The 72,089-nt window shown below is 34.2% G+C and overlaps 4 protein-coding genes across 5 annotated transcripts in view; 3 read left to right on the top strand and 1 right to left on the bottom strand.

The window, feature by feature from the left end:
- Positions 1–12,629, bottom strand: part of LOC119835475 — a 79,027-nt gene extending 66,398 nt beyond the window's left edge. Inside the window, exon 1 of the mRNA XM_038360314.1 lies at positions 12,345–12,629. Coding sequence (XP_038216242.1) covers positions 12,345–12,473 — 129 coding nt within the window. The 5' untranslated portion in view covers positions 12,474–12,629. The remainder of the gene's footprint in view (positions 1–12,344) is intronic.
- A 2,111-nt stretch (positions 12,630–14,740) lies between these two features.
- LOC119835582 (mediator of RNA polymerase II transcription subunit 23) lies at positions 14,741–28,718 on the top strand. Of its 2 annotated transcripts, XM_038360493.1 has the most exons (17): positions 14,741–15,014; positions 15,085–15,329; positions 15,407–15,539; positions 16,219–16,401; positions 17,035–17,807; positions 17,934–18,334; positions 18,478–18,652; positions 19,080–19,249; positions 20,439–20,557; positions 21,112–21,299; positions 22,224–22,404; positions 22,885–23,030; positions 23,262–23,485; positions 23,864–24,103; positions 24,642–25,086; positions 25,454–25,660; positions 26,042–28,718. In XM_038360493.1, exons 1-17 carry the CDS (start codon positions 14,973–14,975, stop codon positions 26,178–26,180), a joined length of 4,011 nt encoding a protein of 1,336 aa, XP_038216421.1. In that variant the 5' UTR covers positions 14,741–14,972; the 3' UTR covers positions 26,181–28,718. The 2 variants fall into 2 exon arrangements, with proteins under 2 accessions (XP_038216421.1, XP_038216422.1); XM_038360494.1 differs by lacking the exon at positions 15,407–15,539.
- A 1,570-nt stretch (positions 28,719–30,288) lies between these two features.
- On the top strand, positions 30,289–69,395 carry LOC119835599 (failed axon connections). Its single transcript, XM_038360521.1, has 6 exons — positions 30,289–30,787; positions 61,730–61,865; positions 62,637–62,839; positions 63,584–63,721; positions 68,072–68,329; positions 68,644–69,395. Exons 1-6 carry the CDS (start codon positions 30,482–30,484, stop codon positions 68,716–68,718), a joined length of 1,116 nt encoding a protein of 371 aa, XP_038216449.1. The 5' UTR covers positions 30,289–30,481; the 3' UTR covers positions 68,719–69,395.
- A 322-nt stretch (positions 69,396–69,717) lies between these two features.
- On the top strand, positions 69,718–70,650 carry LOC119835820 (vegetative cell wall protein gp1-like). The gene has a single exon (XM_038360836.1). The coding sequence runs from the start codon at positions 69,718–69,720 to the stop codon at positions 70,648–70,650; it is 933 nt and encodes a 310-aa protein (XP_038216764.1).
- Positions 70,651–72,089: the final 1,439 nt, after the last annotated feature.

Below are 72,089 nucleotides of genomic sequence, written 5' to 3'. Positions count from 1 at the left end.
CTCGATTCACTTTATTTAGAATTACGTTGCTAACGCTACGAATAATTCTCCCTACATATAGACCCACCCACTTTGATCGGATTCTCAACTGCTACGCTCAAAGGCCCACATGAGTTATACACGTGTAAATTCTAATCCGGGATAACAGTAACATACAGGAAACGTGAAAACCGCTCGGCCGGTGGCGGATGGCTACAGTGCACGCGTTTCTGACAGCTTTTCTATTGCCACGCCATGTCGATAAGTTTCCGGCAATCTCAATAGCTAATACAGGAACAAAATCAACGGTTTAACATCTGAATCCATTTTGCGTCGAGCGTGCACTTGACGTATTGGACGTTTGAACAGAGCTTGTGATGAGTTTAATCAAAATTTCTGTGAGATGGCATTTATTGTTCTGTCAGAAAACTCATATGGACTTGCTGACTTTCTTCCTTCAATTTGTTCAAATAAATATTTTTATTTTACAAATAATTTCCTTCATGTAATTTGAAGGTGGACTGCTATTCAATTTCTACAATTTTTTTTTTATTTTTTTTTTTATTGTGGGATAGGGAAGCGCTTGACTACCATCTTGCCTGCTGGTAAGCGTAGATGTAGTCTAAGATGGAGCGCGCTTCCCTAGAAGGTACCTGTTCACTCGACTTTTGAAGATCCCCAGATTATACTCGTCAGGGAACACAGACTCAGGAAGCATGTTCCAGTCCCTTGCGGTTCGAATAAAGAATGAAGAGTCGAACCGCTTAGTCCGGGTACATGGAACATCCACCATAAAGCGGTGCCTAGAGTCTGTGCGCCTCGACGACCGATGGAAGATTGGGGATGGCGGAATCAAATTGTGCAATTCCGCAGCGCACTCTCCAAAGTGTATCCGATAAAAAACCGATAGACTAGCCATTCTACGGCGATGAGCGAGGCTCTGTAGTCTTTTGCCTACCAGATCATCGTCGTTTATGAGCTTCTTAGCACGCCTCTCTATCGCCTCAAGCGTCTCCAGCTGATACTTGGCAGAACCATCCCAGAGGTGAGAGCAGTATTCCATGCACGACCGGACTTGTGCTTGGTAGAGATTGAGCAACTGTCCCGGGCTGAAATACTGTCTCACCTTCGCCAGAATGCCAAGCTTTTTCGAGGCTACTTGGGCTTTTGATTCAATATATGAACCAAAGTTCAGAGCTTCTTGGTATCACCTTAACGCCTGTTAAGGTGATACCAAGAAGCTCGAGGTGGCTAGAAATCGGCACGGACACTCCTTGGAAAGTCGGAGTCAGTTGGAATGGACTTGCATCACCCCAGTCGGATACTGCCTGTAAAGACAAGCGAATCGAGGCGCTATACTTCTAGACCTGAGATACACACTTGGAAGCTACACTATTGGGGACTAGTCTGGAGACTGCGGGGACGCCCGAGCCCCCCCAAGAATGTCCATAGGGCCCTCTCATCCGGTCGCCAACCGGCACTATGGCGCATTTTGGGATTTTTCGCTAATTGGCGGGGCAGCCTTTCACGTGTGGCTAGCATGCTACTTGGGCCCCCTACTGACTAGCGGTCGGCCAGCGGTGCACCGTGCCTCGGATCCCGCTAACCTCCATGACTAGTCTCCAGATGTAGCAACGTCAGTGGGCATCAGATCGTCCAGATAGTATAGGCGCAACTGATTCGACCCGTCTTCACTGAGGCTACATCAGCGTCAACGTGTCGGAAAACGAACGCTTGGCGACACGACTTCGGCTGATTTTTACAAATTGATTATTATGAATATCCGGAATACTTCTATTCTTTAATGGTGTTCAAAAATTTATTTTAGGTTGCACGTAATGATATAAAGTTAATAAAATAATTTGGTTATTACATAATTTAGCGTCAAATAATTTATTGATAACCAAAGTAGTGTATTATTAAAACAAAGTTAAATGTCATAATGATAACCGTATTATAACCGTATAACCGTATTATTGTTTCGATAAGATTTTTAAAATGCATGGATTACTTCAGTGTGGTTTCAAATGTTGTATTTAAAGAGTTTCACGGAACTATTACTTTGTAATCACGGGACGAACAACTAGACACGGCGTAACGTATTGTAATCGGGTCATATTACTTCCTAAATTTAATAATTATAAATTAATTGCGAGGTAAAAACTTAATTGAACTTGAACTGAAAGGAAAATACAAATGTTAAATTTTTGCGTAGCACATGGCCATTTAAATACGTGAAAATCGATTGCAAAATCAAATAGTACGTTGTGTAACAAGGGAATAAAAGCAACCAAAGAGCAAATTGCGGTATAAATAACAGAAAAGCGGAATACACTTGCTTGAAGATATTTTTAAGTTCATTAGTCTCGAATACGAGAGAAGCGCGCTATGCAGGAATTTTTCTTTTTAGTCGGATCAAAGGAAAATTTAATGCTATCATTTTTGTAAACTAGCAGCTTAATGAAATATTTACACACATTTTTAATCCACATTACACTAATACAAATGCAACCAGTCAAAATTTTTGTTGTGTTACAAAATTTTTACGTCGCTGTATGAGGTACGAAACCTTAACCTGCCGTAGCCCCATCACGAAATCAGCAGAAACAAATGTCAAGGCCTTTTCGCTCTTAGTTTTCACAAACACTTCTCTTATAAAACATTCAATAATTCAATTAAAAATGCACCAATAAATCGTTCAAACAGCAACGAGTCTGTGTTTAGATAGGTCAAGATTGGAAAGCAATAATCTAAACATAAATATTGTTCATGTAAACAAAAGACGCTTGCAATTATGTCTTGTCAATATTTGCATCCAATAATTGCAATCAATTTTTTACTAGTATTCGAGTATAAATAGATGTTTAAGACTTTTGCTACTTTACTTGCGGTTAAATTATTACTCGTGTATGAAGCTACAAGCAAAATGGCATCATCCGAATGACGCTTCACTACACAGTATAAAGTAAAGTCGCTTCCCGCGTCTGTCCGTATGTATGTATACTTAGATATTTAAAACTATACAACGGATTTTGACGGGGTTATTTCCAATAGATAGCGTGATTCAAGAGGAAGGTTTGTATGTATAACAACCTTTATTATAAAAACTACTCAGTAATTAACGCGTGCGAAGCCGCGGGCAAAAGCTAGTAACATTATAAATGCGAATGTATTTCTGTTTGGTTCGTCTGTTAAGCTTCAAGTTCTTCTTACAAAAGAGCATCATTTTAACGCAATATTGTACGGCAACCTGCTGCGTTGTTGCGCACTGTTCCTGCTCGCAAATATTGCTTTTACACGGTACTGCCAAGAAGTTAACTCCAGTGCATTACAGGATATCTGTTTGATAGCGCGACGATTAATTTTAACTCTAGCATTGGAATACGTTTCGAGACACAAGTGGAGAGTATCGAAGCGGTTCGTTAGGAATGAAATTAAGAGCCCTGTCTGTTGGATATCCATCCCTTTATGCAAGACATTTCTCTGATTAAGATTGGTTTATGATTGGACATGAACGTCCCGAAGCGGAGGTTTATTTTATGAATGAGATGTCGTCAATTCTGCGTGTTACTTGTATGTCACTGAAACTTGGATGAGATTTAAGTGCTTTGCTGGAATGGAAATTAAAATATTTGAATATTCTATTCGTACTGACGGTTATGTTTCTATTCTATTACATTCTTTGTTTATTTTTTACAATTTGATATATTATGACATGGTGAATGCAAGTAAGAATTACATTTATATAAATAATGGTTGTGAATTTTAATGATTAAACTCATGTTTATAATACGCAGCGTATTATATAATACGGTACGTATTTTAAGTATGAATTTATTATGTTGCAATTCATAATCATTATTCAAAAATTTAGTTTATAGCGATGGTTAGAAGTGGGTTTGCATACTGTGCATTACAAATAAACGGACAGTCGAATATCAGTTTGTCGACGACGTTCAAACATAGTTCACAAAGTGAAAACTCACAAAATAATTCTAACCAATCAAATATTGTAATAAAACGTACTGTGTACGTTTTTATTTGTTTTCGATACACTATTTCAAACGAGTTTCAACTTTTCGGTATCATGTATTAAATTATTTGTAAGGTATACCATACATTTTTGATGGAAATTGAAATTGTATTTGTACACAAATATTGGTCTTAGAGTATAAATAAAAAACTATGAAAATCATGCCACAATATATATACAATACGATTTCTATTTTAATATAAATTTACTTGATGCTAAACAATATTAATACATCCCTAGGCGATTACACAAAGTTCCGTCTCACCAACCTTTGCGCGTAATTGTTCTTTGACTTAAACTTCGTCCAGAGGAAAAGTATATTAATTGGTGCTGTCACCAGCGAATGCTCGCTGAGTCACTGGAGTAGATTGCCTATCTATTTCTAGGCAAATTAGGTGCAAAGTGGTCCGCAGATGGCAGAAGTTACGGTTTCTAAGGCAGACAGCAGGCCTCGACTAATACCACACGAGAGTATAATAGTGTGTTCAATATAATCTTAAATATTATGAGTATCGTAAACACATATCAATCTCAAAGGACTGGATGCAAAGAGGCATATAAATTTATTCTATTTATCCTTGAGTCAGAAAGGAAAATTCATTTAAGGCAGTTCCAATGAATTCGATCGCAATATTACTTCGTAGAAGTTCCTAGGTATTGCTATGTCATAAAATGATTGTTGAAACTGAATAGATTAGAAGCGTCTGCCATTTGTCTAGGCTAACAGGTTAGTTCGCTATAGAGTGGACGACGCGCGCTGGATTAGTTAATTTCTGTGCGAAAGGCGGAGCTTGGCCTTTGTTTTGTGGCGCTTCCCTTAGCTACGGGGAATAAACGGAGCTATCCTCGGCAAATATTAGCTAAAACTGTATAAAATGGATGATTTAATAGATTTCAGGAGTGTCGCCCGGATGAGACTGCGAAGTAATGAGAAACCGAGTTTCAGATTCGGTTATCGTAGTTTCTGTAGACCGTTTTCGCTCGACCGAATGATTATTTTATTAGATGAAGTGCAAGCGTACGTTTGTTTTATCATTTCAGGAGACGTTATAGATGGCAATTGTTTTTGGTGAACTATCCTACCCTATCCTACTAATATTACAATTGCAAAAAGTTTGCAAGAGTGTGTGTGTGTGTGTTTGTTACTCTTTCACGACAAAAACTACTGAACCGATTGCAATGCAATTTGGTACGTAGACAGCTGGACAACTGGAATAACATATAGGCAACTTTTTATCCCGATATTCCTACGGGATACGCGACTTACAAGGCGCAGCTAATACTATGTAATTCACAATATTTTCCATATCTAAATCTATTGAGTTTGTATAATGTCATGGTGTATGGATGATTATGGTAGTGAGGATTAAGGTTAGCATAGATACAGCAGATTAAATATACAATCTGTTTAAATTTGAGATATTTGTGGTTAAATTTGGTGTAGAATCACGATAATTAATCTAAAATATAATCCAACTACCACATAGTTCGATAATAACCCCACAAATTATAATTGCACATCACATATTAACTCAATAATTTAGTATACCTCGGAAGTACACCTATAATAAATCAGTTTTAGGTATTCAACGAATATTAACCCAAAAAACGTACTTATATACGTAAGTAACGTGTTTACTTCTCCATCATCTCGTGTGATGAAAATTAGATAAACATGAGTGTCAACGTGACTACGAGATTTTTGATTGAAAGCAAATGAACGCCAGTAATTACATTTCGAATTAATACCGTTCTTTGGTAAGCTTCATGAGAGCAAAAATTGATGTGACCGCACGACGGATTATACAGCTGGTTTTAAAATTAAAGCAAATATCGCGAATTCGCTATGTACCATTATGAAGCTAATTCAATACATCCGATTATGAAGCATATATAATGATACATTCTATAATTATTTAAACAAAGCGCCCGTTGCGGCATCGTGTGGGAAATTATTGAGTACAATGGATTGAGTTTTTAATTATCTCATTGAAATTGGCTACTTTGTTTTAATGATACAATTTAAAGTGATGCTTAGTTCAATTATCGATCGGTTAATTTTGCACCTTATTTACATTACAATGTAGTTTATTTTCAACTACATTCTCGTGGTTGCTTTTTTTTTTAAGTTTTTAATTTATTAACAATAGTAACTGTATAAGTAAATAGTAAGTCGGTTATTTATACCGCTGTAGTCATTCAGTCAGTATATAATAAGGATAAATATAGTATAAGCCAAAATAATTTGAAGTCATGCAGACTACTTAGGAGAAACATTGCATTAAGAGGATATATGTATAAAAAATCGTTTAATATATTAAATCTCAATACTCAGTCTGTCTTTTTTATAAACTTCGACATTTTAAATGAAATTTTATACAGAATTTAATTAAGTAGAATAGAATTTAATAAAAATATAGAATTTAAATTGCATCAACTTCTGGGGAAAGCTGTGTCATCGCGATAATAAAAATGCCATGTTAACGATAAATACAGATCAGCGTAAATTAACTTTAGATGTTTAAGATAACTATATTGATAGTTTAATGTAATCTTATACCTTTAAACGAGCAATTCTTGTATATATATATATATATATAATTGGAATCTCGGAATCGGCTAAAACGATTTTCATGAAATTTAGTATATAGAGGGTTTCGGGGGCGATAAATCGATCTAGCTAGGAATTTTTTTTAGAAAATGTCATGTTCGTGTTTTATTCGTGTTTTTTTTCCTGACATCTATTGGTGAATAATAATACTATTTTGCTCCGTAGGTAGCTGGACAACTGAAATAACACATAGGCACTTTTTATACCGATATTCGTAAGTTAAAGAGGTAGGAGATAAAGTTTTGCACTTTGCATCCCTTATTTCAATATAACGGCCGAAGGATAAGGATTTATATATTTGACTTTAGCTTTTACTGTACACCCCACGAAAAATAAAATTGCGTTCTCCAAGAAACGCAACTGTTAGCGTGTAAGGATTAAGGTCAATCTGGTTCTCTTTCAATATTTAACACTCAAACCGACACCGCGTAAAATATTTACTTCCTTAAAAGACTACATGATAAGACAGGTACGATTATGATTATTTCAACCCGTCGATCCGCTTTCTGAACTCGAGTTCTAGTAACTAAGAAAGCTTATCCGTTACCTCATAGAATTTTTAACGGTAACGCGCATATTTACGTGTATAACAATATACTAAAAATGTATTCACTATAAGTCCAACATACGCCTCCAAACACACACAATGTTTATTAGATAGAGATTTACAGCCTGTTAATTGGAATTGAAACTCTATTGATAGTATTGGACTAATAGAAACGAGTTACAACAATGGCTTTGATTGGTTCCTGTTATACCTAGTTCACTCGTCTACTAGTTTTGTAACATGTGCGGAGGAACGGTACTGTATGCTTTTGATTTTCCAACTTAAACAACAAACAACGCGTTTTCCGGGTAAAATGTTGATTGTCAATTTGATATGTTTTGAATTTGTATTGTTCGACGTTTATTAGTGTGAGTTGTCCAAATTAATTTATTTGTTGTTTTGAAAAATGTACTGTTCATTTGAAAAAAACAGATTTCATTATAATTCGTGAAAAATAAAGTACGTTATCGTTTTAATTCACGTTATTGACATGACTGTAGCTGAATTCCTTACATGTTTATAAAATTCTCTCCGTGTTTTAACATTTCAGATTTTATCTGATAATTAATATACATTGAATATCGGAATGTGTATTGAGAATTCAGATGTGAACTAAAGTTTCGAACATAAATTCAATATCAACTGACTGTAGACAGATACAATGTTCTAAAATGTATATAATTGACTGACTTACTTGGAAACGGGATGTCTCACAGGAATCTCTTACGTTATCTTGCGCACATAAATTAATAGATACAGACAAAGGTATATATATGTAGTTTAACCCCAATAGGCACGGATACTTGGTTCAATAATCTATACTATGTAATATGTAATTATATTTAAATTAATCACGATAAATTAGTAAATATTGTTTTAAAAATTAAAAAAAAACACCTATAATGAAATATTACAGATAAACATACAGAGAATAAGTACATAAGAAAATATATTCTATTAGTATTTTCTTGTGTTTGGTTTCACGTGAGTATTATACATTTAGAAATTAAAAACGTGGTCACGGGGAGTCTCCCCGTGACCACGTTTACAAAGGCTAGTCGCCTTTGCCAGCGGCTTTGCCCGCGTAGTTTCAGTACTATCTCTACTGACCCGGCGTTTTTTACTATCTCTACTTACCCGGCGTTTTCTCGCTTCGTTTTCCCGTTCCCGTGGGATTTCCGGGATAAAAAATATCCTATGTCCATCTCCTGGTTCTAAGCTACCTCTGCACATATTTTCAGCCAAATCGGTTAATCCATTCTTGAGTTTTAAATAGTGTAACTAACACGATTTTCTTTTATATATATAGATATTAATTTTTTTAAATGATTCTTTGAGAGTTTATCAGAACAAGTAGAGTACTTGTACTTGATCCCTTATATTTATAATTCTAGCTTCTTCTTCTAGGTACCTACCGTCTACCGTCTTAATAATCAAATATACCCACTACACATTTTTATCATATTAAGATTCAATATAAATTATTCATTATATGATAAAACATTGAAGTAATTACAAACGTTATTATAATTTTATATTATACCTACGTCAATGATACTATACTAATGTTATAAAGCTGAAGAGTTTGTTTTCTTGAACAATTTGAAGAATAAACTTAATGTTATATAGCCCATTTATTGAGGAAGGCTATAACATGTACTAGGGGCGAAATCGAGGCGAACTGCTACTAAAGGGAAAAAGTGGAGAAATTCGATAATGTGAACATTATTATTTATTGTTTAATGATAAATTCGTTTTATTGCTTGTGGTTTTGATACGATTCAGCTCAAAACTACATAGTTTTACATTTATATATCGATCGATTGTAAAATTACATCTTACTTCGCCAACATAATCAAAGAATAAATACTTTCGGGGTTTTACACCCATAGTTTCTATTCCATGCGATTTCCAGGAAACTATCTTATGTTCTCTCTCGGGTTTCAAACCATCTTTGAACCAATATTCATCATCTATTCCGTACCTTGGGCGTGAAAGCGAATATAACAAACTCGCATTCACATTTATAGTATTATTTTACACATCCTTACCGAATATCATATTCTATTTTGAATACCGAGCTAACCTGGAATATGCACGTTACTTGCTTATATATTTATTTATATATTAGTAAAGTATATAAAAATTATAAATGAGCACAATGCATATATTTGTACTATGTTGATACATCTCAGTAATAAAAAATACTAATGAGATTAAATCGTTTTGGTGTAGTATATCGTGCTTCAATATATAAGAATAATTCTCATAGGAGATCAAATGTTTAAAATACAAAAATATTTTTTTTTAGACACGTCAATTTGAGAATGACTTTACCGATTTAGTTCTGCTTTTTCTTTGATTTTTATTTTTGTATGGTATTTAGTGAATGAAAAATTTCAGTAATATGGGCCCTAGAATTGAAAAAGATGTATATTAATATATCTTATTTAATCCTAGTTTTCTGTGTATTAACACATAAAAATAAAAATATCTAAATAAAGTGTAACGATATTCTTCGTGTAAAAAAGTATTTTGTTAAAAGGAATAAAATTACTTCATAAATTTTTCAGGTTCTCAAGTGGAAACGAATATATATTTTGAATAAAATATGGAAAAAAATACAATTTTAATATGTGGTTCGAACAGGCAACGGTTCTCTAGAATCACTGGAAGGCATTGTCAATTGTGATCAATATCGCCCCGTATATTTGTAAAGGTTATTTCGCGAAAAGACAATTAAACAAAGATAGACGCGTTTGGACTTTGGACTCAATTAAAAATTTTTGGTAAAACAGACCTTAAATAAAATTATTTGACACGTTTTGATCTTACATTTCGATAAATTCGGAATAAACTGAATATAACCAAAAACAATTTTCGTCGTCTCTATTTTACGCACACGCCTCGTATTTGTATGTGTGGAAGTTTCCTCGAATTTCCCACGCTGACGGGCTTATTGAAATGAACCTCAATAAAATTATTTTGACCTGGACTGATTTACGTACGGAATGCTGAATGGAATCAGGCGCAAATGATCTGATTGATAAAAACAATAGCTGATTTATATCTTTCTACATATATGAGCGGTATATCAGATATGACTTCGATACTAAAAATATATGATAATCTTAATACAATGCGAGGTAAGCATTGGGCCTTGAAGAATCACCGATAATTACAGCAAAAGGAGAAGAGATTACGCATAATACCTTGTTTTGTCATGTGTGGGACAATAACCATACATCCTTCCACAAAAACCAGTCAAGCACTATTCAGTTAAGATTCTTTATTCATGTACAAGACTTGTTTCTTTATGCCCCTATAAAGAGGGCATATATTTGTGCATAGTTTGAACAACTGTAGGTTGCACCTGTCTAATCACCCTCTTCTAATATACTTTTATACCTTTTCTTTTCATATTTTTTCTATAGTGAATACAAGACAGGATGGACACAAGATTAACTACAAAATGAGCTTTTTAATAAATTCTACCCTTTATTAAGTACAAAGTAACTTATAAACAACCTTCATTGATAAATAAACATATGCTACGTTGCAATGACAGCAATATGGTAAATACTAACATACAACAGTCAAATTAATTATGAAATACTTTAGTAACGCTATTAATATATTTCATATGATGGTAGATTATTAAATTAATGTTATAATTAGAGCAATATTAACCCAAATGACAACCAGGGGGATAACCAGCATATCTTAAAGCTGTATTATTAAGAGTGTGGGAAAACGACAATGTATATAGGTCATATAGTCCATCACATTCTCACACTGGAAGTAGTACTGATTTAGAAATCATGGTAACCTCCCAGGGGGCATGCCAAGTGGGGGGTTGATCTAAAGAAACAGTTTTTAAATGAAATCAACATAAAGATACTAGGGAACAGCTTTTTTAATTATGGAAAAGACCATCACCATAACCAACACCTCGCACCATGGCTGACATAATGAGCATTATTGAATTAACTGCAGCACAGGTTGTATGACTACACATATTAAAAATTGCATTGGCATTGCATTGTAACTTAATATACCTCATTTATTTGGCAAATCATATTATAGTTTAAAATGTACTCAAATTTGTGAATATTTTGTATACCTATCACATTTAATTGAGCATAAATAGATACCAACAAAATAAATGAAATGTTATATTAATTTAGCAAATGAAGCAAATAATTTAATCATCTAATAACATTGAGGATAGCAGAGCAAATATTGACTCATACACACACTTCATACATAAACAGCAGCATAATAATTTTATAACAATATTTATGTAATGCAGTGTTTTGAAAACACAAACACTTCATGAGTAATTAGATATAACAATAGTAATAGAGATAAGTGGTTTGAGATATTCAATGTCAATGGTAAAAATTAATATGTAATCGAGGACAGATTTAAAAAGGTTTAAAAATATACTTAGATTAGATTGGAGGTTTCAGGGTAGAGTGAAAGCTAAAGATTAAGGTTTTTTATTATTATTATAATTATATCAATTGAGTCACTGAGGAATAAAACCCTATTATTAATTGTACTTTTAAAACACTAATATAGTTAATTGTTTTGAATGTTTATATTTGTTTAAATTTAAAATTTGTACTGAATACATAAAAGGGAAATGCTTATGGATATAATAATTATTCTATTGACACTATAATGCAGTTTTCTGTATTTGAATCTTCAGTGAATATTTCTGCTTGTTTACTTGATAAACATGACTCACTTATATACTCTTATTAACCAACCTTGACTTAGTCATAACTTTGTATAAGTATTTTAAAAGTTGCATATACATACATAAGTAATTAATTAAAACTTAGTAGTGTGTAGTGAAAAGGGGCCGTTTGTGAATTAAGTTCATTTACGCAATTAAAAAAAACGTTCGCTGTGCAAAACTCAAAGCAAAAAGGTATAAAACGGCCAACAAAACATTTATAAAGAGTGCAGTAATTAGAGTAGAGACATACTAAGTATAGAAGAGAAATACGGGAGCAAATTTCTAATACATAAGTACACATAGCGTGGAGCGTATGAATGTAAACACAATAACAACCTTCGTTCTCCCAGACGTGTTTCACATAACCAATATACCTCTAATGAATTAAGCCATTCGCTAATGGGTCTTTAAAAGTTTCTGAACTCACCTCAGATGCGATATGATGCCATCCACTTGCGGAATCACTAGAAAATGAGCCACTGGTAATAAGCAAGCCACTGTCTTCACTCAACGGAGGCGCTTCGGAGTGAGTCGAAAAGGAAGGCGGCGACTCCATCACCCCAGAGTTCGCTATATTCTATAATACCTCGACGAATACATATATTTAGCGTAAAATACTACGTTTTCCATATAAAGAACAAAAATTACAAACGTCTCTATTACAACATCGAACATAAAACGTCTAACAAAATGATTCTAAGTGACTGATCACGGAAACAATCTATCTCGCTCCTACAATGTCGTAAGTATTGCCAGAAACAAAATATAAGTTAAGTTTCTTGATTACGAGTTGTTAACTCTTTAAAGTTTTTTAAATAAAATAAAATTCAAAACTTTACAGAGAATGAAGACACATGTCATTACTAAAGTAGATTACATTTTCACAATTGCAATTGCTAGCATTACGAGCATTTGAAGAAATCGATCAGAGGTTTTTTTTAAGAAATAAACTCCAACTCTTGTTTATTCAATACTAGATAGGTAATACGAGAACGGTTACATAAATGAAAAGTAATGCTTATAACCTTGGATAGTCATATTCATATATAATTTAATGATATTTGTCTATTGTAAAATATGTATATGAACCAAAATTATTTTCAGAATTGTGCCTATAAACTTTTAGTGTAATAATGAATCTTAATATCCTTATAAAGTGAACTAACTTTCCACGAGCCACAATTTTTTCAATTACTTATAGTTTTGCGCTATTAAAGTAACATATAGTCTTCATAAATAACTAATTTACATTAATATTATGTTACTTTACATAATATGTACGTAGAATATTTATAAAGTTTTAATATCCCGCTTTACGCAAATGTCACCCAGTCTACAGTGACAGACGAACTAAACTAAAAGCTCGGCCTCTGATCCGAGGCCAATGGGCTTACGTAAGCCACAGATTACTAAATAGTAACTGCATCTTCAGAGTAGATAGGTAATTTTGATTTTATTTATTTTTTGGTAGTATAAATACAACTGCAATATTACGAATTTTTATTAAACAGTCAAAATAGCAAAACACAATAAATTCAAATTGTAATTAAATTTTTAAAAAGGAACATAGTATTTTGTTGCGTTTGATTTTTCGCGAGTATTATACATTGAGAAATTAAAAACTTTTTAAAAGATTTAAATTGCAATTTATTCATTATATTATTTAAACCGACGTTTAATCTCCCTGTGACCATGCTCGCTGTAAAGTGTTTCAAACATCATGTCATTTAACGTTTTAATCTTTATAATAATTAAATTAATAGTATAAAACGAAGTCGCTTTCTATGTGCTTAAATCTTTAAATGTACTCAATTTGACGAGTTTTTTTTTAAACAGAAAGAGTGATTCACGAGAAAAATATATAATATGTATAATAACACTACTTCGAATTTAACGCGTGCGAAGCCACGGGTAAAAGCTAGTAACAATATTAAGACATAACGAACGATGACGATGTGTTTGTTTTTTAGATTATACTAGCTGCGCCCCGCGGTGTCACCCGCGTAATTACGTATTCCGTAGGAATATCGGGATAAATAGTTGCCTATACGTCATTCCAGTTGCCCAGCTATCTAGGTACATACCAAATTTCATTGCAATCGGTCCAGAAGTTTTTGCGTGAAAGACTGAAAGAGCAACAAACACACACACACATCCTTACAAACTTTCGCATTTATAATTTTAGTAGGAAGGATGGTAGGATAGGAAATAGGTTTTTGACCATAGATTGTACATTGTTGATGATTTTTGGACCGAAGTTACTAATCGGGCATTACAAAAAGTACCAAACCTTGTAACGACACATTTGGCTAAAGTTGTAAGCTGTGTGCCTTGCGCGTGTTTCTCTCTTTCTCTCTCTCCTTCTCAAAGAAAGCAAGCTACTTATTTTGTTTCGTCTTTAAGTTGCGTGATTTAGTGCTTGTACACATACATAATATGAAATAGTGAAGCATACTATGTATATATAAATTAGGTCTCATTTTTAAAGAGTTTTCAAAATCTGAAGTCAGATGATTCTCTTATGCCTATTTGGTAATTGTTGCCATTTGGTACCGTTATGTCGATGCCCTTTATTGTCGAAAATAATGACTGAATATTATTTTTCAAATTCTTATGTTATTTAATTTAAAATAGTTTTAAAAAAAATATGCGTTGATTGGCGTGGGTAGATTGTTGTAGCACAAATATTTAAGCTAACTAATAAGTATGTATACAGATAATATATTAACTATATAATGTTTTACTCATAGAACCCAAATACCTTCCAGTAGTTTTATAACAAAAATAAAAATAAAATGTACTATCAAATTGTCAGCTGTCATTTTGCTGTGCATTGTGAACTATAACGTTTGTGATATTAATTATTATTGATATTGATAAAATTGAATAAGTATACATAAAAAGTTTTTATAATTAAGGGGATAAATCTTTGCTGTGTGAATAAATAGAATATAAATTTCATTTTATATATAATTTATTCGTTCGGGATATATCGCAGACACCGCGTCACGTCCTACAATGTTTTTATGAAATAAGGTTGAATTAAAGTATAGAAATGGGTGATTCTCAAGTGGCAAACATCGTAAACGAAATACTGGTAAGTTTTAGCTCAATCTTTGTTTCAAACGTCTTAATTTCAGCACGTACAATATAAGTATATGTTACAGCGAGTGGAGGCAGTTGAGGAGGCGTTTAGTTGTTTTTTGGTTCACAAGCCAGAGCAAGAGAATGAAAGGCTCAGCATGTATCAGAAGAAACTATGTGCTGTAATGACTTCCTCAAGTACCGAGGTGCAGGAATCTGGTATAAGACAGTATTTGTCATTAACTGCTGTCCTTACAAACCGGTACAAGATGAAACAACTTCTGACCCTGTTAGAGAATTTGGTGAATACCAATATTTTGCAAGCTCGGTAAGATAAAATTGTATTGCAGAGAAATTTTGATATATGAAATGACTTATGCTTAAATTGTTTATTTTTATCTTTAGTATGCTCTGCGACTGTATTCTTGTATGCGAGAGGCTAACATATCAGAATGCTGATTTTTGGATAGAATGCTTTAATCTGATCCGAAGAATTATTGGTGGAGTTGATTATAAGGGTGTTAGAGAAATTTTGAAGGTAACAAAAACTTGTTTTTATTAAAAGCCTGCACTATGAATTTAATTATTCGCCTTTTAACTAAATATAAGTCTAACATTGATTGGTTTGATCAAGTTTGTAATTACTGTACACAATTAACTATAAAAATCAAAGTATACTCTAGTACAACACCTTTGATTTCATAGTAAAAGCTGTAATAGTCCATCCATGTGCGGTTGTTATATTTAATCAATATAGTGTCATGAAATTGCTGATCTTTGTTAATGCGAGATGATGATATGTAATGTCTCATAGCAAAAGCAGTATGTTGGATAATTACAACATAATAATAAATCTTTTGTAATCATATACATATAACAATAACAGTTAAATAAATAAATGTCCAGAACACCATATGTTTCTCAATCTCACCTCCCATTTCTCATCCCTTGGCTCTGCATATTTGGATTATTAAACCGTGATAAAACTATCTTGCCAGACTTTTACCAAAACAAAAAGTTTTGATTTATGGATGTTACAAATATCAATCCATAATTGACTATAAATTATGATAATTTTTATTTATTGCTCTTGTGGTGGCTCTATAAATATGTTCACTTCAATCAATGCTGCTTTATTTTGTTCAATAAGTATATTGGTGTTGTAATTATACTAAGAATGTAGTGGAAAAAGGTGCACTACTCCATAATCCTTTCAGGGATGTCGTGACAAAGCTCTCACACTGCCAGTTAGATTGAACTCAAGTACGATGCCACAAATGAAAGCTATTTATAATGTTATTGAGTATATTTTTGACCGTAATGCCTCATTACTGCCTGCATACTTCATAGTGACTGAAATACAAAAGGACTATCCTGATAACAATCACTGGTTGCATTGGGTAAGATTTTTTCATTCATTGTTTGTAAGGTTAAGAAAAATATTTCTTTCTGCATACAGAACTTCTTCTGTTCTTTATTGAAATATTATATTTATTGAAATATTATATTCAGTGTACCTTGCTTGACGTCAAATATACTATTTTGCATGAATGACAGCATGGCAGCCTTATATAGCAGTCTGGGCTATGTGTGCTTCTGTGTCTAGAAAAGTAGTAAACTAAAATTATTAACAGTGACAGTTACTTTCTCAGTTTTAGGGGTGTGGCAATGGAATATCTTATTTTCTATATTATTACCATATTATATAGGAATAATTATATTCCATTCATACATCCCTGGATTCAACTGCAGCGAGTAAGCCTACAGCACTCAGTGATATTGTTCTATTCTCTTGTGCATTGTATTAACTAAAATTTTGGATTGGATCATTTGTGTGGAAGAACAATAACCTACTAAACTTTATGAATTGGTGAATAATTAAATGAAATAACACTAACTTATATATTTCAGCATACTAATCTACTTCTGATATATTTTATGTACTGTTATGTACTAAATGGTGTTGTAGTTCTTATAATTTGGTTATGATGTGAAATTAATACGTTTAAATTAAAAAACTGTTTTATTTTCAGCAACTAGCTAAGTTATTAACAACATTTGTAGAAAGTTTTAAGCCATGTGCACAAATGGTCTCTATAGTGGGTCATTCAAAAATGCTACCTATTGTTGAATTCTCTGGATATGCTGACCACTTAGTTAATCCGTGGCGTTTAGATCCAACCACATTGAAATTCTGTTTAAAAGGGAACCTGCCATATGATGATGAGCTGTTCAAACCACAGATAGATCTATTAAAACATGTTTTACAACAGCCATATTCGAGGGATATGATGTGCTCTATGTTAGGATTGCAAAAGCAGCATAAACAACTGTGTATAGCTTTGGAGGATCAATTAGTTGAGCTGATGATTTTGCCGATAGAACGGAGTGAACAAGAGAATGAGGAAGATGAAATGTCTTCCACACACTGGTGTTGGCTGCATCTGTCATCTCAAGTGATATATTTAATACTGATAGGCTTTGCATCATTCCCCAATATAGTGATGGGATTGCATAACAAGCTGATAGGTCGCGATATGAAGAAGGGGAGGGATCATTTAATGTGGGTTCTATTGCAATATATATCAGGGAGTATCCAAAGGAATTCCCTTTCTCTATTTTTGCCGATTGTCAAATTGCATGAGTTGCTTTATCCAGAGAAAGAGCCCTTGCCAGTACCTGATTGTACGAAGGCACACTGTACGCACCAAATGGCTGTTGTATGTATTTGGACGCATTTGTTGAAGAAAGCAGAAATTGAACATAAGACAATGGTAATGCCGCAAAATTTGAAATTGCAATATGAGTGAGTATTAATTTATATTTCATTATTAAATATTTGCTATCCCGTTTGTCAAACCAGCTCGTATTAATATTAGTACGTAACTGTATTTAACAAAATATGATAATGTGTTGTGATTTTTCACTTCAGATTTTTCCAACATTTAATGACATCAAACAACACTCCTACTCTAATGGGTTCAGATTATCGCATAGCGTTGCTATGCAACGCGTATTCCACCAACCAGGAGTATTTCGCTCGACCAATGGGCATAATTATAGAAACTCTATTCGGTAGTCAAAAAGCAATGCCCAATGGAAATCCTGCTTCACCTTTACCAACTGTGCCTCTATCGATGTGTATTTTAGATAGTTTAACACTCCATTGTAAGATGTCGTTAATACATTCGATAGTAGCACATATTGCGAAATTGGCTCAGAATAAAACAAATATACCTGGAAGTAACATGATGGCTCCAGCAATGGTTGAAACATACAGCCGACTGTTGGTTTACACTGAGATTGAATCAATGGGCATAAAAGGATTTATTAGTGAGTATGTTAAGAACTAAACTAAATAAAACTTAAATTTTTGGTTTCATGATGAAACATAAATACATATAGTTAAAAATATTGAAAAATAGTAAAATAATAGTATCTATTGCATCTAAATATGAAGGCTATTCTTCCCACAGATCAGCTATTGCCCAACGTGTTCAAATCCCACGCGTGGGGTATTCTCCACAACTTGCTGGACATGTTCTCATATAGGATACACCACATCCAACCCCACTATAGAGTGACACTATTGTCCAATATACACTCTCTGACTGCTTACCCTCAGGCGAATCAGACCCAATTACAGTTGTGGTGAGTTTTTAAGTTATTGTGTGTACACTAATATGATAAATGGAAAGTTTTTTTGTGTAGTTGATCGCTTTGTGTCATCAGGCCTTTTTCCTCAATTTAATGTGGGTTAAGCCGTGGTGCATAGCTAGTGTACGTTATGTATTGTTTTCAGGATCAAATAATTTTTATAGGGTGTGGGACGTATGTACGTACCTTGCCAGTATCATCCACAGATTTTACTTTACGGGCTAGGAGATGTGAGCCTATTATGCTCTGACAGTCACAACAACTGGTTGGAAGAGATTCTTTTGGCTATTTTCATATTTGTACCCAAATACCTACGTTTTGTTTTGTATATTTCATTGTTATTTTTGCATTTATTTTGTATGTTAAAAAAAATGATTAATTTAATTAGTGTTTGAATTTCTTAACGTATTTTATGTTTCAGTTTTGAAAGCACAGCGCTCCGTCTTATAACAAGTCTCGGTAGTTCCGGCGTGCAATTGCAAATGTCTCGCGTCGTGTCCGAGCCGAAGTCCTTGGTTTCGAGTGAGAGTGAAGAGTTGAACCGAGTGCTCGTTCTCACTCTGGCACGCGGTATATATATGACGGGAGCTGGTGAGTGTTGTTTAAGGTTTTCGTTTGTCTTGGGGTAGCTCGCACCGGGGTGTAGCGTCACATTTCTGAATCGCGCAAGCGAAATGTTTTTGTTCGTTGTCGAGGATCCTTCTTTTTTCAATGCAGGGATTCAAACTTCCTTCCTCCACAGGGGAAGTTACCACACCCCCACAGAAGAATGAAGGCAAGGCCTGTTGTCGCCTCACCACCCTTCCCACTTCACAGTCTGTAACTTTATTCCAATCGTCAATCTTTTCCTTATACGGACAAGTCCTACTTCTGCAAATGTTCATGGGCAGTGGTGATTGCTTACTATCAGGTGGTCCACCAGCTCGGTTGCCCGCTATTAATTATTTTGTAATAGAGGACAACCGAGAAAAATATGTTTTATTAATGCAAAACGTAAATAAAAAATGTTTTCTGCCAATATTCGTTCATATCATAACATATAACATTTTTTTTATTATTTGTTATAAATTATTTTTAAGGTAATGCACCACCACGTTAATTTTTACCCTCTCTTTCGGGTTGTCTAGGAGAGATCGCTTATAGCGTTAAGACCGCCCTCTGTTCATTTTAAGTTGCTACCATTTCTTGTAATTGTATAATTTATGCTGTACAATAAAGTATTTTTCATTTCATATCACAGTAGATAACATGTTGCCAATACGTTGTTGCACCCATTTATCATTCAGTGAATGTTCTATTAAAGTCATTGTAAAGATAACTGGGGATAAACAGATAAACAAACTGACATACAGAGAATCAAATATTGTTTATGACATGGTATCATAATAGTAATAAGTTTTTGATAAGCATCGTCTTTATTTTGATATCATAGTTATGTAAAGTCAAATGTTATTATACCTTACATTAGCAGAAACAAGGAATTCTAGAATGCCTTCTCGAGTCCAATAGAAATAAAAAGCCAAGCTTCACCCTTGTTGTTCACCTTGCTGAAAAAAACCGTCTTTGAAAACCTCAATTACTCTATAAAACATCAATTCTTGGTCTGTATATATTTTCGAGATTTTTATATGCAATTAATACAAAACTATTTATTATATTGTTGATAAAGATACACGTTATTTAAAGAAAAAATTTAAACAATAACAAAAAACACGAGTTGCCAAACATATAATCGGCGTTCTAAGCATTCCAATTTACAGTAAAATATATCCCGTTACAGGAAGCGACGGAGCGGCAGTAAAAGAGCTATTGACGACGATCATGACCAATACACCGCATATGTGGTCCCAGCACACCTTACAATGTTTCCCCCCTGTGCTGGTGGAATTCTTTGCTCAGGTGAGCCAGTTTTTTTTGTCACAGTCGACACTGGAACTGGTGGGTCGCCTGATGGTAAACGCCACTACCGCCCATTATATATTGAATATGAGATTTTTTGAATCATATTGCCATTTTCTAATAAAATCCCTTTGGATGTCTGAGTATCTCATACTGTGAATATTTCAATTGAACCTGGTAGGCGGAAGGAAGAAATATCGTAAAACGCTGAAAAAAGAAACGAAGTTTTGATGAAAACTAAAACTGCATAATGTTTTTGATGAATTTAAAACATGTACTCGAATACTTAATATAATTTAAAAAATAATCTTTTTTATACAAAAAAATAAGTGTTTTTTAAAATATATTTGGTAGAGAGTATTTCTAATTCATAAATAACATACTAAACCATATTTTCGTAACGAAAATTTTAAGTAAAAATACGAATACGTACGTTGAAATAATTATGATGTATGCTTGGTGACTGGAGATGTCAATATAAAAAGTGAATGTTAATTTCAGATATTTGAGGCGATTTTATTTCAATCTCAAATGCTTCCTTTTCCTTTTTCCAGAACCCAGCTACGAAAGAGAACAAACAGTTGCTCAAGAAGTCGGTTGAAGAAGAATACCGGAAGTGGACATCAATGGCCAACGACAATGATATCATCTCGCATTTCTCCGTGCCGGGTACTCCACTGTTCCTCTGTCTCTTGTGGAAGATGATATTTGAGACGAATCGCATTAATCCCATAGCTTTTAAGTGAGTGTTATTGTTATGAACTAGCTTTTGCCCGCGGCTTCGCACGTGTTAAATTCGGAGTAGTATAATAGACTACCTGCGCCCCGCGGTTTCACCCGCGTAAGTCCGTAACCCGTAGGAATATCGGGATAAAAAGCTATGTGTTATTCCAGTTGCCCAGCTGTCTACGTACCAAATTTTATTGCAATCGGTTCAGTAGTTTTTGCGTGAAAGAATAACAAACACACACACCTCCTTACAAACTTTCGCATTTATAATATTAATAGGATTAGAAGGACGTTAGTATACATAAACCGTCCTCTTGAATCATCTTTAAAAATAAAAAATAAAACCATCAAAATATGTTGGTAGTTTTAAAAATCTAAGCACACATATATACGTGCGCAGACGCGGGTAGCGACTTTTCTTGATACTAGTGATGCGAAAGTTTGTATGCTTGCTTGCCATTAGTTCACGTAGCCACAGAGCGATTTTGTGGTATAATTTTTGTGTCTGATGACATCTTATTGCAGTGAGAGTTTTAATTTTGTCAAAATTCGGTTCCTCCTTACCAGGGAGGCTTCAGATCCCCACATGACCCTCACGTCGGCAATCGAATTTCTTCACCTTTTTTGGTGTTAAATGCGATCAGGATTAGGTTTAGATTAGATTTGAATAATAATAAAAAAAAAAAAACATAAAAAGTCTACCCCAACAAAGCGGAATAGTTTTAAATGATTAAATAGGAAATATGATTATTATAATTTTGTACATTTTTACTTATAATTACGATATATAATAAATAAGTATTATTGTATTTAGTATTTAGTAAAAAAAAAAAAAAACCATTCACTGTGTCCCTGCTGTGGGAACACGTCTTCATTCCCTGATGGATGATGATCATGGTGATGGTGACGTTGATGATGATGATGATTATATTTGTAGGATCCTCGAGCGCATCGGCGCACGCGCACTGTCGGCGCACCTGCGCAAGTTCTGCGACTACCTGGTGTTCGAAGTGACGAACCCGGCCGGCGGGCCGCACATCAACAAGTGCGTGGACGCAATCAACGATATCATATGGAAGTACAATATTGTCACCATTGACAGACTGGTTCTGTGCCTTGTGAGTATTCGTGGTTTTTTCCCTAATGTAACCTACAAAAAAGTATTTGATTGTCATTACTCATTACTGCTTGTGGTTGGAGGCTGTTAAAACTAATAAAAATTTGTTTAATCTTACTTATTTTTTGCTGTTTGATAAAACAATCTTTTCAACATATTTTATGTTCGTTGGTTTTAGTACAATTAGTTGTCAAGTAGTAAGGTGAACTTTGTTACACAAGTTTGAGTTTTATTATTTCATATGGCTATATTTAAAAAAATGTTTTGATATCTATTCTAGTATTGTTACATTCACTCTTGGTCTAAATTAAGCCGTCAACTCGTGAGCATGCCACACGATGATTATTTTCCTTTTATATGATTAGTATATAGAAAATAAGAGAACCGTCACAAACATAACTAAAAACAACTGAAAAAAGTCAAATAATGATACACATATATATTTGTTGCGCTAACGACATGCAAATACATAAAATTCCAGGCTCTGCGACCGAATCCAGATGCTAATGAAAGCCAGGTGTGTCTCTACATCATCCAACTGCTTTTGCTCAAAGGTTCGGAGTTGAGGAACAGGGCGCAGGATTTCGTCAAGGAGAACTCACCGGAACATTGGAAGCAGAACAATTGGTATGTACAGCTTTTGTAGAAGGAGACAATTTTGTACTTTTTTGTACATGGGGTGATGGGGTGTCGTGTTAAGTGGTCGATGAAATTTTTTATTTTTATGTTCACTGTAATTTGGCCAGTGATTTAAATATTTGTGTTAACTTTTATTTATTCGAAACATAAAACAGAGATACGAATGAAGTCGAAAATCAAAAACAAGTTATGTTAATTATTTTTTCAAACAAATTCCAGGTACGACAAGCATCTAGCATTCCACAGGAAGTACCCCGAGAAGTTTGCCCCGGAAGAAGCTAATGGTGCATACGGTGCGCCCATACCGGTGTATTTGAGCAACGTATGTCTGCGGTTCATTCCCGTGCTGGACATAGTCGTCCACAGGCACTTGGAAATACCGCAAGTTAGCAAGAATCTGGAGCAATTGCTGGAGCACTTGGGATATTTGTATAAGTTTCATGGTGAGTTCTTAATTTAGTATTTTCTCACTGAGGATAGTAATGTATTCAGACACTATTTGCCATTTTAACTGATAGATAAGCTAAGCAGAATATATTCAGAAGTTTTGGATTTAGATTCGAGAGGAAGATCCTCCCTATTTTTCTACAAAAATCTTAATGCGGTTCATAAAATATATTTTCTTACATCTACCAAGTTTCAACAGTATAGTTCTTATAATTTTGGCAAAAAAGCGACTCCAACATACGGACGGACACACAAATCTTAAAAATCTCAAAATCAACCCACAAAAAATTAATTGATAAAAAATGCATTTAAATTAATTTCGTCGTTTGAATAAAAAATACATATAATCATCCTTTCGTCATTCGTAATTCCAGATCGTCCAGTCACGTTCCTTTACAACACGCTGCACTACTACGAGACAAAGCTGCGTGACAAACCACTGCTTAAACGCAAACTCGTGACCGCTGTACTGGGTGCGCTGAAGGAAGTTCGACCAAACGGTTGGGCCACCACGGAAACGTTCCAGAACTATCTGGCGAAGTCCGATACTGATGCAACTGCGTGGACACCCGAGTTGAACTACTATTTGGGACTGGTTAACCGCATGGTCGATAGTATCCTTTTTTTGAAGTCACAAAATATATGTTTAGTTCATAATTTTACAAGTGCTCTAACTCAAACTCAAACATTTATTTAATCAATTAGACTTCCTAAATAAGCACTTTTGAATCGTCATATTACACAGTTATAACATTTACCACCGGTTCGGAACGCAGTTTCTACAGAGAAGAGCCAGCAAGAAACTCTGTAGTTGCTCTTTTAAAATAATATCAATTTTACATTTTAATTCTACATGATATGTATCATGTACATAACAATGATGACAAAGAACTCTGTATATTATATATGAGTAGGATTAACATATTGTTTTCCACTTAGTGCAATATTTTTCTGTCATATATAAAGTCAACAAAGAATAATTTAAATAGTGTTATGAGATAGTAGATAAATTATAATAATAGAAGACCCATTACAATATGATCATTCTAAAGCATTTGCACTTCATTGCATATTGTGTTCGAATTTTTTTTTTGTCACGTCATTTGATGTAGTTGTTATACATCTTTTAACAATTTCCTCAACATTGATCAGCAATGACAGGCAACTCCCACTTCCCGAACACAGACTGGCGTTTCAACGAGTACCCGAACCCGTCAGCTCACTGCCTCTACGTGACCAGCGTCGAACTAATGTCCCTCCCGATCCCTCCCAACGTGGTCGGGAACAGCCTATTGGACGTCGTTACTAAAGGCTTCGTCGTTATCCCCACCACAAAGATACAGCTATGGATAAACGCGATCGGGATCATCCTAGCGGCTCTTCCGGAAGCGTATTGGACGGTACTGTACGATCGTGTATTGGAAACGATAACGAGTACGCAAATGATCGAATGGTCGTACGAGCACACGCCGTTTCAGTTGTACAATTTAAATACCACATACGACGCCATGTTGGAGAATAAGTTCAGTCTGATAGTGGCATTGACGCACGCTTTTTGGTACCACGCGGGCGCGGGCCTGATCATGCTGATGCCTACGTGAGTATGACTCCTTGGACAAAATAATTTTTAACTTTACATTATTTATTATTATTATACTACCTGCACGCCCCAACTTCGCCCGGGTAGTCATAAAATATCATATCTTTGAGGTTGGATGAAACTGCATACGATGTGCAAATTTGATTATAATCGTTTGAGTAGTTTAGGAGTCCATCGCAGACAAACAACGTGATATGTATTTGATATATATTGAAATTTATTTAATTTGTAATACTCGCATACCACCACTAAAGGGAAACTTATGGAAATCTTACACAGCAACACAGATCCAAAAAGCAGTGTCCTGTTTGTTATAGTATATATGTATTGACATATACTAATTGTAGTTTTGTATGAATTCCAGTTTCGTCAAAGAGAAGTTAGCGCCGGAGATTCGTACGGAGACCCAACTCATATACCTGTGCCACCTCGTCGGTCCGTACTTGCAGCGTTTTAACTCGGACCTCTCCAGAGCAGTCATGGATATTACTATAACGCTGTATGAACTGTTGGCTCACGTGGACAAAACGCAACCACATTTGGAGTATATCGATCCGATATGCGATCTACTGTATCCTTTTTTTGGTGATTCTTTTAAGTTGGAATTTTTCTCTATTTTTTTTTAAGCCTTACATTTTTTAAGACAAGTACATCGTATTTGTTTAACTCTTCAACTATATCCAGTCATTCATTAAAATAGTTTCAATGGTAATGATATCAAACCGTAACGGACGTAAAGACTTGCAGATATGTATATGTATATTCTCAATTAAAACCTGTTTGAAGTTTTGATTGATACATTTAAAACAATATTACATTTTCCGATCAAATTTGAAATTGCAAAGGTGTAAGTAATTTCCATTAGGGTGTCTGTATTGTTCTCTATAAATTGATATCATTTATGAATAATGTATAACACTCACAATACATAGAAATCCTGAACGCAATACAGTTATCACATAAAATACATGTTCGTCGGTGACACACTAAAGAACGAGTTGGAGGGAGTGATTCGGAAACTTCGGCCCGCGCTGCAAATGCGTCTTCGGTTCATCACTCACTTGAACGTGGAACAGATAAACACCGCCTAGCAGAACGATTACTACAGCTATACGCCCTCTAGCTCTAGCTCGAGCTCGGAGTAAGCTATGCTGTAGTAATCAATTCAAATCTTTCATTCAGTGACTCGTTCACTCAATTCGCGTAGTGTTCAAATGACTGTGGATGGAAGATAAAAATGAGCGTTGGGTTTGATCTTTCATTCGGTCATGTTTTACAATAGGGAGTGAGGATTTTAAAAATTCTGTGTGAGACAGACTTGGAAATCTCAATCATTGTTATTTAAACTGACAAATTATTTGAACTGATAATTTTTTTAGTCCAATAGTATTACCTTAAGTAACTACTTATAATGCATAATAAAAAGTGAACACAAAGAGGTGTTCTAAAAATAAAAAATTTAAAGGAATGAAATATTTGCTATTATATATATATATATATATATATACTTTTTTTTTTACAAGTATCAGGTGTCTTTGCCACATTGCGTTTCGTTCATGTTTTAGTGAATTTGATAATTGGACTATAATTTATTGGAAAATATTTAAAGACAATTCTGTTTTTCTTTAATTCGATAATAATTAAAATTTGCTTTGCTTTTTATCTTTCAAAATCAGTAAAAATATATTAAATTTTAGATTTTTAACTTAATTTGTGTATTAAGGTAAAATATTAATTGCGAGAGAATATTCATTACGAATTAAAATAAGCTTAACATCTTTATAAATTTAATAATTATAAAAATTGTTTAGATAGATTTGTAGTGTTACAATAGTCTCTGCTACTACAGAATTGTATAAAACAACTTAGTAATTTAATTAGATAAATAATGTTATAAAATGGCCTAAAAGAAATTACGCCACGTGTGATTTATAAGTGAAAGTGAAATTTGTTCAAGAATTATTATAGCTATACCACAGAGAGAACCCGTCACTTATGATTCAGCAATAAATATTCATAGTATTAGAAGACATGGGTGCATTGGTTGTTAAAAATATAAGTTTAGTGTAGTTTTAAGTATACTATGTTCTAATTAAATATATCTTTACTAATGATATAGAGCTGAAATTTGTTGAACGAGTAATCTCAGGAACTTTTAGACTAATTTCAAAAGCGAGAACTTCAACTTTATATTATTAGTATAGATACACTATATACATATTATATGAGATATTTCAATATCAAATAAGAAAAATATTGGATAACGTCTACTTACCATCAAGCTGTGTTTTCTTGTAATTAACTGAGTACGAAAAAACACACAGAATAAAAATCTTTGTTTGCCGCTTGATATCAATCGAGAGACGTTAAAATCGATTTATTTTCCACATCACTGTCAATACATCACAAATGAATAATCGTCAATATTTATCTTATTTATATTCATTAAATTATAAATCTATGGTGATAAATAAAGGAATTGTAAACCGCTTTTGGTAAGAATTTTTTAAATTGTGAGATTACTATTATAAACAAGCTATCTTTAATAACTTAGAATCGTATTGTTTGTTGACGTAATAGTGATTATAGTTAATGATATACAATGTACGTGTAATATTGAAATGTATGATCATTTTATTTGTTAAGAAATAAATTTACATTGATCATAATCGTGGTGAATATAATCAGTAAGTACTTATTGATAAATTTTGCTGTGCAACGAAATCTACTATAACGGAACGGAATTTCAGATATGAATATTAGAAAGCTCGATTAAAATCAAATTTCATGATGAATTATAATAATTGTTTATATTTTACTAACAAATCAGCCCATGTTTCCGGGATCTAATGTCTTCTCAAACGGTCAAACTAGAGTAAACATAGGTGTAGTAAGTAGTATGTATGAAATTTTGCTAGTGAGAAACCGAAATTAAGTAACAGATTTTGTATCTTTGGACACAAAAAAAATCCCAAATCAACCAACACCTTAAATTGGAATACTTTGTGACTCTATGGCTGTGCTAGCATTTATTTTTCAATTTACAATTTTTTATTATTGATGGCTCTGAGAATGACTTAAATGAAATCTAACTTTTTTACTAAACTAGTATTCATATTCGAACATGCCCCTGCGAATAAATAAGACCAGGATGCAGAACTTAACAAATCTTCTGACAATGATTATTTCTTTTATAAATTAAGAAATGTCCGTCTGAAAATTTATTATATAGCTGACGAGGCGTAATATGAAAATATTAAAACACAAACGTAGGTTTGTTTTTGGCCTGTACATACGTTTCCTGGCATATATATTCGTAGTCGTACCTGAACAAATAATTAAATATGAAAAATAGCAATAATATAAAAGTTGTAATACTGACCTCATATTATGTAGATATTACTTAAGTAAATTTCTACACAAAAAACTATACTATGATTACAAAATTACTTAAAACTATTCTATTTTATATTGGAATACGATTTTGTAATTGTTCTCTATTTTTGGATAAACTGTGTATAAACGTATACATGTAATAAAATGTGGTTGAGGCTGTTTCATTCATTTTCCCTAGCTCATTTTAAATTTACTGTTTTTAAACTAGAAAAATATAGCCCTTGTTTAAGTCGCAACCTGTTGTTTTTATTTTTTTATCAAGTTTATTTATTGACATAGGATTTAGAGGTACAACTTGAAATATAAATGTGTTAGTATCAATCTAAGGGTAAGGTGTAGCTATTTATTGAGATTTTAATGAATATATATATATAAAGGAACAGATACAATATCGTTTTGTTTTTTATGTAGAAAACCAGCTTCCGCCCGCCGTTTGCGCACGTGGAGTTAGGACATTCACAAATGATTTTATTATCCCAATGGAGCATTTAATCGGGATGAAAATTATCCTATCACCCAAGGCAGCTATACCGTGTCTGTATACCAAATTTCAAGATAACCGTTTATACAGTGTAACAAAAATGTCTTGTGAAAGGTGGTAACATTAGAGTGTACGCGGCGAAAGAAGTCCACGACAAATGTATGAACTGAATTTGACGAGTGGGCACCCATTACGGCCCCAGATGGTGGGCACTGAAGCACATCTCACTTATCACTTTTACCAAGTGGCCTATGAGTGCTGAATAGCGGATACAAAAACATTTATACATGATATTTTTGAATATGGTAGCTCTTTCGATATTATATATAATAGTATATTTTATCGAATATGAAATAGTCACTTATTTTTATTTTAAGTAATAATTTAAATTAAAAGTGAGTGACTGCCAGTATGACGTTCACATGTATTTTTTTAGAGCATGCAATCGAGCTTGTACGCCGATTTTTTAGAGCGTACAAGTGATCAGGAGGCTTACCGCCTTATTTGCAGAGGTGAAGCATGCCCGTGCCTAAGTTGTGATTAATAATAAGTAAAACGAAAGTTACAATGAAATGTAAACTCTTTACACATACCTATACCTAGCCAGTTACACTCGGAGATCACATACTCAATGGTGAAAGAATTTGATAGTCAATCCAGTAATTCTTGAGATTAGTGCGTTAAAACAAAGAAACAAACAAACCCTTCTTTATTGATAAAATAATAACAATTTTATTTATGTACCTCTACTATATTTTGCGATCTTAATTTATGATAATCATAATTATTATGTAAAAAACAAAAACCGATAATTCTAAATCTTGTTAATGATAAACCGCGTAGGTACATGATTTTAAAAAGCGACGCTTTCTCTTCGACCAAAAAGGATATCCGGTCCAGCAGTGACAGTTTTTAATACTTTCATTTGCAGGATACGAGGCTATTAGATCGAAAACTACCTACGGCGAATTTACTAGGGTATAACATATTAAATTGTATATTCGATTTATAAATTGCTTTCAGCAAAAATCCATTTTTCATACCACTAAAAACGTTTTAAAACTTCGATAAATATTATTTTGATAATAGTCATAATATAATTGAAAATGACAAAGTTAGAGTTACGGGCATAACTTCTGAAAAAAAAAGTTGTAACGGTATGAAAATTTAAAATCACCCATTTAGAATATTTTTGAAGTTAGCATTACAACGTTTCGTACACATAGTATATCGAAGAGTGTTATAAGTTTAATGCAGTCTTTATTGTCCTTAATCCCTATTCTCAACCAGCCGCCATTTTGTAGCACAGTGAATATTGAATAGCGTTGCTTGGCAACGAGTTTAGTCAGTTGACTATCTGTAGCGCGACTTTACGGTAGTCAAGTCCGCCAACTTGCTAGCGACAAGCGCGCCTTGTTCAAACGAGAGTATCAGCCATATTATTAAAAACAAAAGACATTCGCAGACGCGTTGTCGTGTGTTATAAAATTTAATACTTGTGTCTAAAAAATCACAATGGCTACGGAAGTTATCAATAACGCTCCTGATAATACTACGAAGGAAAAGGAGTTGAAAGAGGACGCGCCGGTCGACAATAGCCAAACAAAGGAAGAAGCTGCTGCTGCCGAAAAAGCAGAAGAGAAAGTAGCTGAAGAAAAGAAAACTGAACCGGCACAGCCTAAGCCAACCGTTCATAAAGCTAATTTTCAACAAGATGTCGTTTACTTGTATCAATTCTCTCGAACGCCTTTGTTGCCGTCTACTTCTCCGTACTGCTTGAAAGTCGAGACATGGCTTCGTTTGGCCGGCATCAAATATGAGGTAAGTGGAATATGTATTCAAAAATTGTTTCAAACCGCCTGCGTATCGATCGAACATTCCATGTTTGAAAATCTTTCCAATTGAGGGCGTGGTTATTTTTTTCTTTGTACCGACATGCACCATGAGTAGCATTGATTTATCCTTTTACTATTGATCAATTATCATTTATTGTAACTTTTATGGAATGTTCGAGAGATTTATTGAAGTTTTTCATTTATCATTTTACGGACGACGCTGCAGCCGCGAACTTCGCCTTGCGAATTTATTTCACGCATGTCATTTATTTCACATTGAAATTGAGAGAAAATTTGTAGTTAATCATTAATTATGTGTCATTAAAATCAAAATTGAGCTAATAATTATAATAGATTATTATTAATAGGTACGTAATTAAAATAAATCAAAGTGATTATTTATTATTAGGTGAATTAAAAACAAGAAATAAATATTAAATAGAGGTTTTAATAAAAAAAAAATAATAAATGAAATTAAACATTTCAATTTAAAATAAAATTTTCAATTAAATGGTTTTGACATGACAAAAAAAATGATTTTTATATTTAAAAAATTTTGAACTCATTACATAATTATCAATGAAACATGAATCTGAACCAATGTTATAGCTCCCAAGTGTACTAGTTGTACATAATTATTAAAAAAAAATCTTGCACTAAATTTCTTAAAATAAATTGTACAGAAATACTCTATTCAATACAGAATGGAATCCTGTCAAATATTAATTTATACTTATTCAAAACCATTAATTAAATTTCAAACATGTTAAACAAATTATGAAAAAATGAAACTAAATCAATACTCACATCACAGTTGCATCAGTATGTCTATGAGCTACTTTTTCTAATTAATATGCTAGATGTATAACGGATATTAATACAATGCATAAAGGAATGCTAGTACACAATGCTATTGCTGATTACCTATTAATATGGGACGAGCATGCTTTATTAACACTTAACATATGTGGTAATATCACTAATGAATAATAGGTATAACATATATGAAGTTTAACAGCATGGTTTTTTACTATAAAGGCAGTTTACCATAAGTATTAAGTTTATAGTAATGGTACTTTTAACATCAAATATAATATGCACTATTGAAAGTATATTTGCATTACAAGGTTAATAAATGTTTTTTTGATTATTCTGATTTATTCTCAAGTTATAGTTTATATTTATATAATAAAATATGTTCAATGTTGATTTTATTGAAACATTGCTAAAAATTTCACATTATCTTATTGAACTTATAATCAATAACCAAAAGTAAACTATAATAAATAAAATAAACACAATATTGTTTTGATAATAAATGCCAAAAACCCTTTATGGTTAAGATAAGTAAAAAAGATTATAAGTAATTGAATAGATAGGTAAAAAAAAATTATAGAATCAACCATTTTTTTCATTGTTCTGGTAGGGGACCCAGTGTATGATCACGTATACTGTTTTAAGACCTATCTAAGTTCAAACAAAGGATGGTTGCACACGTCTTTTTACTTCCAACCAATGACATTTTAATGTTAATAAACACAATTTCTGAAACATTATAGTAAATTGATATATTAAAAGTGTAGTTATCAAAAAAATATTTTATTGTTTCAAATTAGTAACTAGCTGCTTCTATAATAAATTACTCTAGTTATTACGTTCTTAACCAATTTATTATTATATGATATATATTTTAACGAAGAATTTTAAAATTAAATGACCAAAAATATGTATGTAAAATTTTAAATTCCCATCATATAAATTGCTTTACAAATAATGTTATACGTTGTTTATAACAAGTTCTGGACAATATGTACCACCGCAAAATATATTATAATGCAATTCGCTGCTTTGAGATGTTCCTCGGATAATTGCGATTCTGGAAAGGTCTGGACGACGCGATAACGCCATATAGGTCAGCCAGCCCTTGTCTCGGTCCTTTATAAATATTTAAGATGTATATCCATCCACATCGTCAGTAGATATCCCGCGTGAAGTTATGCACGATTTCTCTTTTCTCATTCGCTTTTATGTCGATGAAATCGACCGTCTCTGAAATACATTCTCAAATGTGTGTGTAAGTCATAGACGATCGAAGAAATAGTTGATCCCAACGGCGTCTCCGTTTCAGCGTTGTTATTATTTTAAAATTCTCGTTCCATCCTCCCGTTATGGTGTTTGCACAAAAAAGGTTATCGCTCCAGGCGTGGTTGCCAGATGTTGCCGAAGGGCATGTCGGCGAAGAAAAATTATACAATTAATATTTATAATGAACACGTTGTGTTGGGACTTGGGTACATTCGAGGGTGACTTCAGTGCGAAATCGTTTGTAGCTCAATTAACTAAATATGAGCTATGGTATATTTATATCGTTGCCAATTTCGTTTTGTTGAGTCGAGATGCTTTGTTTCGCGTTATCTTAATGATTTTTTGTTGTTTAGCTTTGACTTAAAATGGTTTTGTACATAAAATACTGAAGTATTATTTTAAAAACAACTACTATACGACTATAGTACTATTTCACTTTATGGCTCATATTAAAAAATAGTATCGATATTGAATATCGAGGTTGCCAAAATATTATACTTGTTAATAATAATCTAATCTAATCTTAGTCATAGATTAATAATTACCCTCAAAAGTTTATTTTACATTTATATTTGTTATTTATATAATAATTGTTGATAAACTACTGGCGTTTTTAAGTTCTTGAATGGAAAATGTATTACAAATGTAGGTACTTCTTTATAGAACGAGCACTAGCTCGTATGAAATCGAACCGAGATACGGTCTCTGTTTACAACTCGTAATATAGTGATATAAATACCACAGCATAACTTACGGGCACATTTTCCTTTTCATTACACTCGGTAGATATGAGTACACTTCGCACGCGGCTAAACTTTAATTAAAAAGCCATAGAAAGGAACTAGATAATCGTCTATCTATAAAATTTTGTTTTAAGTTGAGTTTCGTTTGTCTTTTTTTTGTCAGTAGACACATCAATATTTGTATGCTTCGTCATGAGAATCGTTTTAGGAATAGCGTAATAGACAAAAAAATAATGGACAGGCCGCCAGATTAACGTGACATCTATAATTGTGCAATAACATAAGAGAACTTACTTAAAGTAAATAGTAGTGCTATTGTAATTATTAGAACGGGGTTGAGGCGCAGAATACGGGGAATTTTATTCTCCACAATTATTTAAGAAGAATATATTGGACCAAGCCAAGCATAATATTAATATGAATGGTATTTTCAAACTTTGTCATAGCGTGTTCAATATTTCATGAAAAATGTCCTGTTTCCAAAGAAAATAACATAATTACCGATGAAGCAAAGATGCGAGGCTCGGATTACGCAGATCATTATTGCGTTTCAACAAGCCTCAATAAATATATATGCTTAATGAGAATTCTTGCACGTCTCAATATGATCAGATACGTTATTTATGCGATCTACACATGTTTATGTATCTCATACATATTATGTTGCGGTAAAGTGTATTATATCGCGCTAAAATCGAAGTCAACGAAAATGTAGAAATGTATGTATAATTATGCCCTATAATATTAAAAAATATCGCCAAAGAAGTAATTCTTGATTAGACGAGCTTCAAGCTCTCATTTTATGATGATGAAAGCTGATGTGTCGAAGTAGTCTGAAGTTAAGCCGAAAAGTAACGCTTCAGTAAAGCGTAATATGACACATAAGAATCACATAGATACAATAAATACATACACGTTTCTGGTGATTGTATAATGTAAAATTTGCTCCATGATCCAACATAACTAAAAATATAGCTTTTTAGAAATCGAAATTGCATTACAATATACCAAGCCATATAAAACTCGAAAGATCGAAGTAATTACGACAAGAACATGCGTTTGTTTGAACCAAGCATGCATTTTGTAACCAAATTCCTCCACATAAAAAACCCTATAACGACAAAAAAGAGCGTCGAAACTTGACACAATAAGACTGAAAAATTCGTAGCGGCCTGATGTGGGGCAAACGGGTTCTGGGAGAAAGGCCGCGGGGAATATCTTGTTTTTGTGGGTATTCTGCTCGAATAAGCGGTATCAAGTCGTTTTTGCCTAACTGCTCGAAGGAAGGTTATGTTTTCGAGAGTCACTTTGATATTGTTTGTAGCTGAATTTTTATTCTATGATATATGTCTAAATTATGTAAATTTGTAGTTTCGATTTTTTCTTGAAAATTTACGGTTGTCATTCTTAGAAATTATCGTACGTAAATAAAAATAACAGTGTTCGTGATGACTGTTTTTTTGTTTTTCAATAAATACTTGTTGATACTTAGATTTCATGGACAGTTTTACAGATGTTTAAATTAATTACCCTGTATCATGTGCCGGTGGGTGACTTTAATAGTATTTAAAACTCCGGGTTTTAGATTAGTCGGTGGATAGCGTACTCAACTGATGGAACTTATTGAAACCCTTATATTTTCTTAAAGTGGTAAACATTTAATAAATATTTTGTTAAGATAAAAAAAATAACCCATATTTCAAGTGAACTCGCTATACCTTGATAACGGCGGCTAAGCCGCTTTATAGATTTAATTAATATATTTTTTAAAACACTAATGTTTCGGAGGAGGACATTACAAATAAAAATGTATTTTAAAAATAAATTGCGCCAAAAAAAAAAATCAGAAACTCAACGACTTTTTAAAGTTCACGTGTTAGAGTTCGCACGAAGACGGGACAAAGTCGCGTCTGTCTGGTGTATGTCATAATGGTAAAGCATATAATTATTTACTCAAATGTCGTGTTTGTGTAATCGGCGTCTCAATTTCATCTGATCTTGAAACAATTGTCGGATGCCGTGACTAAAGGCATTAAGACGCGTTGAAGGCAAGATGTGTCGAAATCGCAGTATAAATAAAGAAAGTGGATACATATTAAATATTTTCATGTATGAAGCACGTCATGTAAGGTAATCGTGAAGTGTTTGCGTTCATTAATATACAATGCAAGTATATTTTACGAGCGGCCCGCCCGGCTTCCATATCTACAGCATTCAGGGATTGCTTACATATCGAACGATGAAAAAAATTGAAATCGTTCTAATAGTTAATGATATTATCGTATTCGAGCAAGCAAACTCTTCAATTCTCTTTTTACAACTCTTCAACTTTGTATATAGATTGTTTGTTTCCGAGGAATCTTGAAACAACAACAATTTCGAAGCAGATAGTTTTAATGCGATACTGCAGGGCTATCGTGGATTAAATTATAATATTCACGATATACAATGCGTCAACACAAATCGGTATTATAAGTGTTTCAACGGCAAACGAAACGTGACATTTTGTAAAATATCGTTAGCGAGGAAACTAAACAATGTAAATCTGCGTTCAATTCGTTGTTTTATCAGGATAATCTATTTAATGCTATTAAACAAAATGGATAGATTATGCTACTATTTTCTAACGCCTGGATAATATAATAACTTACTATACTGTTAAATTAGTTAATCGAATTAAACACACGGACGGACACAAAGAATAATGTTGCAAATATATTTACTTATAATCAAATAGATAAATTAAATATCCTATCGTTTTAGACCATACACATAATTGCTTATCAGAAATAGCAGTAGGCTAGTTTTTATCACATTCCCGCCGATACAAATTACAAACTGGTATCTGATTTAGGTTCACTTAGGTTCTACGCAGTCTGGGGAACATCTAAAAACAAGTTTAAAGCATACAAAAAAGTTGTATGGAGCCAATGGTTTATTGTAATGATAAGTATTATAAATACACTTACTATATTATATTAGTATGGTTACTACTCTTTACTTCATTTATTTTGTGGTCTGCGATTTCGCCTTTGTTTCATTTAGTTTCGTTTTTGGTCCACCCAGTTGATGCTGGTGGACCAAAAGGGAAATATGGATTTATTTTTAATTTTTGTATAGCTAGATCTTTATGTAAGTAGCTTAAAAACTATTACAGTGTTATTTCATAAATAAAAATAAACAACTTTAAAATAAAAAAAAGAAGCTAACTGTATTCAACCTACTGAATGATAATTCCATAATATTATTTATATACTTTAATCCATGAAAGGCTATAGATAAATATATGTACTTAATTTAGAATTTTTTTTATCTTCACAGCGGAAGGGTTTTTTATCCAACTTATGTTGGCATTTATTTTCTAAATATAGAGAAGATGTAAACGCAAACACCCTCCGCCACAAGCATAACATAAGCTAGAATAAGACTTTTGTTCCTTCCCAATCGAACTTCTGTTTTCGTATAATTAATATATATTGTTCTCAGTTTTAATATAGTAAAGCGTAAGACAATTTTTTTTGATACAAACTAAAAATGCTTTTTAAATCACAATAGGTAATTAAGGTACTGTATAGGTTCATATTAGGCTTTTAAATTTAATGTTTCTACCTCGTAACAATCTACGATAAACTTATTAAAATAAATTAATCGATTTGAGTGTGTGTGAGATAAATGTCAAACATAAATTCCCAAAATACGCAATAAACAACCATTAGCTAATAGATAGAATGAATATAAAATGGAAAATCTTAAAGCGAAATAACAAGTTTGATACAGTCAGACAATTCGATGTTGGTGGCAGCGAGCGAGGGGACAAGCCGCCGCGGGTTATTGCCCCCAGGCCCCAACCTTGTGCAGTCTGTCAAGCGAACGCACTGAGCACTTTCGATACGAATGTATGTGGGTTATTCGCTTTGTTTATGGAGAATACTAGCAATCGTCGCACTGAATTGGCGATCGTTCGACCTATTTTTATGAACACACTTTTATTAGTTTCACCTGTATGCATGTCTGTAACCGACTCTTTTACATTCGATTCGATTTTAAATTAAGCGATTTAATTCAAACTTCATACACTTATCAAGGGTCTTTCACATTACAATCGTTTTTTGAGTATATCTTATTATCCAGATTAGTATTGACAAGATTAAATAATATTTTTTAATGTCTGTTTATAGCTAGTGAGATACGTAACTAAGTTAATTCCATCAGTAAACAGTTAACATCAGTTAACCTTAGTTTTTAAGAATAGCGAGTAACACCCGAAATTATATCATTAAAATATTATGTCATTACATCATAATACCAGATATAATAACATATACGTTGATGATATCGTAAAAAGTTGAAAAAATTCATTGTAATTATAAAAGGCACGCTGACGATATGTCATGTAGTTTTATGACATTAATTATTTAAATGGGTCCCACATGTCACATCATGGGTTCAAATTAAAAGAATTCATTAGCATCGTGTTTCATTACTATCTTTATATTATTATACATGGAAATGTGTAATACTTAATAGAGCGTGGCTTCATCTTCTTGTATGCCTTGTTTAATTTGTATTACATTATTTACTTAATGTTACAGTGCCATCTATGACTTGCCAAAGGATATGCCTTTTGGATAGAAAAATTGTATTAACTTGTTAAAAGAGGATGATTTTATAAATTATATAGATGAATAGAAATGTTCACGAATGATCATTGGTTTTGAAAACCGAATCTTGACATATAGAGTTCCGAACAAGTTACAGAAGCGACTGCAAAAAAATAGTTTATCCATCCAATTTGCGACCGTGCCGACTGTTGCTTAAAACCTCGATTTTTTAATACTTATTGTTATAATCAAAATATAAAAATATATCTTGAATTTTATGTAACTATTACTAAATTCATCTCTAAAAGAAATTCGATTGCTGAGGCGAGGTGGCCGAGAGGTAAGGCGTTGCCGCGGTTCAGCGATATGACGTAGGTTCGATTCACGCCTCCTGATCCAATTATTTCTTTCCCTTAAAAATTTCGTATATAACCATGATTGAAGATATACCTTCCGAATTCAGAAATATAATAGGGCACAGAGGAAAACAAGGCTAGCAGTGTGGGTATGAATTTATTAAAAACTGCTCGGTATGTCTCAAACCGCATAGCAATGCGTTCATTGTTTTTCTGCGACATTGTTATACATTATGGTACTTCTTCAAGGATTTATTTATTATTATCGAGTGAAGTACGCTTGTAAATAACCATTGTTATTATAAGTGATTTATTGCTAGTATAATTAAAAGCATATTCAACTTTGTTTATAATTATAGGGCTTTCGTTTTAAGTTCACGGACAGTGGCGAGCTTGTAAATTTTGTAAATATGTAATTATTACTGATTTGTAAGATATATCTGTCATACGAAATATCATAAAATTTTAGGAGACTGGAGAACGTATTTCGTATTTTGTGTCAGACAAATTAATTAATTAATTAGAGTGTTAGGATAACTGTCAATTTATTTTCAGTAGTTTCATCAATAAAATATGTTCAAGTTGATAGTGAGCTTCTGCGCTAATAAATCTAAGTAGAAATGTTTTGCTGTTGGCTAACGAAATAAAAAATTCGTTCGTAGTTTTCTCGTTAAACTTTGGTAACTAAATGTAACTCCCAAACTATACTGGTTTAATTTGATTTGTTTGTAAAACTGCAGTAAATATAACGACTGGTTTCATGCATATAGGTTTTAGCAAGGATTTGTCGAAACACAGATAAACAATTTTCAAGAACTAAACATTAATGATAGAAACAAAGAAACAACTAAATTTTCTCATCACAATTAATATAAGTATTTAATCCCGGCCATCCTTATTAAAATAAGAACAGAAGCTCATGAAATTATTGTATTGCTTGTAAAAGGGTAGGTACAAAGTTTGATATAAATCTGTCCGAAAAAGAGCCAAAATCGAGCCTAAAGGAGACGGTTACATTATCATATTCAAACATACAGGTGAAGGTAATAAAAGCGTTTAAATAATATATGCGCAGTTCTTGAAGTAACAATACGAGATTTAAGTCTCATTTTCTCATGAGATACTTTGTGGTTAAAGCTTTCTCGGAATAGTGGATATACGTCTGCTCTAGGCACGTCCACACCTCCGGCACACTTTCGTCCGGTCAAACGAAAGTTCTAGAACTGTTAGAAAATAGTACAGTAAATGCTGTATAAGTGCTGTCGTGTGCGAAATGATTACTTGAGAACCAAGCGTCTGGCATGATTAGGATTTCTATCTAAATGCTCTGTACGGTTCTGCGTGTTTACTCAAAAAATATTCTTACAATAACTAAAGGGAACTTGTGATATGCACTTTGTTGGTCAGGAATATGGACAATAATTGGCTGGATCTATGAAAGGTTAGGTCCTCACTTGGGAACATTGTATGATGATTGCTAAGTTCTTATAACTAGGCTAATTTAGTGTCAGAAGCAATCGCGTGTTAGCATACTTCAGGGAATATGGGCTGGCCCTAAGTAGACAATAGTCACGCGAACGTCTGAAGTCTGATTATAATTAATTAGGGGACAATGGCTATGGCGTCAGACCTCGCGCCTTTGATGACATGGCATTATCGATACGCTCTATTGGTAGGTACCTATAACAGTTTCGACAATTTTCCGCATGGGCCTACCCTTGCGTGTTCATGTTGACACGTAATGGCGGTTCCCTGTAGATATTTATATCCCTATGACTTCTTATAAAAAATGTAATGCTTATGAAGCTTCGCTTTAGATAACGTAGAATAATAATACCTAATTTATAGGTCTTTTAAATAGTTATTACTTTTTCCCGAATTCAAAACAGTAATTAGGAGATGCTTTTGTTTTAAAACACGAAGAAAATTACTCAAATATACCGAAACCGTAAACGCGGGTCCCAATTGAATTAATCAAAGCTCAATTTCACAGACATTCAATTCGAAGCGCTTCGAGACGTAGCGAATAAAAATGTAACCGGTGTAAGTCGTGCTACTATTGGATGGATTCAGCACGGTCATTCAGACGCTGACTCGGCTTATTTGGACGTGGACGCGGTATGTGGGTTTACGGAAGCGGTCCTACATAGGTTTTGCTGGCACATCGTTTTTGCGTGCTGCAATGTAAGAAAACAATTAGTTGCTGTCTTGTTAGTAAACGATTATGTGATTAATATATTTCTGCATATTTTACGTTTTCTACATTTATTTAACATTAACTAGCACGATGTATGAGAGCATATTCGTGCAGTAATGAAAGTACCTATCTCTATTTGGTCTTTGGCTGTAAAGGTTCTTTTACGAATACAAAATGTGCAATAGTATTTTGAAATATCAAAACACATATTTTTATCGTGAACATTTCATTATTTTTTATATAGGGCACAAGGTTGAGACTACGAATGGATGTTAAATACTAAACTATGTAAATCTGTTCAATTAAACATATATTTTTGTATGAATTTAAACCGCTTGTATTCTTAAACGAACGAGAGCTATTGAATTGTAAACTATCCTAAAATAACTGGAATTTTCATATGTTTATCAATACAATACGTATTTATATTTATTATGAGTATTTGAAACAAAACTTCTCGGCAGTTGAAATTTCGTTTGGAAATCAATAAAGCTTAATTTAATGTGATTATACTCTGTACATAAAAGTAGGGTATCGTTAGTTTTGAGATATTTTAGCTAATTACAAAATTTACTATTTCTAACTTAAATTTGTAATACTAGCTACGCCCCGCGGCTTCACCCGTGTAAGTCCGTATCTCGGAGGCATATCGGGATATAAAGTTGCCTATATGTTAATCCAGTTGTCCAGCTGTCTACATACCAAATTTCATTGCAATCGGTTCAGTACTCTTTGCGTGAAAGAGCGACAAACACACACACATCCTTACAAACTTTCGCATTTATAATATTAGTAGGATGTTTTAGTAACATTTCTTATGTAAACTTATTAATTAACTTGCGACCCGTTCCGTCGCCGCACGGGCGCATTGTACATGTTATATTTAAAATATACTACTTAAACGTTTTTTCTTGTAGCACTATCTATAAACAACTCGGGTCAAAATACGTAGTTTTTTTTAAGCGGTAAGACAGTGGAAAACAATTTTCTTTTATGCTATGCACTTAGTGATGATGATTTCTTTTCGCTTGTCTGAGGTAAAGTTTTTCATTACGTTAACATAAAATCTTGCAACGCGGACCTTTATCGGGATTCATTCAACACTTTCCCTGTTATAACATCAATGTAAAGCAATCACTAATTTTTGGTCACGTGGCATAAATTCTATCACACAAACAAAGACAAGTATTTCGATTAATATTCTGTGTCGGTTCCAGCACATAATAACAGCTGCAATATCGTGTATATTGTTTAAGGTGTCCTGTCAATCCACAATGTAGACTTCCGCATACAACTATCCGTTTATGTCCTGTACAAAAATGATAATGAAATTCGATTTGAATTCAACATGAGACGCGGTCGGGGCACCGACGGTTTTTTACTGACCCGATTTTTTTTATTTAATATTATTAAGTATAGGACCAAATAGATAACACGTCCGACACTCAACCAAACTAAATGCATGGAGTCCGAAATCATTAGGAAAGCTATTATTAAAGATTAAAAGCTATGGATATTAAAATATATCGTAGTATTAAGTTTGAGTTTAAAGAAAGATATACCAAATTAATGAATCGTCTTCACACCATTAAGTCTAAAGCGGTTCAGAATTTAGAAAAGATATCCATTCAACTTTACTATAATTTCGCAGTGACGTTTACGCGAAATTAAGGACGAGTTAGTCTATAAATAGCACAAGAATTATGGATATGAATTAGCAACGCATATCGGTGCATGTTGAAGCGAGAAAACCAGTGAGTTGGCCAGTCAGGTATGAAATCACGCGGCCGAGGTATGCACCGCACTTTCCCAAGCCGTTGGGAGTAAAAAATAAGTACTTCGGAAACCAACCGGTCAAGTCTAGACATTGTAGCGATAACCTACATTGGCAGGATGTTCACCTACTAATGTTAATGCGAAATCTTTAACGAGAACCTTCCTTCAGTCATCAATTTTGTTTGTTACTTAAATAGGACGTACGCATTGGTGATCGAAGCGTACTTAATGTATTCTTGAGCTGTGGTACACGTATGTTCTCAGATAATACTTTGTAATGATGATTCAAATGTAAATACTCAACATGAAATAGTATAATTTTATTAAATACAAATAATGGTCAGTAGTAAATAAAGGATACGCTACGAATCGAGAGCCTTCGTCGTTTTGGGATCGTCGACAAAAATGGCGGATTGTGAAACCGGTACAACTAAATCGCAGGATTCACGCGTTGCGTTGTTAAAATCTCGCCATGAATGTATTGGGTAATATTTTATACGCATTTTATTTGATTTAACCCCGATATACAACACCCTGCATCCTCGTATGAATTTCCCTTCTAAAGGTTCGAGAATATTTCCATTCAAACAAATTATCATAAAGAATGTCTGTTTTAATATCAGGCTTATACATTTTACTATTAATAGAAGCTTAGACAATTGGATCAACTTATAGTCAGTTACAATAAGGAAAGTGTCACTTATAATGTAGATCCTTAAGAAATACTAAAATAAGAGGGATGTCTTGAACGAATATCCTATAAGTTATCTAGGCTACATAGTTTAGGATAAATGACGATCGTTAGTCATTCAAAGTCGAAGATTTTGATCACGTAAAGTTACTAGTACTTAAGACAGTATTTATATTTTACCTTCACTTAATTCGTCTTCACTGGTAAATACCAATTTATTTTACCAAATAGTTCCACAATAAATGTGTTTATTCAATGCTTTCGGTAAGTATTGTTAATAAACAAAAATAATTATTTTTTTCCCATTATACATTGGTACGAAAGTTTACTTATTCTTTGAAGTTTATAATTCCAATTTTACCCGAGCCACTTCCTGGCGTGCATACATTCCCACAATATTCGTCTGTTTGCGCACATGCAGCGTAACTATGCACTAAATATTTGCAAATGTATGTGAGTTCCAGTATTACGCTTTATTTAATTAAAAAAAACAGTGTAGAGTGATCTATTCTTGCTAAATTGTTATTGGATACTATATGATCATTAACAGAGGACGCGCATTTTTCTAAAGCTCGCATTACGTACTTCGTAGTAATTTTCGCTTACAAACGAATGCCCGACGTGTTTATATTGCTAATGTAATTTACGTAGCGCTCAGTATCAGTAGTGTTACGTAAAAACCATTAGTTACTGTTTGTTTTGAATTCCTTTGCAATGATTAAGAACCGCTCCACGCGTTATGGTTGCTTCACTAGTTAGCGCAAGTTTAACACTTATTGTACAGCATTACTTTGACTATTTAAGTATTATTTATCAAGGAAGAAATGATGCTTAGGATAAGAATGTGCTGCATTGCACAATCTATCTATGGCATGTCGTTTTAATTATTAAGCAGATGGATCATAATTTGCTGCTATATAACTTAACCCAATTAGAGAAAAACCTGTGAATAATGTAGAAGAGTGATGTTTTATTTTCTGAGACTAAACTCATCTTCCTCTTTTTTATTGATGCATTTCACATTTACTCCAGATCAGGTCACAAATAGAGATCAGACACAAATCAATTATTGTCTTTACAAATAAAAACCAATGGACCCTCCGTTTTAGATCGACACGATGAACCCAAGGCCAATTGTAACCGATATGCTAACCATTATTCAGATTTATCTTAAAGCAATAAAACTGATAGGGTCGTTATTATATTCAATGAATAATTACAATGATTCACAATAAATTACGTATCGACATCCCTATTCACAACATGTAGAGTGCCTTAAGCGATCGTGACTCATCCCCATAGTGTAAATTAGACGAAGCCCATAACCTCATTAATGTTAATTAAACACAATGCTGCTCGTTGTGGGTGGAGATTAAAACAATACATTACTAATGGTGTTAAAATGTACGAAAGATAATGGAATACTAAGTCACGCTCGTGGACTGAGCTTCGGGTTATTGGGTGTTAGCTGGTTAGAGAATAGTAGGGACTATTAACTTACGGTATTCAGTAGGAAAAATTGTCTAGAAAACGGGATAAGTAATATATTTCTTTCTATATGTCGATACGAAAGCGCTTCTGTAAGAAGTTAGAGTTGGAATTATATTGTTATGCTACTTTGTCTTTCTAATTGCGGTTACATTCCTATTAAATCGAGTAGTTGCATTGTGTTAAAGAACATATTATACCATCGAAAATAATGTATTACCATTTGAATGGCACAGAATGCATATAGACATAGTCTTCAGCTCAAGGTGGTAGTTATTCAAACATTGGGACGAGACGAGAAATACCGAATGTAATAAGGAATCTACATAGCTAGCTATGTAGATCGTGTTTATTTAACTTCTACAAAACCTTTTCTGCCAATCAGTATATCTTTTTTGTAAATTTATGCGACTTACTAAATATTGATTATTATTCATTCACTTTCACGTTATGCGGAGTTACAACAATTGCGATAAGCTTAGAAGTAACTGTTTAAGTTTACGATAGCGTAAGATAAACAAACATTCGATGCAAGTCGCGTTGACTTGCACCGAATGTTTGTGATCCAACATCCGGCCATCAAATACATTAAGCAGAGCACACAATCTTCACTCGGATTTGCCTATAACATAAATTATGGGTCATCAGAAAACATTTGTTATATTGCGTGGATTTCGAACTCACGAAACTGGCTAACTTATTAGAGTATCTAGACTGATTTTCCGTTGTAATAAGAGTGGGCTTCGTTTTGTTGTTATTTATTTGAGATTGTCACGCGCTTTGTGTGGAATATTATTTGTGCTTCAAATTATGAGGGACAACCAATTAAAATGTGGTACATATATATACATACTATATACATTGGTAAACGATCTACTCTGGGTTCACACGGAGGCACGAAGTGAAAAAGCCAGATGTTTTATTTCTTGCCTCTTTGATTCTTATGTGATTTTTTTATAGGGATTTGAAATTTTAGTTGTTTTAGGTACCTAAATCTATGTGAGTCTATTTATTAACGTAATCTTTTGAATGGAAACTGAGCGATCGTGAAAGTCCAGCATAAAATATTTTACCGCATTTCAAGTATACTTAAAGTGTTATTAAGTAGTAGTAATAAAGTATTTGATATCGCACTTAAAGGAAATATTTATTGATGATAAATTGACTGAATGATTGTAAAACATCTTTTGCAATTACGTTTGCAAGTTGCGACACGCTCGTCTTCCGTTCGTTTAGTAAAAAGCAACAATAAAAGACGAAATAAAGGTTTATGCGTATAAAAATATCGCTAACACAGATATTTATAATCCGTAAAGTAATCGATTATTTATAGATCTTAGCTAACAATAGTAATTCTGCGTGTTATCGATGCAATTTATCGACGTTGTCCGTGTTTGTTAAATAAATGTTCAAGTGCTATAATGTAATTTGAAAGCCTTTCGAAAGTTGAATTCTGAATTTTTTAATAGTCATGCAAATAAAGAAGTTGGCTCTTTGTCTAATCAAGAGATTATCTTGAGACAAAATGCATTGAGCAACTAAGCAACTGGAATGTTCTTAATTGTATTTTATTGTTAAGTGAGATAGTGTTGTAGCAAGGTTTTTTAAGATTTGTGTATTGTTCTTAATTTCAATGCGTTTTTTTTAATATAAAAATAAAATTATTAACATTTATCGGTATGTATAATATATTTATTTATTTATTTATTTCATTGCAATCGGTTCAGTAGTTTTTGCGTGAAAGAGCAACAAACGCACACACATCCTTACAAACTTTCGCATTTATAATATTAGTAGTATACTTACTTATGATACCCTCCCTAATCCAGTAACCTTCAGATAACCTCCCTAATCCAGTAGGATTAGGGAGGTTTCTGGGTATCATTCATTATAAATAATTCAGTTTAATACAAGATAGCACAGCATTCATAGACTTAAGTCTTCTCCATACATTCTTACTACTAAAATATAACCAATATCATACAATATCGACCAAAAAACATAACCCCCTAACCATTACCTATTTATCGTTAGTTTAACGATAGAAATTGCAATAACCGATTTACAGTACGAATACATTACACGTGATGAAACCGCAAAATACTCGTATAGAAAGTAGATTTCCACAATACAATCTGTGGTATATGGTTGTAAAATCGTTCGGGGAAACGCGACTGTGTTTCCGTGCGCAGAGTCATGCGGCGCGTCACCTGCCCAACGTTTCCTGTTGACTGCAACCACTTGTGGCGATTTAGAACAATTTGTTAGCAAGCTCTGATACGCTTTATTGGCCACCTGTTCATGGACGCGAGCTGTTGAATGGGTCGTGGAGTTATTTTATCAACCGACTTCGAAGTAGGTTATTCGACGTGTGTATGTAATATTGTCATAATTGAAGTTTTTGAACATGTTAGTTTTTAACAATTTCTTCATCGGTTATATGAACCGGTTGTCCACATATAACTCTAATATTATAAGTCGAAATTATTTCTTATTAGTTGTGTTGGGTATGCTCTAAATTAGGCATTAGTGCAATGTTATCAAAATCAGTTGAGTAGTTTTTGAGACACAGGGTTAAATGGAGCAATTACAGGAAAGCAGCGTCGCAACGGCTTCCACTTTTTTCACGCGCTTCAATCGACAGAATCGGCGAAGTCGGATTAGTTTGGGAAATTAATTAACCTTTTGGTATTATTTGTATTTGCTTTCAGTGAATTTATTGTTAATTTTGTTGAGGATATTACGCCATAAGGCTAGTCTAAGATAATCTAAACATCTCACGTTCCTGGTTTGTACAAATTCAGTAAATTTAGTTAAACATTGAATATTTTCAATCTTTTCATTCATTGCTGCTTGTTTCTAGATTATTTTATATAGAGTAATATTTTATAGAAACAAATATAAGCCCTTCGATGTTGTTTGCAGTATCGCCAAGTTTATTTTAATGAACTCCACATTATTTGTACAAATTATGTAGGTAGCTCCAGCGTTATAATTTGGTCCCTGCTTTGCCTACGCAGCCATACATCACTAGGGTCTTATGTACTGGTTATTTAGACTTTTTTAAGTAAAGCTTTATTGCTAGTTTAGCGTCTTAAATTCCTACAAAAAAAGTTATGCCACATTAATTGATTCAAATATAATAGTTCTTTGTCTTTAGGTTCCAAGTTTTTGTAATAAGAAAAAATCTAATTAAAAAAAATCCAATACAACTCAGAAATGATTGACAACTCTTAAGTGAATAACAAATATATAGTTGTAACAAAAAAACACGAGTTGATGCCGAAGTCGCTGCTTATATGTTTTACTTGTTGACATTTTTTGCTACTTTTAGTAGATAAGTAGTTAAATTGTTTTGTTAAAATTTTAAGTATAAAATTTGAATTACTCTCAATTTCCTCAGGTGGTGTTCGGATCCTGTCCCGTCGGTCATTGTAATTGAAGTATAAACAATATCTAATTAAAATATCAATCAAAAAAAGAATCGTCCAAATCGACTCTGGCTTCTCAAGCTATCGAGTATTAACTAACATAACACATTCAACATTGAACTCAAATTGAGACCCTTTTTAGACCCTATGTCGGTTAATACACACATGTCTCTCGCTCAGTCAATAAGGTTGTTAAACCTTTATCACGGTTTCCTCGTAAATATGTCCCACAGATAAGCGTTCTTGCTTTACAATTTGTGTAAGGAATTTACGCGTAGGCTGTCTTGCTCATGTTCTAATAGACAATAGTTTAACTCAGCCTGTTATGGAGCCCACTTTAAGTCCCAGCTAACAGTCATTTATTGAAACAAACAAACGTCTTTATAAATATGATATCCGGCATGTATAATTTCCCCCAGACGTTGAAATTCGACCAAATTAAATGTGACAATTCCATTCATCAAATACTCTTTAAAATGGGTGCAACGTGATTGCTTCCCGGATTATAAATACATAGATTAGAAAGCATAAGCAGAATATTATTCTTATTAAAGTATAATGTTAAACAATATTCGGTTTAAATAAATATAAAACTAGTAGGAAAGATAAGTATTCCCCGAAACCCACTCTAAATGCACATTGTCGATACAGTTTACACATTAAATTTAACATTGTTGTTACAGTGTCTAAAGCGAGTTATTAGTAGTATGCGGGTACAGTCAGTTCGATTGTGAGGTCGATGGACGCACTTATATAGATATAAAACTTGATAAGGACGTAAATATGAAGTATTTATATTTAGAAGCCGCGGCATGGTAATTTTAGTTTTCATTCAGTGGGTTACTGATGTTGTGTAATTTGTATAATGCGGCCCGTTTGCTGTTGATTCCATTCTAGATAACAGTATTTTTAGACGCTATTGTGAACAGATACAGACGAATTTTGTTTAAAGTTATTGTTTAAAGATTAAGGTTAAATCAATTCGTTGAACGCGCACAAAAAATTATAAGAAGTGATTTGTGAGATGTTGTCAATAATTTATTGTTATTATTATTACCACATTTGATGAAATATTTCTTGCGTGAATGAAATACATTAAAGCGGAAAAGATCACGTTACTAATAAAATATGAGGGGTTGTGAGATTATTCGTTAAGCAAAAAATGTCTCGGTCGGTTAGGGAAGGATATAATGGAAGTTTTATAAGATCCCCCATGTTGCGTTTTGATTTACGACCGAGAGCGTCAAGTAACTAAATCAATTGATAGTTTGATTTCAATGTCAGCTTGCAATTTTCTCATGATTGCAGTTGATTCACCAATGTAATAAAGCGTTATATTAGATACATGCTCGCTATACCCTGCTGTGGTTTGTTGTAGCTTATTAGGGCTCCATTGAAGAATAAATGACAAGATTTTCGTGACATTTGAAATGATACCTACTTGAATTTCCACTTGAATAATATTAACTCCTTGAAATATAACGGGCTGTTTCAGAATTTCCTCCTACATTATCTACCAGTCAGCTTTAAAACACCAACTAGCTATTAATCATGCTAAGTGATGACACAGATACGTATCTAGTATAAAGTCTTTATTCTTTGTAGTAAACGTAGTATTCAAGAACGGATATAAATGTTTTTTTTTTTGGTTTGTTAGATTGCTTGGATAAGGATAATAATTATTATAAATTTAAAAAAAAATCTATGAAACGGTCAACCGGTTTCGGCCGGAGCGAGTAGATACTATCATCAAATACAATATAAATTTGATACTCTCTCGACCGACGGTGTTTGTTGACCATTATGCTATAACAATGAAAGCTTATCCAGTATGGAATGCCGTAATTACCTATTATACAAAAACTGCACTCGGTCTTTGAAGCGCATTTGACATATGCATTAGCTCCTTATATTGTTTAGTGCCCCATACCCCACAAGGGGAGTAACGTTAATGGCACTGTCACGTAGACTCTAAGGCGGGGAAAGTGACATGTCGCCCCGGCGCCGGTCGGTCGTAAGTACCCCGTGAAATTAAACGTTTATCGTAGCATGCAATTTGTTATGCTTTTGTAACATTGGCGAAAGCTTGAATCGGTCTGCTGTGAATTTAGTAACTTATTGGAACAAATAACGTGTTCGCATAACATTTGGAGCGTCTGGGTTTTGGGGATAGTTTTGTATGACTACGGAGTATAGTCAATTTGTATACAAAAAGAAAATTTACCAAATCGTGTTACATTAAGTGGGTTGGACTTGGATGTCGAATTGTCCATCATACAACGCATTAATATCAAACAATAGTTCATACATAGGAAAAGATTTATCTGAAAAAGAAATATAAAAGAGATCGTAGAAGGACTTGCTCAAGAAGGGAGAATTTGTAAATCATTCCTTAAATGATCAACAGAATTTTTAATTATAATATTCGCTGTCTGATTTTATGAATAACCGTCAGCATATGCGGACGCGATTCTTTTGTGTTAAATGTTATTGTACTATTTGTTCATATAATAAAAAAAAAAAAATAAATACAAATAGATAATCATATTAATTAACTAGTGGGATTAATGTTTTAGTAGTTGAGATTATTAGGGGTAAGCTTGGAATGTCAGGTACTTGGTTCATTGATTATTTAGGCTTAAAATTAATTCTAGCTTAGTTGATACACCGCATATCAGTGGTAACAATAAGCAGCTTAGGGTTTGAATCAAGACAGGTCGCTCCATAGTTATAGGCTTACGGGATTATGTCATTGTTCAAAGTTGTGCATGCAGAAATCAGGCGTTGGTAGATAATGGCCTGATTGAGATGCTGTCACCAGCTCCTAGCGGGAATTAATTTAGCTGTTCATTGGACGGAAATTGTAATTAACGTAGTTACCCCTTTAAGTAAATTATTGTACCCTTCAAGTACATTGAATATATACCACAGGAGTCTAAACCAGGAATAATTAATAATAACTTGATTTTGTAAAAAAGTAAAAAGATAGTTTTATCCTTTTTTACTAAAAAAATTTAACTACGATTTACATTTATGCAGGAGTTAACGAAATGAGTATTACTTCGTTTATGGTTCTAGAAAATTGGTGCTAGTTATATTTGTTATAAATTTACCTTACATTGATTAATTTCTTAACTGAAAAGTTTCTGTAATCTATAATCTCGCTTCTTTAATTTACTTTAACTCTCAAATAAATTACTCGGCAAGAGGCCGGGGAGTAGTACCGTTGATCTGTGCGCTCTTAAGCGAGTATTCTTTATCGGAGTAGAAGGCTCCATTGAAATTAAACTCCTAATAATTGAAACCATAACCAATAAGAATAGATAGTTATAAAAATGCTGTCGAATAAATTTGAAGAAAAGAGAATAAATGCATCCAAGTTTATACAATTGTGAGCTAAGCTGAGTGCAGTGCACAACGCACATATCAGGCTTGAAACAATTAATTGAGCCTATTAAATAGTACATTAAGTGTAAACTGTAAATTTATATGGGCGGGGCTACAGGTCGGTAACCGCGAGTGCTACGACCCGGGCCGCGCGCCTGCGCGTCTGGGCGCCCCGAAAATCGATCCTGCAGGCACACCCCGGTTCCCGGGACATACATACCCAGCCGGGGTATATGCCTGTCTGTTTCTACGCCGCCATATTTGTTGGTTCAGGATTTAAGCGGTAGCGGCGGCGGATTATACATATACCAATAGAACAATAGGTAGTGGCCGCCTATCGCTATAGTTGTGAACATACCCTTAGTTTATTGTCCACTTGAGACGGTTGCTTTTGGATGCATTGTATCTATAGGTTGACAATGTTGCGCCGCTTCTTTATAGATAACTGATTTATAGACGTATACATTGCTAGCAAGTCTCTTTTTCTTGGGTTCTTATTTACTGGTTTAGTTTTATTGATTTGAATATATTGGATTAAAATATATAATGACTATAAATTATCATCTAGAGTAGCTATTATTAATATAAAATATTTTTATACTTTCTATAATTAATAAAGAATATCAACAGCTTTGAAAGCTTTTACTATACTGAGTATGGCATCAGTTTGACTTAAATTCATAAGAGTACCGTATTATTGTCGTTAATATTAATCAAGGACCGTTTAAATCGATTTCTATATTAAAATCATACTCGTCGTTATAAGCTGGCAATATTTTTTTTTTTATTTCAAATCAAAGTAGTGTATTATAAAATGGGGCCATGAGGTGAACTTGTGTGCTATTTATCTATAGTTAATCTTGCATTAACCTGCACAAAAACAAGTTTGTTTAATTGCTCTAATTTTTAGAGGGTACCATTCAGATCTTTTAATTCTTACATTTCAATACTAGTAGACCCACAGCGGTCAAGATTCGATCACATTTAAATTTTTTAATGTTGCAACTTGTTTTGTCTTATCGTAAAATTAAAGTAGCCAAATAATGGAGTATTTAACTGCAAGTTGATTATTCAAAATGTCAGCAGAAATGAGCAGTGGGATCTTAGGCTGAAAATACATGCATCCCAGGAATGTATTAAATAGAGTGACTTTCAAAAGAGATAATTATTCTGTATGAGTCGGGTAACATACACTTCTTACGACGTACCTACTTCGTGAACGTTTATGCGGAATTTAATGAATTTTGCTTTGCTTGATCTGTCGCTTGCACAATAGGACTTGAAACATTTGAAAACCTTAAAAGAAACTCTAGTATTGCAGATCCGGGGCAAGTGGATTGTGTACATATAAATGTGATATTCATTCTCTCCACGAACAACTCATTTAAAAGAAAACTTGCATCTGTCAGATGCATGCATGATGACAAAAAAATAACGGGAATAAATTTCCGTTCCATAAAATGCACATATAAATAAGCAAGACGATTCTATGCTGACGTGATATCAGAGTCAGTTTATAATCAATATCACTAATTTGATTTCTGGAATTTTTTAATTAATTTTCAATAAAAATATTTGAGTTACAGTTAGAAAAAAGATGCCACGCGTGAGTTGTTAAAAAATTATAGATATTCGAACAACCAGCTCAGTTGCCTGCACTAACATAAAAAGCATTAACATTAATAAACGCGTTAGTACGTAAAGGTTTAGTAACAGTTAATTTTCGCAGTTAACTAAACTAGAAAAATATAATTGGCGTTGAGCATTAGATCTTTTTCATCCTTTAACCGGGGCGTGTTAACTGCGCCCTCTAGTCGTTTAAATCTCGACACATTTTTCACAACCTACTTTTTTAAATGCAATTGTATAATATGCATGTAACCTAGTTAGAGTCGGTTGATGTTATTAAAGAACGTAGCAATGGGATTTAAACATTTTAAATAGTTCTTAACTTTCCCAGGAATTGCTAGAGGATTTGGAACGAGGTGATAAAGAATTCGCTTTCATCGTTCAAACAAAGGAACACGTCATCCAATTTAACTATTACTTATTGTTGTTGGAGCTTTAATCCTTTTTGTTGTTTCCGTTGTGTGTCCGTTTAATCTTCAAGATAAGCACTGAGGCACACACGGAAACAGTGTTTTTATAGTTATGTATTTAGTTTGGTCGAAAATCCTTTACGACCGGATAGAAGTGATCCAGGTTTCTAACTCAACTCTACGAGTTTCAAGACCATCCTTCTGCTTTCTAATTTGAGCTTTTTATATCGGCTTTAACTTATTTTTTTTATACTGCATAGTATCGAATTTATATTTTTACTAATGAATCTGTATGAAATTGTCTACAGTCTGGATTAGCACATAAGTCACTATTACTTGGGTATCACGTGAGTAACGCCGCGATTCAAATGAAAATGTTCATAAAATTCGACTGTTTCCTGCGGGCAGATTTTATGATTTGGAATGTCCCTAATATAGTGGTTAACTTATGATCACTAAATTTGTAGAAAATTATCTTAAATTGAAATATCAAAATCTTATATTTGTGACCATTTTAACACTTGAAGTTGCGGTTGCAATTGTAAACATACTATTGTTTTTGTCCCCTTTTCATTATGAGTATGTACTTATAAAATTGTCGTGATTATTTGAAAGTATAAAATCTTTGCTTGACTAAGCAATATCGTAATGTCGCCACACTGGATATTGTCCACTTAACGATTCCTAACCATAGCTTCCTTTATTTCTCTACTACAATTTTATCTTTCAATTCATTTTACATTTAAAGTGAAAACGTTAATGCAAAAGTAGGTAAAAGGGAAATATCCATTGACCGTGTTATTTCGTTATAATAAATTCAAATTATGATTCTACCTCGGTAAGTTTTAAATCAAAAGGTTTTGTCGTTTAGCTTATTATCTGTAATATTTAATAAAAGAAATGGTTTCAAGGTTTGAAATAAAATTCCTGTTAAAGAAATAAATAGCATGACTATTATATTTTTATTTAGGTAATAGTAAGTAATGTTTTTAACATTTTTGCTGTGATTTTTATGCTGTGATGCTTAGTTGTTTGATGAATATTAGTGAAAGAGTATCCGCTCTTTTTACAGGGTCGAGGGATTTTTAATTATACTGACTTCCTTGTATTTACGAAACAATTATTTCTCTGATATAAAAATTATGAAGATCGAGAGCATCCATATTAACATTTGTCTCATATCTACTCTCGATACGTGCCTTTACCTATAATATTAATCTCGCCTTGAATTATATATGTCACGTACACATACATTGTATCGCAACGAATTTATTATTGTTATTATACGAGCCGGATTTTTTGTTTATGCATCGCTATTGCTTTACGTGATAATTTTGAGTAAGATCAATACATAGTCGTACATAATATACCTATAAATAAATGAAATTAAACATAATATCATTTGGACAACGATATATGTTAATCGGTAAATTTTTACTTCTAACAAAATTTCATAAAGGATTCTACGTACGTTGAATAGGTAACTCAACGGTTGTGACTGTGTTTATGTGGGTTATTTTAAATAAAATTTTGAATAAAATAGAATAATAAGACTCTATGTCATCTGGGTAGTACCTACATCGGTCTATTTTATATTACTTGTTATATAACTAAATAAAATTAATAATAATTCGCAAATATCTATAGTAGTGCCATTAGTTCGGCTTACATTTGACACAGGAATTTATACAAAAAAAAAAGTACAATATATGCTTGTACAAAGTGGTAATTAAAGGTTAGTTATTGTTCCAAGTACAGCGAAATAATGTCTCAATTACAATGTGAAATGTTCCCACAAGTTGTGAAAGTTGATGTCATTAGATTAGACATAGGCAATTATATACAGAATTGCAATTTAGTTTTGATAAATCTTATAATGTTTGTTAGATAAATGTTACCACTAAAGAACGACATGAAAGTTAATATTGATATACATCTACAATTTATTTATTTATTTATTTATTCTTTATTGCACACACTTACAAAATATAAAAAAAAAGAAATAAAATGTAACAAATACTGGTATGCAAAGGGCGGCCTTATGGCTAAAAGCCATCTCTACCAGGCAACCGTTACAATCTAAATATTCATATGTACAATTATTTAATTGATAAAACTAAATGTTTTTATTAAAAATAATACTTTAAAATGTACAAAAAAATATAGATTACTAGCTGCGCCCCACGGTTTCACCCGCCTAAGTCCATATCCCGTAGGAATATCGGGATAAAAAGTTGCCTATATGTTATTTCAGTTTTCCAGCTGTCTAGGTACCTAATTTCATTGCAATCGGTTTAGTAGTTTTTGCGTGAAAGAACAACAAACACACACACATCCTTACAAACTTTCGCGTTTATGATATTAGTAGGATTATAATAATTTTTACATTTTTTATTATTAAATATTAAAATATCAAATCATATGAATTTACTTTTGAGTTTCATATGTATGTGGATGTTTAAACAAAACATCCATAAGAACGTTTACATTTCATCTATTCGAATAGTATATTTTTCTCAATTTATTATTCATAACCGTACCTAGAATGAGGTTGATCCGTTTCTCACGTAAATAAAGAATTTAAAGGGTTCATGACACCGATAAGTCTGTAACCCAGGATTGTCAGCCTTGTAAAATGCACCGGCGTGCGTTTTGTTTTTTATAAAAAGTCATAATATTTTTATCTTAATTCGAACAAATATTGTATAAGCAAGCTTTGTAAAACGAATCACAAAACAAACAATTTTATTATTTTTATTACCTTTTGTTTTGACGGTTTGCAAAATAGGGACTTAAGAGACCGAGAGGCCTATGTGATGGAGGTGGGATTTTATTCGAAATTCCGTCTTGTGTCTTGATTTTCGTAGTAATTGGATTGCCTTGGTTTTATTTGTTTGTTCTTTTGGGTATTAAAATTTTTACGTCATTGAACATTAGAATTAGATCTAAAATTTGAAGGCGAAATAGAACGGGATTTGTGAAATATTGTCATTTATACAATAATTAATGGTGTTTTTTAAGTGTATAAAAACATAAGTTGAACGTCTGTTTTACCGCTCATCGAAACGTGTCACTGTATCTTCTTAAAACTAGCGAGCGATAACCCTATAATGCGGCCTCTGTTTACGACCCAGCCATCCTTAAGTTATAAATTGTCCAGACGGCGGTAATTGAACATCGTTAATATATTGCATGTCGTTGGATTTTGTTGGGAGTGAGCATTTAAATAAAAGCAGCAGTTAGAGACCATTCAGATATTTTAATGGAATAATGTTATAGGACTTAGATTTAATCAACCTGGACGATTTACCTATTAATTTTGGTAACATAGGCTTCTTTAAATTTCTGACCCTTCAAAAAGTCTATTTGATTAATTCTCTTGTACATGATCCTCGGGATTGCTATCTATTATACCACAAGAAATGCGGTTATAACCAAAGCCGCTGTAACTTACCTTAGCTATTTATAGCCCTGTTCGTTGTGTTATCGTTACATGCATATACACTAAAGGCTTTAAATTTTGCAAGTTCTCTAGGAATAGATCGTACAATTGTATTTATATACTTACATACTCGATTGTACCAACATGGATTGGGTGGGTGGATTCAGACTGGGAGTGGTTAGTGCAGGTATGGGCTGTATTGATCCCTTGTTTGTATTTCAGTTACTATTATTAGGCCTCCTATTAATAGAAATCCTTTATTAGAGCTCTGGAAATTTCCCCTTTGTTTGGTATGGGCGTAACAGTTCAGGTTTATGGAGGCGTAGTAGGTTGTTTTTACTGTTTTATTCGCCAGCAAGATCACAGTCCGTTATCGTGTGAATTTATATTTATAGAATTCAGCTTATTATATTCTGATTATTATTTAGGTTGGTTAACGAATAATGTAGCGATAAATCTTTCCCGTATAGTGTGTCGAAATTAATTCAATCTTGGCCTTATTCATGATAATATTTACTTAAAATAAAATATGACATTCTTTACGAAATTTGATTTTAATTTGGTTACTTAAGGCGGAAAAAATTAATTAAATCCATACTGAATACGTACGACGCGATGCGCTGCAGTACCGAATTATAATAATTGTTCATTAATCACGAACAATATTACAAGTATACGTAGAGCGGGCTAAGTATTATAAGTCACGACCCAAAGTGTATTTCCACCCACGTAGCTCTGAACCTGTTTCTGATACAGGAAGCTTGGTGCCGTGTGCTTAATATGCTAATCTCCGTGGCTGCTACGTAGAATACCTTTGTATCCTTTAATCCACGATCATGCTGGGTGATAATTCACCTTTCTAGTACGCCTGATTACGCTTTTTGAGACCAAAAGGTATTTCGTGGCTGATTTAATATTTCTGGTACATTTTATATTTAAAAAAAATGAAATTCCAAAGCTATCTTATCTGGGGAGCAATCGGATATAATTAGAGAGTCGTAACCGATTTATTTCAATAGTATAACAAAAAGCTAATGGCTGTATAGGGCAGTGATGAAGTAAAAATAATATTAATTGTTTAATCTGTCCCCTATCCGTGGGATACGAGCATTGTTTACTCTACGCTTTCGAAAAAAAGGGAAAAAAGTATGCGACCGTTATTAGTGCTCGTAAATTGTTTTATTTATTGTTTGTTTGCTATTTTACGTAAAGGAATGTTCCGTTCTCATGCTTCGTACGCATTTTATGTGATAGGCAAGCAAATGAGATCCTATTTTGCTGTCAACGACCTATGTATAAGTCTACATACAGTTCATTTGGTTGCGGGTGTGTTGTCTCGAAGGAAATTGGATTGCAGGATAGGAGTGGGTTCGATATTGGGCTTAGCGTCGGTGTGCGTGCGGTTGACTATGACTCATAACGATGTTATTTTAACTAAGGACTTACTTAAACAAGCGTTATACGTGTTTTTGTAAGAAGATAGCGTTGGATGTTTTTATTAAGAAATAAATCTTAAATAAAAATACTATATTTCAGTATCGAATTTCATTATTAGAGTACAGAAATGAAATTAGTGTAATTCTATTGCAATTACTTATATTTGTATTGAAGTTGTACCGACGTCTGTAGCTAATACAACGTTGACAGACGTATCTAAAGTAAAATCGGCTATGCATTAAGATTCATCGCCATTTTCAAATGGCAGCTTTGATCGACACAAGTCAAAGTGTAAATAGACCAGTCTAGAGACAAAATTAGATTCCAAAATCGATCTGATCATAGACAGACCGTCCCGGTATCGATACGGCGCGTCAAAAAATTACTTATCATATTTAGTTAAAGCTGTAGGGACAGGGAGCAGTGATATTGTGCGGGTGCGGGTGCGGGGCGCGGGGGCGGGATTACCGGCCGCTGAACTCGAAATCAATACAGCTGCCTTCCCCCGCCTCGCGTCTCCCCGTCGCCATGACTACGGGAGATAAACCACCACCCATAGATACACAAAAACTATACGAATGCTATTGTTACAACAACTTCGTTGAGAGATTAGAAAAATGATAACCGTACTACTTACAGATAAAATATCAGTGCTTTGAGCTAAATCTAAAGTTTTTGGTTGTATATCATTACAATGATTTTTCAACTAAAAGTTCATATCCTTTATTAAGAATGCATTAAAGCTTTAAATTATTATAGCTATTTTATTCTTGTTTTCATGGGTTTGATTATGAATATAAAATAGAAAATAAATGGTAATATAGACAATGGGCAAAGAGATAAAGAGAAGCCGTAGAGTAACAAAGATTCTTTAAGATTAAATATTTTCTTAACATCTTTACGATACGAACTTGAGTCAAATGATAGTTAACTCACGACCCCACAGCTTGCGGGGTCATAAGAACAAGCAGATGCTCGTACAATGAACTATTATCGGTCTAAAGCACGGGTGCTAATCATAAATAAAGTTAAAAGCTGTTCTCGAGATGAATATCGAGTTTTAATACATTTTAGATGTGAGAATGGGTTTAATATAAATGACATACTGTACCTACACGAATTTAAATTTTCAGCTTTATAGCTTTAAAATGTTGTATAAATAATAAATTCGATCTTGAGGCAGGATTCTTTCCATTCTTTCGGTTTTGTCAGCCCCTAATTTCCTTATTCCACGAAATTCTATTGCTGAGGTGAGGTCATGGTTGGCCGAGAAAACGGCGTCGCTATGATATGGCTAAGGACGCGGATTCGAATCCAGCCTCATGATCAAACTTCTTCTTCTATTCTTTAAAAATTATTCATATTTGCGACTTACGACTTCGTGACTACGGAGTTCACAATTTATTATTTATTTTAATCTTAGTTACATTTAATTATTTTTTTTTCCTCTAAAATATTAATTTGTAAAATATTCACATTTGCAGTGTATGTTTAAAGTTTATTATTATCTTAACTTTATGACTTTAAAATTTAATTTCTAGCTACTTACTAGCTGGAAGAGGTTTTCAATCGATCTTTAAATATTTGATATATAATAGTACAATAATCATATAGTACAATGTAATCAGCTAGGTACAATAATAAAGTGTTTTTGGATAAATTATAGATATACTTAAAAGCTCTGACTAAAATCCACTTGTATCCAGCTCTAACAAATATCAAAATGCCTACACTGTTTGTACTTGCTCGTATATCATTTGATCCGTATTAATGTGATTGGGGACGTCGCCCCCGTTAGTTATGACCCCCTTCGCTGTCTGCCCAACTCCACGTATTGAAGACTTTACAGGCAATTTGATTATAATACCTGTTGCTTGCTAGGAAATATCGTAATAGACTCTAGTGGATACTACCTTCGCATTGCAGTGATCACCTACCTAAATATAAAAGAGTCTCAATATGATTTGTTAACAGTTACCAAATCACAATTTTACCATGTTAAAATAATACCGAAAATAATGAACAGATAATTCAGACATTTAATACAGATGAATTGCGTACATATAATTCGAATCTTAAGCGTAGTAGCAGTTTTGCTGCGACTAGCCCGCCCTCCCCGCCCTTCTGAAAATAAATTAAATTCTAATTATTAATACAAATAAAAGAAAAATAATTGAAACTTATAAATCATGTAATCGTATTCATAGGAGCATGTTTGATGTTATGCGTTATACATTGGTTGCTATGGGCATTTAATTTCTCCTTCAAAGCTCCTCGTATCTAATTACGCGTTTGTATTATGCCGACTATAAACTTGATATATGAAGTCTATGCTTAATAAAATTGTATGCTCTTTCCCCGAAGTACATTATAAATTTCAATACGCGAATTTATATAATATGATTGCATTTCATTTGCGTAGGAAGTTGTTCGCTCAATTGCACATATTTCTTATAAAAATGTCATATTTCAAAGGTGAACTATGAATGGGTAATCAGAGAGCAAATGCGAAATATATTATATTACCTCCATGTGGGGGTAAGAGCGAAAGGTCGTATGTGAGATGAGGCTCAGGGGTCGCATGCAGCGCGCATGCGCCACCCCCTCGGGACAGAGAGCTTGTTGCTAGGCTGGTAAAAATAGACCCTAGCTCCCAGATAAAGCGTCCACCCAACATGGCGGACGAAAATTGATTTATTGACGTTTCAGTGTGAACTTTGCATGCGAGCGTTATCGGGCAATGCACTTTTAAACGCAGGGCGCTTTTGGAATGCTATGGTGCAATTTAATTTCGCATGCGAAATAATAAAAAAACTGCTCATCTCATTCGGAGACATAACGCTTTTTTGCCGTGTTCATTAACCTTTTATAAATTATCGATGTTAAGCGCTAAGCAATTGTAAACTAATAAGGTTGTAAGATGGAGAAATTATATTACTGCGAAATCATCAACCGCGTTTCAATGTCTAATGGTGGGAAGATGAAGACAAAGACGAAGCATGGTAGATAAAGCGAATGTGCTTTTCTTTGTATAGAGAAATCTAATGCAACAAATTACAATTTCGTATACAAAATTATAAATAATAATGGATTATGGCCTGAACCCTCATAGGAGGCCTGTGTCCCAGCAGTGGGAACATGTATGGGCTGATGATGATGATGATACAAAATTATATCGTTTTAAATCTCCCAAAATGTCCAAGGAATCTTTGGAACCTAACGCGTTAACAGAAAGATTTCCCTCGATTGTTCTAGAATGTGGACCACAAGGCGAAGTTCCGATCCAAGAAGGGCCAGCTCCCGTTCATTGAGCTGAACGGCGAGGAGATCGCCGACAGCGCCTTCATCATCAAGCAACTTTCCGAGAAATTCGACAAGGATCTCGATGCAGGTAAGATCTCAGGCTTAAATTTTCACATTTTTTCGTTATATTTTGTTATATGTTATTTCAATTATACGTTTCACTTCACAACAGCAAAATACAACCATATTTCTATTGATGGTCATGAAAAGTAAAATATACAGAAAGGGCAATTTTGTAATTAACAAAATGATGAGGTGGGTGGGCTTGTTTCTTGCCGCAATTGAGTGTACGGCGTGCACCATTATGCTGTCATGTCGAGTAGCACGCGCGGGCCAGCTAATCAGCTGCCATAATGTATAGCTTGTCGTAAACACCTGGGGTTCCTTCAGAAATAAGTTTATCATTATCTTTTAAATTAAGAGGAATTTCTATCTAGTGACTTTTCATTTTAAAGAGCTCTTCCTGAACCTGGGTGACCATGAAATGTTTTGTATAACATATACGTACAAAGAAAAAAAAATCAGACATGAAAAATGAAATTGTACAAATGAAAATACTAGAAACTTGCTCTTATAGAAGCGAAAATGCAGCTAAAATATATTTCAATTGGAATTTCAATTAGAAACTCGAAACTTCAAACAATTATCTCAACATTAATTAGCTTATGCGCTTCTAGTCTTAGTTCCGAGGGCTTTGCCCGGGTCATGACCCCCTCCCGCAATCGATAAATGGGTTCAGAGCGGTCCAAGAGCCCGGGCGACCTAAAATCCTAGATATACCTTAACGGGACAGCGCATGTGCATTTCGTGCACATCAACAATAATGGCCTGCTTTTCACCATCTTCCTTTTTCACGTAGCTCTCACCCCCGAGCAACGCGTTGTCACACACGCTATGATATCCATGATTGAGAATCATCTATCATGGGTGATGCTGTGGTGGCGCGCCAAGTACCCCGATAGCGTGATCAAGGGCTACCAGGTGAATCTCCAGAACGCGCTCAACACTCGCCTGCCCAACGCCATCCTCAACTTCTGCTACAAACTGACCTCCGGACGTAAGGTGAGCAACTTAAATAATATAATTATGTATTTATATTATAGCCTAAGCAATATTTCCCGCGCGTCAACTAACTCATTTTAGTTAGCATTAACTGTTAATCAGCGTGGGAATTTCTATTGAATATTATTCTCGTTTCGTTTTTATTTATATATATACGTTTGTCGTAATTTCAATGTAAAATTTTGTGATGTAATAAGCATCATATATCAAAGTGCAATTTTAACAAAGGGTGGGCGGAGGGTGGCTCTCTACATCGGGTGGGTATGCTGTCAAACATGTTTACATTGATATTCTCGGAAAATATTAATCCAGTTCGACAGGGCTTTTGTGTTGGTTCCTAGAATCCTAGATGGAGGTAGATACACCCCCATGGTATCTGGCGGCCATTTTACTACCCCATCCAGCGGCGCCATATTGCTATGTACCACCCACCTCCCACGTCTAGGATTCCCGGTTATAAAACGGATGCACCTGTTGCACAGTAACTATTTCGCGTTCGGCCGCGATTGCGAAATGTTGATAAAGGTAGTTTGCGAGGTGTAAATCTCTCGGTCTATACTAGTAGTGTAGCTTCAGTAGCCTCATTCCCAATTATTATTAGGTATTAGCTTTTTTAATTTATTCAAATTTTTTATTAGATTTAGTTAGACTTTTAAACAGTGTGTTTGAGAGGTGGGGGTGGTGTTACGATCGATGATAACGATCTTGACTATTTTTTTTATTCACATTTTTGTGTCGTTGTAGGGAATGAAGAAGGCGAAGGCCCACGGCATCGGGGTTCACAGCCAGGAAGAGATAATCGAGTTCGGCAAGAACGACTTGCGTGTGCTCTCAGACTTGCTCTCCGACAAGCCTTTCTTCTTCGGGGACGAGCCGACACTTGTAAGTAATCTTGGTTACTTTAGGTGCTGTTTTTTGGCGATTTGATTGTTTTGCGTGTGTAGTGCGCGGTATGTATATTATATAGGACTCTGGTGCCTGGATGCTATTAATAGTTCGAGCTGTTTGTAAGGGAGTATTTTTTTATAGCGAAGGGGTGGGGGGTTTAGGGGGTTAAAGGTCAAACAAATTATGATTATAAGCTTGACCACGCCTCAAAGGGGGTGGGGTGGTGATGGGGTGTGGGGGGTTATTTTCGGGAACACTAGGAGGGGGGCGTTGTACATGAATATTACGCCCTTCCGCCATTTTCGAAAACTGTACCACGCCCGTAGCGACCATTTTGAAGCTGCCCCCCTCAGGTGGTGGTAGGAATCTAGGACAAAGGAACTACGCAGTGTCCGGAACATAGCCAATGTATCTGCGTGTGCGTGGTTCTCGCCATAAGCAACAAGTTACAGAAATTGGAACTCCATTTTAGTAAGTATTTAGGTTTAAATTATTTTGATTTATTGAAGTCGGCTGAGCTTCATACTTCGGGACGGGTGCTTCATAGATAAGAGGTAAGCTTTCATAACAGGAAAAGAAGATGGTCGCGTCACTCAAGCAACATTTCATAGGCATATGCAATTATAAGAAGCTGCATTTAGATACCAGTATAATTTAATAGTTTACTAAGGAATATAAAGACTTTATATTAGTTAATTGAAATTAGATATTGTTTTTTTGAGGAATTTATTGGATACATAGTAATAACATAATACTACTACCTAATGTATAATACTACACAATGCGAGAATATATTATTAAAATTAAACTTTATCAGATTTTAGATTATTCTAATACCCGGTCAAAACATGACCTAGTTTAAACTCAAACAAACTCCAGTGATTCTATTGCGACTTATAGTCTAAATTCGTTTGATTATTGATTAGCGCTAATATTCGATGAATAAATTTTAATTTTGTACCTGTTTAATAATAACTAGGTCTTCGCCCGCGACTTTGCTCGCGCGTTCAAAGGGAATTCCCATGGGAATAAATCTTAAACTATTTTCGGACACAAACATCATAAGAATCAATCCTTGCGACGCAGAAAATATGTACTTAGGCAAGAAAATTTTAACACATACTTCGAAAACAAATTGCCTTCAATATAAACACTGTTTTAATAACGAAAGTCTTAAATTTTTATTAAATTTTAAACACAAGTTCACTTTAACGCAAGATACATAAGAAAATTCTTCAAAAAAGTTATTTAAATTTAAAAACTAAACAAGACATTCCTATTCTTACGGTATTCCAATTAATGCAATGATTCCTATTTAGTAATTTGTATAAAAACAAAATTATAAAAAAATAACAATTCAATTACCTTAATATTTTTCAATAACTAAAACCTTTGTTAATTTAAATAAAATAACTGAAAAGTAATACATCCCCAATTTTGTTTGAATAATTATATTGCTCGTTCCACTTTTGGAGGCGACGGACCGTGTTATTATTATTAATTACAATTATAATCGAAACATGCAATAATCAGATAAGAACTGACAAACTAATGACGTAAGATTATTTGTAACAGTCGTGTTTCTTGAAAAATGATTAATTGAAAGTATGTATAACGGAAACTTAACAAATTGTAATAGTCAGGATAATTGTAACAATTTTAAATGTAACCGACAATATTGTATTGTAACCGGTCTTTATAAATTATAAACATGTTTTTAAAAGTAACACGTATAAGAAAATAATAGCCTTATAATCTAAAAATTTTGCACTTTTCGGTGGAAATTTATAACGAACTGACCAACCATAAATACATGCCAGAGAAAATATTTTTTTCAACACTTGTCTGTGAGCCCATTAAAATAATTAATAAATATAAAAAATTCAATTAAGAACACGGGTTGAAGCTTTTCAACATATACAAATAACAATTTTTGTATCACCGTTGAGACAAATATCATCTTAGTTTCCCTGTGATCGGATTTGCCGTTATGTGTTCGAAGCGTCGGGTTAAACAATGTAAAGAATAAATATATTTTGAAATCAGTTTTTAATTTCTAAATATATAATACTCTCGTATAAATAAATGCATTAACACAAAAAAAAACTCTGCAGGCAAACCAAATTTTATTAAATGCAATATGAATACGCCGAGAACTAAGCTTTTAATAACGGATATATGCGATCACACTTGTTAACGAAAACAAAACAGCCTTGAAATAAAATCTAATAAACTTTAAATGAAAAAAAACTACTGCCGTTTGGGAGTTCCTAACCTTACCCAGTAAATTAGACCTTATATAGTACAAAATAATTATTCAATTACAAACAACAATTACACGTATTGTTGCAATCGAAGTTGATGAAATAACTGAAATTCAGCTCTGGCATTGAGCGTCATCCCCACGCGGAAAGATACCTACTTCTATCTACGACAGTCTGGAAAGCTACGGAATTAAATTTTCTCATTCAGCCTGTAGTGGGGTGGCGAGTTTGTGGGGTGTTGACCTGTCTGGGTCCCGGGACTTGTGTACATTTGACTTACCGCGCTATATTTGAAGGTTTAATAACTAATAAAAACAGTAGAAACTGGGATAATAGGGCGGTGCGAAGGTTAAGTTGAGTTTAACGAATAAAGATTCGAGGTAGTGCGACGTTCTATTTCTAAGATTAAACAGTGACTCTTTTTTTCTTTTTATTTTGTCGTAAGGAATCATACGCTATTTACTTCATTGGAGGTTTTAGTTGGTATTATTGTAGTTTTCATATGCGTGTAATGCGTGTGTTACAAATGTTATCTTATTCTTATAAATGCGTAGATAATAAAAAAAAAATCAATTGTCTTAATTATTACAATTTGTTAGTTTGCTGTATAAATTCCAAAAACATTTTATAACTTTCGAGTTATTTCAAATTCATTATTTGTTTATGAGTTAAATAATAGAAACATAATAAATATTTAATGATAAAATATATTTATTAATGGTATATTATAAGAAATGAATTTTTAGTCAAATGTTTACTTCCCTTAAATGATTTATTATTTAAAATAATTAAAATCAAAAAGCTAATTTCGAAGGTTCAATAATTTCGAAAGCTTTAGAAGCTGTAACGAATGATCGCGACGCCAAGCTTATGTATATGTAACATTATTGGGTTTCGATTTCCGCCCAACTGCAATTTCAATATGCATATGGGAGTCCATAGTCCAGGATGTCCCGGGAATTTAATGGCGCTGCGAGGCTGAAATCGATTGACAGTCGATATATAATTATATTCGGAGGTCTAGTCGGCGGCGGGAGGGACTGCACTCGCCCGGGTATTAGTACCTCGCATGACGCGAACATGCATGTTGCTCTCACGGTGCAATTTTTGTTTATTGCTATTTGAGAAACATATCGCGTTTAGCAAGATCGTTTTGAGCTTGTGGCCTAGATTGTACCGACGGCTTTTAGTTTTGACGAATTTTTGAAGCGTAGTTCGTGTTCCGCCATTTAATACCCCGCGCCGACGTAAGGATTTCCGATTTATTGAAATTTTATTGCGGTTCAGTATTCAGTTCAGGTACGTGGCCAGAACTTATGTAGACCGTTGCTTATCAAAGTAATAAATATCGTTTAGACGATGTTGTGTAAACAAAGGATCAATACCTGGCTTTTGCGCTTTCAGGCTGCGTGTTGCGTAGAATGCAAATTGTCGGGAAGCTTCTGTCTTCGTAGAAATAAATTTATTTATAACGAATAGTTACTGCTTCTTTACTTTTGAAATCCTTTGTGTAAAATATAACTAATTCGCCTGTTATCTAACTCGGTACATGATAAAATTGACATAAATTTTCATAACTTTAAGTAAGGTTGGTTCATTCACTCACATGACAATCTTCTTTGAGGCTTGAAGCTTTTATTGCCGCTTTTCTTAATTGCCGGCACATTTTATAATTCTGTTTTTGAGAAATACTATTGTTTATAATAGTTTTCTTTGTGGTCGATCATTTGTTGAGCTTAGGCGTGAAATATACAAAAATAAACCAACATTTTACAATGATATCTATAAATTATGTATCTTATCTAAATTATACATCGATTTTTATTTTCGAACATTTGGGTGACGATGAAATTACCTGACATGTTGAATTCCTGAATCCTTTTTTAATAATAAAATACAACAACAAAAAATATGTACCCCATTCTCTTTTCATCTTTACAATAAATCACCTTCCAATAATTGTTGAGCCTATAGTTCAAATAAATTAACACCAGAACATGACTAAAGTCAAATAAAATATTTTGCCAATCGTTTTTCCTATGCCCTTGTGCACCATTTTAAATGGAATTTCTATCAACAGCTCGACGTGGTTGCGTTCGCAAATCTCGCGCAACTGCACTTCATCGACAAAGAGGTGCCCCACCTCCTGCGTGATGCTATGAATGATTCCTTCCCGAATCTAGTGGGACTTGTATCACGCATCAAAGAGAGGGCGTATCCCGACTGGGACGAGATCTGCGCCAGCGAGCCGGCTCCCGTTAAGAAGGAGGCCAAAGAGACCAAAGAAGGCACGGGCCAGCCGGAGAAGCAGCCGCTCGAAGAGCCAGAAAAGGAGAAGGTATATTATGCTCTTTCTTTCTATATAGGAACAAATTTGAAGGCTAAATAATAGGGATTGATAGATTTTTGTACAACTTCGGCTTGACTTTAAAGGTAGACAGGAATAACAATTTTATCAGATAAAAGATTGAACTCAATCCAAATAATATCCAATCGAAGCTAGCGCGATTTTAACATAATTAGGCTGATTATTTTTGAGACATCAAGCTTCAAACGATAAATAATAAAAATACTATCTAGATCTATCTATCCAATCCTATCAATACAGATAAAAATAACATAATGAAGTTCATATAATCATAATATTTCCAGGACGAGAAAGAGGAGCTCGCTGAAAAGGAGCCCGAAGACAAAGAGAACGAGAAGGAGAAGGAAAAGGAGAAGTAAATTGAATTTGGAACGGCGCCCCACCCATTCGAATTTCAAACGGCGCTACATTATTCACCTATTGTATAAATATTGAAACGGTGGCTGTAGGAATTAACTCAATATCGTAGTTGATATATAGACGCCGCCATACTGACATGCAAGTTGCACTTAGGAGTCAGGCTCGTTGCAATCTGTATATTATAAGCGTGTAAATCCATTTGTCTTTCCCGTATCTTCAGTTTAAGACGCGAAAGCGCAATTTTGTTTTGTCATAATTAATTTAAATTAGATTCGCTGTTGTGTCGTTGTAACACGACTTTGTTTCGTTGGTGTATCGATTTGATGTGTTGCTTATATTTTGTCGTATCGCTGATTTGATTTGTATCGTATCTAGTAAGTTATTTAGTACTTACATCCGTAGGTCGTATATTCAGCTGATATTGTAGTGTATTGAATAAATTTAGTGTTAAAATTATTGATAACCCATCTATGTCACTTTGTATTGTTAAGTATGGTTAGCGGATACCGTTTCATATATTCAATGTTCTAGGGAGCATTTTCATGACTCTTTCATATTAGAACGTAGACACATTTGTCTAAGTTATTTATGTGCTCATACGTAATCATTCATACATAGATAACCTTGAATGTTGTGAAATTACAAATTTAAGTATTAGTATAATTGATACCAAAAATTGGCTGATTTTTAGATAATTGGAATATTCGATCGAGAAACGTTGAGAGCTGGCGTACAACTAGGCTGTTTTGGAGGTTCTCGTTGTTTATTTCGATTTGTACGCGTGAAAGAAAATTTACAATTTACAAATTTACAAATTTGATAGAAACGAAACTCCTGGAAGACTGTTTTTCATTGTAATAAATAATAGTCCATAAAATTTTTTGATATTATATTATACGTTAAGGTAAGTCTATTCAATCTTATATCTGTCCGCCTGTAGGGCGTTTTATTCGCGAGTGACGCATCTCTAGCGAACCATTCGTTCCACACCGAGCATCATGGTGGACGTGACCCCGTCCCCATCCCCCTCTGAGTCGTCCTCGTCCGAGGCGTCGCCGCCGCCCTCGCCGCCGCCGCAGCCGCACGCGCACGAGCACGAGCAGCCGCACGCGCACGCGCACGCAGACGCTTACGAGCTCGGGCTGCCGTTCGCGTACGTTCACGCTCACGCGCACGAGTTGCCACACGCGCATGCGCACGCTCAAGCGCACGCGCCGCCGCGCTCTCGCTCTCGCTCCCGCTCGCCGACGCCGCACTCCTCCGCGCACTCCTCGTCGGACTCCGACCGCTCGTCCCAGCAGTCGTCGCCTCGAGCCTCACCGAACTGCTCTAACCGCTGGAATCGCTCCTCGAACAGCTCGTCGCCGTCGAATCCACCATCGCCCTTCCCGATTCCGACACGGCACCCATTGCTGCGGCCTATCCCGATGATCCGGTCCGCGATGGCTTCGTCGCGGCACGGGTGCGCGCTCTTGTTCCCGAGCCGGCCCTTCATCCGGTTCCCGCTGCCGCCGGCCAGCCCACCGCCTGAGTGCTCGTCGGACATACCAGAGGTGTTCCTGCCGCCGGCCACGCCGCCGCTGTCGGCGACGTCGACGTTGTCCTCGATGTCGCCCTCGTCGCTGACCCCGCCGCAGTCGGCGGGCGCGTCGCCGGCGCGCGGGTGGGCGCGGCGCGGCGGGCCGGGGGCCGCACCGGCGAGCGTGCTGGGGGCCGGGCCGACGGCCGAGGCGGTGCGCGCGGTCGCCGGGCTGCGGCGCGCCAAGTCGCTCCCGCAGATCCCGCCGCGGGTGTCGCGCGTGCAGTACGTTTGCCCGTCCCCGTTGCCGATCCCTTCACGGCCAATAATACCGCTATATCGACAGGAAACGTTGAAGAAGTCCGTATCCGAACAACAATTGGTTGAAATGTTTTTCAAAATGAAAATTTAAATTCCAAGATAAGTTCCAGTATGCCCGTGTATTGGTTCCTTATCTTGGTTATATGATTGTAAATATGAAATTATTTTTCTGGTTACTATATTTTATTGTAAAATATTTTTTCTTCTAAGAAAGAAATCAAAAAATATATAATTTTCTATTAAATTTTCCTTGTATAAAACATTTAGGACAGATTTATGTGTATTATATAGATTAAAGATAACATTAATTTTATTGTATTTAACTTAATTGAGCCCACAGGGCTATAGTTTGCCAAAATTAAAATATAGTAATTTAGAAACTATTTTGATGTCTCTCTTATGTATAACATAAGGCGATATATTCCTATCATCAAATTAAATTTCGTTCAACATGTAAGGATACGGATACTTATCAATGTTTCATTCATCACTGCGCTACCATAATCATGTGAATTTTTTATATCACCATCCTCATTGATTTATCATCATCAACGTAGCGGTTATTATTGCTCATCATCCCAATTCATTACCATAACCACCAACATCGACAACACCATCATCACCATAACCATCACCACCATTATCATCATCACCATCGTCATCATCATCATCATCATCATCATCATCATCACCTTCATCCATCCATTCATTCATAATTTTATCGTATGATATTGATGTTTTATTAGGGTACTCAGAGGTGGTCACTCGTCGTCTTACAGGCGCTTTAGTTCTTGGTGTATATGTCGAACGAACAAGTTTTGTACGAGTAAATATTATGAAAAATATTTACCATGTAGGTTTTCGCCAAATCGTTAATCGTCGGTTAGTAGGCTTTCGGTGTAGCACAAACACTCCTCACAACACTCGAGCAAGACTGGTGATCCATTCCACGGTGGTGTTGACTGTACACGTCTCTGTAAACGTGAATTAACGCGTCTCAGCGTTTAGTTCACACTGAAACAGGCTTTATGTTCTTGTGTTAGCTGTTAAGTTCGAGTCCAGTCCCGTTTTTTTGTGTTCAGCAGTCGTCAGACCTATATGGCAGTTTGGGGCGATGCATGGTTCAGTTCATCAATGTCGAGACATCTCGTGACATTAGTTATAAAGAGCAGTGTCGAAAGGCCTGCAGGGAACGCGGCAGAGGACAGACAATACTTTGGTCGTGCGACTCTTTTACGTTTTTATGCCCGCAGCAACCCGGGACACAGTCTCGAAAGCTTCGCGTTCCCACCATGTAACCTGTTTTATTAAAACGTGCAATTATTTTAGCGTTCGATCGTGCCGTCTCGCTCTCGCAGCGTGAACAAGAGTGCAAAAGGCGTCTATTGTATCCTTTAATGACACGGGTTATAACCGTCGTCGCATACTGTCTCACATTCGTTGGCGTAGACACGACGTGGAGACCATCCCGTCTATAGCAGTGACCCGTCGATTACAATATGACGAGGACAACGAATCGGGTCGTTCGCT

The sequence above is a fragment of the Zerene cesonia genome, chromosome Z (assembly GCF_012273895.1).
Source record: "Zerene cesonia ecotype Mississippi chromosome Z, Zerene_cesonia_1.1, whole genome shotgun sequence".
NCBI classification, from domain to species: domain Eukaryota; kingdom Metazoa; phylum Arthropoda; class Insecta; order Lepidoptera; family Pieridae; genus Zerene; species Zerene cesonia.
Note: the sequence above shows the minus strand (reverse complement) of the source record. Positions and strands in the feature narration are given on the sequence as shown.

Bases quoted from the DNA above. Each gene is read 5' to 3' on its own strand.
- LOC119835582 (XM_038360493.1), top strand. From the start codon at position 14,973: ATGGGTGATTCTCAAGTGGCAAACATCGTAAACGAAATACTG. The intron at 15,015-15,084 runs GTAAGTTTTAGC...TATATGTTACAG, and splicing joins ACATCGTAAACGAAATACTG to CGAGTGGAGGCAGTTGAGGA. The intron at 25,087-25,453 runs GTGAGTATGACT...TATGAATTCCAG, and splicing joins CTGATCATGCTGATGCCTAC to TTTCGTCAAAGAGAAGTTAG.
- LOC119835820 (XM_038360836.1), top strand. From the start codon at position 69,718: ATGGTGGACGTGACCCCGTCCCCATCCCCCTCTGAGTCGTCCTCGTCC.
- LOC119835599 (XM_038360521.1), top strand. From the start codon at position 30,482: ATGGCTACGGAAGTTATCAATAACGCTCCTGATAATACTACGAAGGAA. The intron at 61,866-62,636 runs GTAAGATCTCAG...TTTTTCACGTAG, and splicing joins CGACAAGGATCTCGATGCAG to CTCTCACCCCCGAGCAACGC. The intron at 63,722-68,071 runs GTAAGTAATCTT...TTCTATCAACAG, and splicing joins TCGGGGACGAGCCGACACTT to CTCGACGTGGTTGCGTTCGC.